General features: G+C 44.3%; 4 protein-coding genes across 4 annotated transcripts; all 4 read right to left on the bottom strand.

Moving 5' to 3' along the window:
- Positions 1-35,878: 35,878 nt before the first annotated feature.
- Positions 35,879-37,853, bottom strand: LOC128299332 (peroxidase-like). The gene is made up of 4 exons (XM_053035262.1): positions 37,496-37,853; positions 36,695-37,421; positions 36,305-36,635; positions 35,879-36,232 (listed from the first exon to the last, which is right to left on the bottom strand). Exons 1-4 carry the CDS (start codon positions 37,851-37,853, stop codon positions 35,879-35,881), a joined length of 1,770 nt encoding a protein of 589 aa, XP_052891222.1.
- A 4,593-nt stretch (positions 37,854-42,446) lies between these two features.
- LOC128297951 (larval/pupal cuticle protein H1C-like) lies at positions 42,447-43,215 on the bottom strand. The gene is made up of 2 exons (XM_053033671.1): positions 43,204-43,215; positions 42,447-43,124 (listed from the first exon to the last, which is right to left on the bottom strand). Exons 1-2 carry the CDS (start codon positions 43,213-43,215, stop codon positions 42,447-42,449), a joined length of 690 nt encoding a protein of 229 aa, XP_052889631.1.
- Positions 43,216-47,416: 4,201 nt separating this feature from the next.
- On the bottom strand, positions 47,417-57,206 carry LOC128299341 (uncharacterized). Its single transcript, XM_053035273.1, has 7 exons — positions 57,195-57,206; positions 56,318-57,036; positions 54,633-54,642; positions 52,127-53,450; positions 51,613-51,675; positions 48,497-48,528; positions 47,417-48,292 (listed from the first exon to the last, which is right to left on the bottom strand). Exons 1-7 carry the CDS (start codon positions 57,204-57,206, stop codon positions 47,417-47,419), a joined length of 3,036 nt encoding a protein of 1,011 aa, XP_052891233.1.
- LOC128310475 (uncharacterized) lies at positions 52,110-53,534 on the bottom strand. Its single transcript, XM_053047121.1, has 2 exons — positions 53,523-53,534; positions 52,110-53,450 (listed from the first exon to the last, which is right to left on the bottom strand). The coding sequence occupies exons 1-2, from the start codon at positions 53,532-53,534 to the stop codon at positions 52,110-52,112; spliced, it is 1,353 nt and encodes a 450-aa protein (XP_052903081.1).
- Positions 57,207-67,340: the final 10,134 nt, after the last annotated feature.

A 67,340-nucleotide genomic window follows, 5' to 3' on the forward strand; every position in this document is an offset into this window, starting at 1 on the left:
AGAAAACTCGCAAAAAATTACCAGTTTTTCAAGCTCCTGATACCAGGAGAGCATCCAACGCAGGAGGATGCTTTTTCCGTGTCAATCGAGACAGAAAACTCGCCAAAAATTACCAGTTTTTCAAGCTGCTGATACCAGGAGAGCATCCAAAGCAGGAGGATGCTTTTTTCCGTGTCGATCGAGACAGAAAACTCGCCAAGAATTACCAGGTTTTCGAGCTCCTGATACCAGGAGAGCATCCAACGCAGGAGGATGCTTTTTCCGTGTCAATCGAGACAGAAAACTCGCCAAAAATTACCAGTTTATCAAGCTCCTGATACCAGGAGAGCATCCAACGCAGGAGGATGCATTTTCCGTGTCGATCGAGACAGAAAACTCGCCAAAAATTACCAGTTTTTCAAGCTCCTGATACCAGGAGAGCATCCAAAGCAGGAGGATGCTTTTTTCAAGTCAATTGAGACAGAAAACTCGCCAAGAATTACCAGTTTTTCAAGCTCCTGATACCAGGAGAGCATCCAACGCAGGAGGATGCATTTTCCGTGTCAATCGAGACAGAAAACTCGCCAAAAATTACCAGTTTTTCAAGCTCCTGATACCAGGAGAGCATCCAAAGCAGGAGGATGCATTTTCCGTGTCAATCGAGACAGAAAACTCGCCAAAAATTACCAGTTTTTCGAGCTCCTGATACCAGGAGAGCATCCAACGCAGGAGGATGCTTTTTCCGTGTCAATCGAGACAGAAAACTCGCCAAAAATTACCAGTTTTTCAAGCTGCTGATACCAGGAGAGCATCCAACGCAGGAGGATGCATTTTCCGTGTCAATCGAGACAGAAAACTCGCCAAAAATTACTAGTTTTTCAAGCTCCTGATACCAGGAGAGCATCCAACGCAGGAGGATGCTTTTTTCAAGTAAATTGAGACAGAAAACTCGCCAACAATTACCAGTTTTTCAAGCTGCTGATACCAGGAGAGCATCCAACGCAGGAGGATGCTTTTTCCGTGTCAATCGAGACAGAAAACTCGCCAAAAAATACCAGTTTTTCAAGCTCCTGATACCAGGAGAGCATCCAAAGCAGGAGGATGCTTTTTCCGTGTCAATCGAGACAGAAAACTCGCAAAAATTACCAGTTTTTCAAGCTCCTGATACCAGGAGAGCATCCAACGCAGGAGGATGCTTTTTTCCGTGTCAATCGAGACAGAAAACTCGCCAAAAATTACCAGTTTTTCAAGCTCCTGATACCAGGAGAGCATCCAACGCAGGAGGATGCATTTTCCGTGTCAATCGAGACAGAAAACTCGCCAAAAATTACCAGTTTTTCGAGCTCCTGATACCAGGAGAGCATCCAAAGCAGGAGGATGCTTTTTCCGTGTCAATCGAGACAGAAAACTCGCAAAAAATTACCAGTTTTTCAAGCTCCTGATACCAGGAGAGCATCCAACGCAGGAGGATGCTTTTTCCGTGTCAATCGAGACAGAAAACTCGCCAAAAATTACCAGTTTTTCAAGCTGCTGATACCAGGAGAGCATCCAAAGCAGGAGGATGCTTTTTTCCGTGTCGATCGAGACAGAAAACTCGCCAAGAATTACCAGGTTTTCGAGCTCCTGATACCAGGAGAGCATCCAACGCAGGAGGATGCTTTTTCCGTGTCAATCGAGACAGAAAACTCGCCAAAAATTACCAGTTTATCAAGCTCCTGATACCAGGAGAGCATCCAACGCAGGAGGATGCATTTTCCGTGTCGATCGAGACAGAAAACTCGCCAAAAATTACCAGTTTTTCAAGCTCCTGATACCAGGAGAGCATCCAAAGCAGGAGGATGCTTTTTTCAAGTCAATTGAGACAGAAAACTCGCCAAGAATTACCAGTTTTTCGAGCTCCTGATACCAGGAGAGCATCCAACGCAGGAGGATGCATTTTCCGTGTCAATCGAGACAGAAAACTCGCCAAAAATTACCAGTTTTTCAAGCTCCTGATACCAGGAGAGCATCCAAAGCAGGAGGATGCATTTTCCGTGTCAATCGAGACAGAAAACTCGCCAAAAATTACCAGTTTTTCGAGCTCCTGATACCAGGAGAGCATCCAACGCAGGAGGATGCTTTTTCCGTGTCAATCGAGACAGAAAACTCGCCAAAAATTACCAGTTTTTCAAGCTCCTGATACCAGGAGAGCATCCAAAGCAGGAGGATGCATTTTCCGTGTCAATCGAGACAGAAAACTCGCCAAAAATTACTAGTTTTTCAAGCTGCTGATACCAGGAGAGCATCCAACGCAGGAGGATGCTTTTTTCAAGTAAATTGAGACAGAAAACTCGCCAAAAATTACCAGTTTTTCAAGCTGCTGATACCAGGAGAGCATCCAACGCAGGAGGATGCTTTTTCCGTGTCAATCGAGACAGAAAACTCGCCAAAAATTACCAGTTTTTCAAGCTGCTGATACCAGGAGAGCATCCAACGCAGTAGGATGCTTTTTCCGTGTCAATCGAGACAGAAAACTCGCCAAAAATTACCAGTTTTTCAAGCTCCTAATATCAGGAGAGCATCCAACGCAGGAGGATGCTTTTTCCGTGTCAATCGAGACAGAAAACTCGCCAAAAATTACCAGTTTTTCAAGCTGCTGATACCAGGAGAGCATCCAACGCAGGAGGATGCTTTTGCGTGTCAATCGAGACAGAAAACTCGCCAAAAATTTCCAGTTTTTCAAGCTCCTGATACCAGGAGAGCATCCAACGCAGGAGGATGCTTTTTCCGTGTCAATCGAGACAGACAACCAGCCAAAAATAACCAGTTTTTCAAGCTGCTGATACCAGGAGAGCATCCAACGCAGGAGGATGCATTTTCCGTGTCAATCGAGACAGAAAACTCGCCAACAATTACCAGTTTTTCAAGCTCCTGATACCAGGAGAGCATCCAACGCAGGAGGATGCTTTTTTCCGTGTCGATCGAGACAGAAAACTCGCCAAAAATTACCAGGTTTTCGAGCTCCTGACACCAGGAGAGCATCCAACGCAGGAGGATGCTTTTTCCGTGTCAATCGAGACAGAAAACTCGCCAAAAATTACCAGTTTTTCAAGCTCCTGATACCAGGAGAGCATCCAACGCAGGAGGATGCATTTTCCGTGTCAATCGAGACAGAAAACTCGCCAACAATTACCAGTTTTTCAAGCTCCTGATACCAGGAGAGCATCCAACGCAGGAGGATGCTTTTTTCCGTGTCGATCAAGACAGAAAACTCGCCAAGAATTACCAGGTTTTCGAGCTCCTGATACCAGAAGAGCATCCAACGCAGGAGGATGCTTTTTTCCGTGTCAATCGAGACAGAAAACTCGACAAAAATTACCAGTTTTTCAAGCTCCTGATACCAGGAGAGCATCCAACGCAGGAGGATGCATTTTCCGTGTCAATCGAGACAGAAAACTCGCCAAAAATTACCAGTTTTTCGAGCTCCTGATACCAGGAGAGCATCCAAAGCAGGAGGATGCTTTTCCGTGTCAATCGAGACAGAAAACTCGCAAAAAATTACCAGTTTTTCAAGCTCCTGATACCAGGAGAGCATCCAACGCAGGAGGATGCTTTTTCCGTGTCAATCGAGACAGAAAACTCGCCAAAAATTACCAGTTTTTCAAGCTGCTGATACCAGGAGAGCATCCAAAGCAGGAGGATGCTTTTTTCCGTGTCGATCGAGACAGAAAACTCGCCAAGAATTACCAGGTTTTCGAGCTCCTGATACCAGGAGAGCATCCAACGCAGGAGGATGCTTTTTCCGTGTCAATCGAGACAGAAAACTCGCCAAAAATTACCAGTTTATCAAGCTCCTGATACCAGGAGAGCATCCAACGCAGGAGGATGCATTTTCCGTGTCGATCGAGACAGAAAACTCGCCAAAAATTACCAGTTTTTCAAGCTCCTGATACCAGGAGAGCATCCAAAGCAGGAGGATGCTTTTTTCAAGTCAATTGAGACAGAAAACTCGCCAAGAATTACCAGTTTTTCGAGCTCCTGATACCAGGAGAGCATCCAACGCAGGAGGATGCATTTTCCGTGTCAATCGAGACAGAAAACTCGCCAAAAATTACCAGTTTTTCAAGCTCCTGATACCAGGAGAGCATCCAAAGCAGGAGGATGCATTTTCCGTGTCAATCGAGACAGAAAACTCGCCAAAAATTACCAGTTTTTCGAGCTCCTGATACCAGGAGAGCATCCAACGCAGGAGGATGCTTTTTCCGTGTCAATCGAGACAGAAAACTCGCCAAAAATTACCAGTTTTTCAAGCTGCTGATACCAGGAGAGCATCCAACGCAGGAGGATGCATTTTCCGTGTCAATCGAGACAGAAAACTCGCCAAAAATTACTAGTTTTTCAAGCTGCTGATACCAGGAGAGCATCCAACGCAGGAGGATGCTTTTTTCAAGTAAATTGAGACAGAAAACTCGCCAACAATTACCAGTTTTTCAAGCTGCTGATACCAGGAGAGCATCCAACGCAGGAGGATGCTTTTTCCGTGTCAATCGAGACAGAAAACTCGCCAAAAAATACCAGTTTTTCAAGCTCCTGATACCAGGAGAGCATCCAAAGCAGGAGGATGCTTTTTCCGTGTCAATCGAGACAGAAAACTCGCCAAAAATTACCAGTTTTTCGAGCTCCTGATACCAGGAGAGCATCCAAAGCAGGAGGATGCTTTTTCCGTGTCAATCGAGACAGAAAACTCGCAAAAAATTACCAGTTTTTCAAGCTCCTGATACCAGGAGAGCATCCAACGCAGGAGGATGCTTTTTCCGTGTCAATCGAGACAGAAAACTCGCCAAAAATTACCAGTTTTTCAAGCTGCTGATACCAGGAGAGCATCCAACGCAGGAGGATGCATTTTCCGTGTCAATCGAGACAGAAAACTCGCCAAAAATTACTAGTTTTTCAAGCTGCTGATACCAGGAGAGCATCCAACGCAGGAGGATGCTTTTTTCAAGTAAATTGAGACAGAAAACTCGCCAACAATTACCAGTTTTTCAAGCTGCTGATACCAGGAGAGCATCCAACGCAGGAGGATGCTTTTTTCCGTGTCAATCGAGACAGAAAACTCGACAAAAATTACCAGTTTTTCAAGCTCCTGATACCAGGAGAGCATCCAACGCAGGAGGATGCATTTTCCGTGTCAATCGAGACAGAAAACTCGCCAAAAATTACCAGTTTTTCGAGCTCCTGATACCAGGAGAGCATCCAAAGCAGGAGGATGCTTTTTCCGTGTCAATCGAGACAGAAAACTCGCAAAAAATTACCAGTTTTTCAAGCTCCTGATACCAGGAGAGCATCCAACGCAGGAGGATGCTTTTTCCGTGTCAATCGAGACAGAAAACTCGCCAAAAATTACCAGTTTTTCAAGCTGCTGATACCAGGAGAGCATCCAAAGCAGGAGGATGCTTTTTTCCGTGTCGATCGAGACAGAAAACTCGCCAAGAATTACCAGTTTTTCGAGCTCCTGATACCAGGAGAGCATCCAACGCAGGAGGATGCTTTTTCCGTGTCAATCGAGACAGAAAACTCGCCAAAAATTACCAGTTTATCAAGCTCCTGATACCAGGAGAGCATCCAACGCAGGAGGATGCATTTTCCGTGTCGATCGAGAAAGAAAACTCGCCAAAAATTACCAGTTTTTCAAGCTCCTGATACCAGGAGAGCATCCAAAGCAGGAGGATGCTTTTTTCAAGTCAATTGAGACAGAAAACTCGCCAAGAATTACCAGTTTTTCGAGCTCCTGATACCAGGAGAGCATCCAACGCAGGAGGATGCATTTTCCGTGTCAATCGAGACAGAAAACTCGCCAAAAATTACCAGTTTTTCAAGCTCCTGATACCAGGAGAGCATCCAAAGCAGGAGGATGCATTTTCCGTGTCAATCGAGACAGAAAACTCGCCAAAAATTACCAGTTTTTCGAGCTCCTGATACCAGGAGAGCATCCAACGCAGGAGGATGCTTTTTCCGTGTCAATCGAGACAGAAAACTCGCCAAAAATTACCAGTTTTTCAAGCTCCTGATACCAGGAGAGCATCCAAAGCAGGAGGATGCATTTTCCGTGTCAATCGAGACAGAAAACTCGCCAAAAATTACCAGTTTTTCAAGCTCCTAATACCAGGAGAGCATCCAACGCAGGAGGATGCTTTTTCCGTGTCAATCGAGACAGAAAACTCGCCAACAATTACCAGTTTTTCAAGCTGCTGATACCAGGAGAGCATCCAACGCAGGAGGATGCTTTTTCCGTGTCAATCGAGACAGAAAACTCGCCAACAATTACCAGTCTTTCAAGCTGCTGATACCAGGAGAGCATCCAACGCAGGAGGATGCTTTTTCCGTGTCAATCGAGACAGAAAACTCGCCAAAAATTACCAGTTTTTCAAGCTCCTAATACCAGGAGAGCATCCAACGCAGGAGGATGCTTTTTCCGTGTCAATCGAGACAGAAAACTCGAAAACAATTACCAGTTTTTCAAGCTCCTAATACTAGGAGAGCATCCAACGCAGGAGGATGCTTTTTCCGTGTCAATCGAGACAGAAAACTAGCCAAAAATTACCAGTTTTTCAAGCTGCTGATACCAGGAGAGCATCCAACGCAGGAGGATGCTTTTTCCGTGTCAATCGAGACAGAAAACTCGCCAAAAATTACCAGTTTTTCAAGCTCCTAATATCAGGAGAGCATCCAACGCAGGAGGATGCTTTTTCCGTGTCAATCGAGACAGAAAACTCGCCAAAAATTACCAGTTTTTCAAGCTGCTGATACCAGGAGAGCATCCAACGCAGGAGGATGCTTTCTCCGTGTCAATCGAGACAGAAAACTCGCCAAAAAATACCAGTTTTTCAAGCTCCTGATACCAGGAGAGCATCCAACGCAGGAGGATGCTTTTTCCGTGTCAATCGAGACAGAAAACTCGCCAAAAATTACCAGTTTTTCAAGCTCCTAATACCAGGAGAGCATCCAACGCAGGAGGATGCTTTTTCCGTGTCAATCGAGACAGAAAACTCGCCAAAAATTACCAGTTTTTCAAGCTCCTGATACCAGGAGAGCATCCAACGCAGGAGGATGCTTTTTCCGTGTCAATCGAGACAGAAAACTCGCCAAAAATTACCAGTTTTTCAAGCTCCTAACACCAGGAGAGCATCCAACGCAGGAGGATGCTTTTTCCGTGTCAATCGAGACAGAAAACTCGCCAAAAATTACCAGTTTTTCAAGCTCCTGATACCAGGAGAGCATCCAACGCAGGAGGATGCTTTTTCCGTGTCAATCGAGACAGAAAACTCGCCAAAAATTACCAGTTTTTCAAGCTGCTGATACCAGGAGAGCATCCAACGCAGGAGGATGCTTTTTCCGTGTCAATCGAGACAGAAAACTCGCCAAAAATTACCAGTTTTTCAAGCTGCTGATACCAGGAGAGCATCCAACGCAGGAGGGTGCTTTTTCCGTGTCAATCGAGACAGAAAACTCGCCAAAAATTACCAGTTTTTCAAGCTGCTGATACCAGGAGAGCATCCAACGCAGGAGGATGCTTTTTCCGTGTCAATCGAGACACAAAACTCGCCAAAAATTACCAGTTTTTCAAGCTCCTAATACCAGGAGAGCATCCAACGCAGGAGGATGCTTTTTCCGTGTCAATCGAGACAGAAAACTCGCCAAAAATTACTAGTTTTTCAAGCTGCTGATACCAGGAGAGCATCCAACGCAGGAGGATGCTTTGTCCGTGTCAATCGAGACAGAAAACTCGCCAAAAATTACCAGTTTTTCAAGCTGCTGATACCAGGAGAGCATCCAACGCAGAAGGATGCATTTTCCGTGTCAATCGAGACAGAAAACTCGCCAAAAAATACCAGTTTTTCAAGCTCCTGATACCAGGAGAGCATCCAACGCAGGAGGATGCTTTTTCCGTGTCAATCGAGACAGAAAACTCGCCAAAAATTACCAGTTTTTCAAGCTGCTGATACCAGGAGAGCATCCAACGCAGGAGGATGCTTTTTCCGTGTCAATCGAGACAGAAAACTCGCCAAAAATTACCAGTTTTTCAAGCTGCTGATACCAGGAGAGCATCCAACGCAGGAGGGTGCTTTTTCCGTGTCAATCGATACAGAAAACTCGCCAAAAATTACCAGTTTTTCAAGCTCCTGATACCAGGAGAGCATCCAACGCAGGAGGATGCTTTTGCGTGTCAATCGAGACAGAAAACTCGCCAAAAAATACCAGTTTTTCAAGCTGCTGATACCAGGAGAGCATCCAACGCAGGAGGATGCTTTTTCCGTGTCAATCGAGACAGAAAACTCGCCAAAAATTACCAGTTTTTCAAGCTGCTGATACCAGGAGAGCATCCAACGCAGGAGGATGCTTTTTCCGTGTCAATCGAGACAGAAAACTCGCCAAAAATGACCAGTTTTCAAGCTGCTGATACCAGGAGAGCATCCAACGCAGGAGGATGCTTTTTCCGTGTCAATCGAGACAGAAAACTCGCCAAAAATTACCAGTTTTTCAAGCTCCTAATACCAGGAGAGCATCCAACGCAGGAGGATGCTTTTTCCGTGTCAATCGAGACAGAAAACTCGCCAAAAATTACCAGTTTTTCAAGCTCCTGATACCAGGAGAGCATCCAACGCAGGAGGATGCTTTTTCCGTGTCAATCGAGACAGAAAACTCGACAAAAATTACCAGTTTTTCAAGCTGCTGATACCAGGAGAGCATCCAACGCAGGAGGATGCTTTTTCCGTGTCAATCGAGACAGAAAACTCGCCAAAAATTACCAGTTTTTCAAGCTGCTGATACCAGGAGAGCATCCAACGCAGGAGGATGCTTTTTCCGTGTCAATCGAGACGGAAAACTCGCCAAAAATTACCAGTTTTTCAAGCTGCTGATACCAGGAGAGCATCCAACGCAGGAGGATGCTTTTTCCGTGTCAATCGAGACAGAAAACTCGAAAACAATTACCAGTTTTTCAAGCTCCTGATACCAGGAGAGCATCCAACTCAGGAGGATGCTTTTTCCGTGTCAATCGATACAGAAAACTCGCCAAAAATTACCAGTCTTTCAAGCTGCTGATACCAGGAGAGCATCCAACGCAGGAGGATGCTTTTTCCGTGTCAATCGAGACAGAAAACTCGCCAAAATTACCAGTTTTTCAAGCTCCTGATACCAGGAGAGCATCCAACGCAGGAGGATGCTTTTTCCGTGTCAATCGAGACAGAAAACTCGCCAAAAATTACCAGTTTTTCAAGCTGCTGATACCAGGAGAGCATCCAACGCAGGAGGATGCTTTTTCCGTGTCAATCGAGACAGAAAACTCGCCAAAAATTACCAGTTTTTCAAGCTCCTAATACCAGGAGAGCATCCAACGCAGGAGGATGCTTTTTCCGTGTCAATCGAGACAGAAAACTCGCCAAAAATTACCAGTTTTTCAAGCTCCTGATACCAGGAGAGCATCCAACGCAGGAGGATGCTTTTTCCGTGTCAATCGAGACAGAAAACTCGCAAAAAATTACCAGTTTTTCAAGCTCCTGATACCAGGAGAGCATCCAACGCAGGAGGATGCTTTTTCCGTGTCAATCGAGACAGAAAACTCGCCAAAAATTACCAGTTTTTCAAGCTGCTGATACCAGGAGAGCATCCAACGCAGGAGGATGCTTTTTCCGTGTCAATCGAGACAGAAAACTCGCCAAAAATTACCAGTTTTTCAAGCTCCTGATACCAGGAGAGCATCCAACGCAGGAGGATGCTTTTTCCGTGTCAATCGAGACAGAAAACTCGCCAAAAAATACCAGTTTTTCAAGCTGCTGATACCAGGAGAGCATCCAACGCAGGAGGATGCTTTTTCCGTGTCAATCGAGACAGAAAACTCGCCAAAAAATACCAGTTTTTCAAGCTCCTGATACCAGGAGAGCATCCAACGCAGGAGGATGCTTTTTCCGTGTCAATCGAGACAGAAAACTCGCCAAAAATTACCAGTTTTTCAAGCTGCTGATACCAGGAGAGCATCCAACGCAGGAGGATGCTTTTTCCGTGTCAATCGAGACAGAAAACTCGCCAAAAATTACCAGTTTTTCAAGCTCCTGATACCAGGAGAGCATCCAACGCAGGAGAATGCTTTTTCCGTGTCAATCGAGACAGAAAACTCGCCAAAAATTACCAGTTTTTCAAGCTCCTGATACCAGGAGAGCATCCAACGCAGGAGGATGCTTTTTCCGTGTCAATCGAGACAGAAAACTCGCCAAAAATTACTAGTTTTTCAAGCTGCTGATACCAGGAGAGCATCCAACGCAGGAGGATGCTTTTTCCGTGTCAATCGAGACAGAAAACTCGCCAAAAATTACCAGGTTTTCAAGCTGCTGATACCAGGAGAGCATCCAACGCAGGAGGATGCTTTTTCCGTGTCAATCGAGACAGAAAACTCGCCAAAAATTACCAGTTTTTCAAGCTGCTGATACCAGGAGAGCATCCAACGCAGGAGGATGCTTTTTCCGTGTCAATCGAGACAGAAAACTCGCCAACAATTACCAGTCTTTCAAGCTGCTGATACCAGGAGAGCATCCAACGCAGGAGGATGCTTTTTCCGTGTCAATCGAGACAGAAAACTCGCCAAAATTACCAGTTTTTCAAGCTCCTGATACCAGGAGAGCATCCAACGCAGGAGGATGCTTTTTCCGTGTCAATCGAGACAGAAAACTCGCCAAAAATTACCAGTTTTTCAAGCTGCTGATACCAGGAGAGCATCCAACGCAGGAGGATGCTTTTTCCGTGTCAATCGAGACAGAAAACTCGCCAAAAATTACCAGTTTTTCAAGCTCCTGATACCAGGAGAGCATCCAATGCAGGAGGATGCTTTTTCCGTGTCAATCGAGACAGAAAACTCGCCAACAATTACCAGTTTTTCAAGCTCCTAATACCAGGAGAGCATCCAACGCAGGAGGATGCTTTTTCCGTGTCAATCGAGACAGAAAACTCGCCAAAAATTACCAGTTTTTCAAGCTCCTGATACCAGGAGAGCATCCAAAGCAGGAGGATGCTTTTTTCCGTGTCGATCGAGACAGAAAACTCGCCAAAAATTACCAGTTTTTCAAGCTGCTGATACCAGGAGAGCATCCAACGCAGGAGGGTGCTTTTTCCCTGTCAATCGAGACAGAAAACTCGCCAAAAATTACCAGTTTTTCAAGCTGCTGATACCAGGAGAGCATCCAACGCAGGAGGATGCTTTTTCCGTGTCAATCGCGACACAAAACTCGCCAAAAATTACCAGTTTTTCAAGCTCCTAATACCAGGAGAGCATCCAACGCAGGAGGATGCTTTTTCCGTGTCAATCGAGCCAGAAAACTCGCCAAAAATGACCAGTTTTTCAAGCTGCTGATACCAGGAGAGCATCCAACGCAGGAGGATGCTTTTTCCGTGTCAATCGAGACAGAAAACTCGCCAAAAATTACCAGTTTTTCAAGCTCCTGACACAGGAGAGCATCCAACGCAGGAGGATGCCTTTTCCGTGTCAATCGAGACAGAAAACTCGCCAACAATTACCAGTTTTTCAAGCTCCTGATACCAGGAGAGCATCCAATGCAGGAGGATGCTTTTTCCGTGTCAATCGAGACAGAAAACTCGCCAAAAATTACCAGTTTTCAAGCTCCTGATACCAGGAGAGCATCCAACGCAGGAGGATGCTTTTTCCGTGTCAATCGAGACAGACAACCAGCCAAAAATAACCAGTTTTTCAAGCTGCTGATACCAGGAGAGCATCCAACGCAGGAGGATGCATTTTCCGTGTCAATCGAGACAGAAAACTCGCCAACAATTACCAGTTTTTCAAGCTCCTGATACCAGGAGAGCATCCAACGCAGGAGGATGCTTTTTTCCGTGTCGATCGAGACAGAAAACTCGCCAAGAATTACCAGGTTTTCGATCTCCTGACACCAGGAGAGCATCCAACGCAGGAGGATGCTTTTTCCGTGTCAATCGAGACAGAAAACTCGCCAACAATTACCAGTTTTTCAAGCTCCTGATACCAGGAGAGCATCCAACGCAGGAGGATGCATTTTCCGTGTCAATCGAGACAGAAAACTCGCCAACAATTACCAGTTTTTCAAGCTCCTGATACCAGGAGAGCATCCAACGCAGGAGGATGCTTTTTTCCGTGTCGATCGAGACAGAAAACTCGCCAAGAATTACCAGGTTTTCGAGCTCCTGATACCAGAAGAGCATCCAACGCAGGAGGATGCTTTTTTCCGTGTCAATCGAGACAGAAAACTCGCCAAAAATTACCAGTTTTTCAAGCTCCTGATACCAGGAGAGCATCCAACGCAGGAGGATGCATTTTCCGTGTCAATCGAGACAGAAAACTCGCCAAAAATTACCAGTTTTTCGAGCTCCTGATACCAGGAGAGCATCCAAAGCAGGAGGATGCTTTTCCGTGTCAATCGAGACAGAAAACTCGCAAAAAATTACCAGTTTTTCAAGCTCCTGATACCAGGAGAGCATCCAACGCAGGAGGATGCTTTTTTCGTGTCAATCGAGACAGAAAACTCGCCAAAAATTACCAGTTTTTCAAGCTGCTGATACCAGGAGAGCATCCAAAGCAGGAGGATGCTTTTTTCCGTGTCGATCGAGACAGAAAACTCGCCAAGAATTTCCAGGTTTTCGAGCTCCTGATACCAGGAGAGCATCCAACGCAGGAGGATGCTTTTTCCGTGTCAATCGAGACAGAAAACTCGCCAAAAATTACCAGTTTATCAAGCTCCTGATACCAGGAGAGCATCCAACGCAGGAGGATGCATTTTCCGTGTCAATCGAGACAGAAAACTCGCCAAAAATTACCAGTTTTTCAAGCTCCTGATACCAGGAGAGCATCCAAAGCAGGAGGATGCTTTTTTCAAGTCAATTGAGACAGAAAACTCGCCAAGAATTACCAGTTTTTCAAGCTCCTGATACCAGGAGAGCATCCAACGCAGGAGGATGCTTTTTCCGTGTCAATCGAGACAGAAAACTCGCCAAAAATTACCAGTTTTTCAAGCTCCTGATACCAGGAGAGCATCCAAAGCAGGAGGATGCATTTTCCGTGTCAATCGAGACAGAAAACTCGCCAAAAATTACCAGTTTTTAAAGCTCCTGATACCAGGAGAGCATCCAACGCAGGAGGATGCTTTTTCCGTGTCAATCGAGACAGAAAACTCGCCAAAAATTACCAGTTTTTCAAGCTGCTGATACCAGGAGAGCATCCAACGCAGGAGGATGCATTTTCCGTGTCAATCGAGACAGAAAACTCGCCAAAAATTACCAGTTTTTCAAGCTGCTGATACCAGGAGAGCATCCAACGCAGGAGGATGCTTTTTTCAAGTAAATTGAGACAGAAAACTCGCCAAAAATTACCAGTTTTTCAAGCTGCTGATACCAGGAGAGCATCCAACGCAGGAGGATGCTTTTTCCGTGTCAATCGAGACAGAAAACTCGCCAAAAAATACCAGTTTTTCAAGCTCCTGATACCAGGAGAGCATCCAAAGCAGGAGGATGCTTTTTCCGTGTCAATCGAGACAGAAAACTCGCAAAAATTACCAGTTTTTCAAGCTCCTGATACCAGGAGAGCATCCAACGCAGGAGGGTGCTTTTTCCGTGTCAATCGAGACAGAAAACTCGACAAAAATTACCAGTTTTTCAAGCTCCTGATACCAGGAGAGCATCCAACGCAGGAGGATGCATTTTCCGTGTCAATCGAGACAGAAAACTCGCCAAAAATTACCAGTTTTTCGAGCTCCTGATACCAGGAGAGCATCCAAAGCAGGAGGATGCTTTTTCCGTGTCAATCGAGCCAGAAAACTCGCAAAAAATTACCAGTTTTTCAAGCTCCTGATACCAGGAGAGCATCCAACGCAGGAGGATGCTTTTTCCGTGTCAATCGAGACAGAAAACTCGCCAAAAATTACCAGTTTTTCAAGCTGCTGATACCAGGAGAGCATCCAAAGCAGGAGGATGCTTATTTCCGTGTCGATCGAGACAGAAAACTCGCCAAGAATTACCAGGTTTTCGAGCTCCTGATACCAGGAGAGCATCCAACGCAGGAGGATGCTTTTTCCGTGTCAATCGAGACAGAAAACTCGCCAAAAATTACCAGTTTATCAAGCTCCTGATACCAGGAGAGCATCCAACGCAGGAGGATGCATTTTCCGTGTCGATCGAGACAGAAAACTCGCCAAAAATTACCAGTTTTTCAAGCTCCTGATACCAGGAGAGCATCCAAAGCAGGAGGATGCTTTTTTCAAGTCAATTGAGACAGAAAACTCGCCAAGAATTACCAGTTTTTCGAGCTCCTGATACCAGGAGAGCATCCAACGCAGGAGGATGCATTTTCCGTGTCAATCGAGACAGAAAACTCGCCAAAATTACCAGTTTTTCAAGCTCCTGATACCAGGAGAGCATCCAACGCAGGAGGATGCTTTCTCCGTGTCAATCGAGACAGAAAACTCGCCAAAAATTACCAGTTTTTCAAGCTGCTGATACCAGGAGAGCATCCAAAGCAGGAGGATGCATTTTCCGTGTCAATCGAGACAGAAAACTCGCCAAAAATTACTAGTTTTTCAAGCTGCTGATACCAGGAGAGCATCCAACGCAGGAGGATGCTTTTTTCAAGTAAATTGAGACAGAAAACTCGCCAAAAATTACCAGTTTTTCAAGCTGCTGATACCAGGAGAGCATCCAACGCAGGAGGATGCTTTTTCCGTGTCAATCGAGACAGAAAACTCGCCAAAAAATACCAGTTTTTCAAGCTCCTGATACCAGGAGAGCATCCAACGCAGGAGGATGCTTTTTCCGTGTCAATCGAGACAGAAAACTCGCCAAAAATTACCAGTTTTTCAAGCTCCTAATACCAGGAGAGCATCCAACGCAGGAGGATGCTTTTTCCGTGTCAATCGAGACAGAAAACTCGAAAACAATTACCAGTTTTTCAAGCTCCTAATACTAGGAGAGCATCCAACGCAGGAGGATGCTTTTTCCGTGTCAATCGAGCCAGAAAACTCGCAAAAAATTACCAGTTTTTCAAGCTCCTGATACCAGGAGAGCATCCAACGCAGGAGGATGCTTTTTCAGTGTCAATCGAGACAGAAAACTCGCCAAAAATTACCAGTTTTTCAAGCTCCTAATATCAGGAGAGCATCCAACGCAGGAGGATGCTTTTTCCGTGTCAATCGAGACAGAAAACTCGCCAAAAATTACCAGTTTTTCAAGCTGCTGATACCAGGAGAGCATCCAACGCAGGAGGATGCTTTCTCCGTGTCAATCGAGACAGAAAACTCGCCAAAAATTACCAGTTTTTCAAGCTCCTGATACCAGGAGAGCATCCAACGCAGGAGGATGCTTTTTCCGTGTCAATCGAGACAGAAAACTCGCCAAAAATTACCAGTTTTTCAAGCTCCTGATACCAGGAGAGCATCCAACGCAGGAGGATGCTTTTTCCGTGTCAATCGAGACAGAAAACTCGCCAAAAATTACCAGTTTTTCAAGCTCCTAATACCAGGAGAGCATCCAACGCAGGAGGATGCTTTTTCCGTGTCAATCGAGACAGAAAACTCGCCAAAAATTACCAGTTTTTCAAGCTCCTGATACCAGGAGAGCATCCAACGCAGGAGGATGCTTTTTCCGTGTCAATCGAGACAGAAAACTCGCCAAAAATTACCAGTTTTTCAAGCTGCTGATACCAGGAGAGCATCCAACGCAGGAGGATGCTTTTTCCGTGTCAATCGAGACAGAAAACTCGCCAAAAATTACCAGTTTTTCAAGCTGCTGATACCAGGAGAGCATCCAACGCAGGAGGGTGCTTTTTCCGTGTCAATCGAGACAGAAAACTCGCCAAAAATTACCAGTTTTTCAAGCTGCTGATACCAGGAGAGCATCCAACGCAGGAGGATGCTTTTTCCGTGTCAATCGAGACACAAAACTCGCCAAAAATTACCAGTTTTTCAAGCTCCTAATACCAGGAGAGCATCCAACGCAGGAGGATGCTTTTTCCGTGTCAATCGAGACAGAAAACTCGCCAAAAATTACTAGTTTTTCAAGCTGCTGATACCAGGAGAGCATCCAACGCAGGAGGATGCTTTTTCCGTGTCAATCGAGACAGAAAACTCGCCAAAAATTACCAGTTTTTCAAGCTGCTGATACCAGGAGAGCATCCAACGCAGAAGGATGCATTTTCCGTGTCAATCGAGACAGAAAACTCGCCAAAAAATACCAGTTTTTCAAGCTCCTGATACCAGGAGAGCATCCAACGCAGGAGGATGCTTTTTCCGTGTCAATCGAGACAGAAAACTCGCCAAAAATTACCAGTTTTTCAAGCTGCTGATACCAGGAGAGCATCCAACGCAGGAGGATGCTTTTTCCGTGTCAATCGAGACAGAAAACTCGACAAAAATTACCAGTTTTTCAAGCTCCTGATACCAGGAGAGCATCCAACGCAGGAGGATGCATTTTCCGTGTCAATCGAGACAGAAAACTCGCCAAAAATTACCAGTTTTTCGAGCTCCTGATACCAGGAGAGCATCCAAAGCAGGAGGATGCTTTTTCCGTGTCAATCGAGCCAGAAAACTCGCAAAAAATTACCAGTTTTTCAAGCTCCTGATACCAGGAGAGCATCCAACGCAGGAGGATGCTTTTTCCGTGTCAATCGAGACAGAAAACTCGCCAAAAATTACCAGTTTTTCAAGCTGCTGATACCAGGAGAGCATCCAAAGCAGGAGGATGCTTATTTCCGTGTCGATCGAGACAGAAAACTCGCCAAGAATTACCAGGTTTTCGAGCTCCTGATACCAGGAGAGCATCCAACGCAGGAGGATGCTTTTTCCGTGTCAATCGAGACAGAAAACTCGCCAAAAATTACCAGTTTTTCAAGCTGCTGATACCAGGAGAGCATCCAACGCAGGAGGATGCTTTTTCCGTGTCAATCGAGACAGAAAACTCGCCAAAAATTACCAGTTTTTCAAGCTGCTGATACCAGGAGAGCATCCAACGCAGGAGGGTGCTTTTTCCGTGTCAATCGAGACAGAAAACTCGCCAAAAATTACCAGTTTTTCAAGCTGCTGATACCAGGAGAGCATCCAACGCAGGAGGATGCTTTTTCCGTGTCAATCGAGACACAAAACTCGCCAAAAATTACCAGTTTTTCAAGCTCCTAATACCAGGAGAGCATCCAACGCAGGAGGATGCTTTTTCCGTGTCAATCGAGACAGAAAACTCGCCAAAAATTACTAGTTTTTCAAGCTGCTGATACCAGGAGAGCATCCAACGCAGGAGGATGCTTTTTCCGTGTCAATCGAGACAGAAAACTCGCCAAAAATTACCAGTTTTTCAAGCTGCTGATACCAGGAGAGCATCCAACGCAGAAGGATGCATTTTCCGTGTCAATCGAGACAGAAAACTCGCCAAAAAATACCAGTTTTTCAAGCTCCTGATACCAGGAGAGCATCCAACGCAGGAGGATGCTTTTTCCGTGTCAATCGAGACAGAAAACTCGCCAAAAATTACCAGTTTTTCAAGCTGCTGATACCAGGAGAGCATCCAACGCAGGAGGATGCTTTTTCCGTGTCAATCGAGACAGAAAACTCGACAAAAATTACCAGTTTTTCAAGCTCCTGATACCAGGAGAGCATCCAACGCAGGAGGATGCATTTTCCGTGTCAATCGAGACAGAAAACTCGCCAAAAATTACCAGTTTTTCGAGCTCCTGATACCAGGAGAGCATCCAAAGCAGGAGGATGCTTTTTCCGTGTCAATCGAGCCAGAAAACTCGCAAAAAATTACCAGTTTTTCAAGCTCCTGATACCAGGAGAGCATCCAACGCAGGAGGATGCTTTTTCCGTGTCAATCGAGACAGAAAACTCGCCAAAAATTACCAGTTTTTCAAGCTGCTGATACCAGGAGAGCATCCAAAGCAGGAGGATGCTTATTTCCGTGTCGATCGAGACAGAAAACTCGCCAAGAATTACCAGGTTTTCGAGCTCCTGATACCAGGAGAGCATCCAACGCAGGAGGATGCTTTTTCCGTGTCAATCGAGACAGAAAACTCGCCAAAAATTACCAGTTTATCAAGCTCCTGATACCAGGAGAGCATCCAACGCAGGAGGATGCATTTTCCGTGTCGATCGAGACAGAAAACTCGCCAAAAATTACCAGTTTTTCAAGCTCCTGATACCAGGAGAGCATCCAAAGCAGGAGGATGCTTTTTTCAAGTCAATTGAGACAGAAAACTCGCCAAGAATTACCAGTTTTTCGAGCTCCTGATACCAGGAGAGCATCCAACGCAGGAGGATGCATTTTCCGTGTCAATCGAGACAGAAAACTCGCCAAAATTACCAGTTTTTCAAGCTCCTGATACCAGGAGAGCATCCAACGCAGGAGGATGCTTTCTCCGTGTCAATCGAGACAGAAAACTCGCCAAAAATTACCAGTTTTTCAAGCTGCTGATACCAGGAGAGCATCCAAAGCAGGAGGATGCATTTTCCGTGTCAATCGAGACAGAAAACTCGCCAAAAATTACTAGTTTTTCAAGCTGCTGATACCAGGAGAGCATCCAACGCAGGAGGATGCTTTTTTCAAGTAAATTGAGACAGAAAACTCGCCAAAAATTACCAGTTTTTCAAGCTGCTGATACCAGGAGAGCATCCAACGCAGGAGGATGCTTTTTCCGTGTCAATCGAGACAGAAAACTCGCCAAAAAATACCAGTTTTTCAAGCTCCTGATACCAGGAGAGCATCCAACGCAGGAGGATGCTTTTTCCGTGTCAATCGAGACAGAAAACTCGCCAAAAATTACCAGTTTTTCAAGCTCCTAATACCAGGAGAGCATCCAACGCAGGAGGATGCTTTTTCCGTGTCAATCGAGACAGAAAACTCGAAAACAATTACCAGTTTTTCAAGCTCCTAATACTAGGAGAGCATCCAACGCAGGAGGATGCTTTTTCCGTGTCAATCGAGCCAGAAAACTCGCAAAAAATTACCAGTTTTTCAAGCTCCTGATACCAGGAGAGCATCCAACGCAGGAGGATGCTTTTTCAGTGTCAATCGAGACAGAAAACTCGCCAAAAATTACCAGTTTTTCAAGCTCCTAATATCAGGAGAGCATCCAACGCAGGAGGATGCTTTTTCCGTGTCAATCGAGACAGAAAACTCGCCAAAAATTACCAGTTTTTCAAGCTGCTGATACCAGGAGAGCATCCAACGCAGGAGGATGCTTTCTCCGTGTCAATCGAGACAGAAAACTCGCCAAAAATTACCAGTTTTTCAAGCTCCTGATACCAGGAGAGCATCCAACGCAGGAGGATGCTTTTTCCGTGTCAATCGAGACAGAAAACTCGCCAAAAATTACCAGTTTTTCAAGCTCCTGATACCAGGAGAGCATCCAACGCAGGAGGATGCTTTTTCCGTGTCAATCGAGACAGAAAACTCGCCAAAAATTACCAGTTTTTCAAGCTCCTAATACCAGGAGAGCATCCAACGCAGGAGGATGCTTTTTCCGTGTCAATCGAGACAGAAAACTCGCCAAAAATTACCAGTTTTTCAAGCTCCTGATACCAGGAGAGCATCCAACGCAGGAGGATGCTTTTTCCGTGTCAATCGAGACAGAAAACTCGCCAAAAATTACCAGTTTTTCAAGCTGCTGATACCAGGAGAGCATCCAACGCAGGAGGATGCTTTTTCCGTGTCAATCGAGACAGAAAACTCGCCAAAAATTACCAGTTTTTCAAGCTGCTGATACCAGGAGAGCATCCAACGCAGGAGGGTGCTTTTTCCGTGTCAATCGAGACAGAAAACTCGCCAAAAATTACCAGTTTTTCAAGCTGCTGATACCAGGAGAGCATCCAACGCAGGAGGATGCTTTTTCCGTGTCAATCGAGACACAAAACTCGCCAAAAATTACCAGTTTTTCAAGCTCCTAATACCAGGAGAGCATCCAACGCAGGAGGATGCTTTTTCCGTGTCAATCGAGACAGAAAACTCGCCAAAAATTACTAGTTTTTCAAGCTGCTGATACCAGGAGAGCATCCAACGCAGGAGGATGCTTTTTCCGTGTCAATCGAGACAGAAAACTCGCCAAAAATTACCAGTTTTTCAAGCTGCTGATACCAGGAGAGCATCCAACGCAGAAGGATGCATTTTCCGTGTCAATCGAGACAGAAAACTCGCCAAAAAATACCAGTTTTTCAAGCTCCTGATACCAGGAGAGCATCCAACGCAGGAGGATGCTTTTTCCGTGTCAATCGAGACAGAAAACTCGCCAAAAATTACCAGTTTTTCAAGCTGCTGATACCAGGAGAGCATCCAACGCAGGAGGATGCTTTTTCCGTGTCAATCGAGACAGAAAACTCGCCAAAAATTACCAGTTTTTCAAGCTGCTGATACCAGGAGAGCATCCAACGCAGGAGGGTGCTTTTTCCGTGTCAATCGATACAGAAAACTCGCCAAAAATTACCAGTTTTTCAAGCTCCTAATACCAGGAGAGCATCCAACGCAGGAGGATGCTTTTGCGTGTCAATCGAGACAGAAAACTCGCCAAAAAATACCAGTTTTTCAAGCTGCTGATACCAGGAGAGCATCCAACGCAGGAGGATGCTTTTTCCGTGTCAATCGAGACAGAAAACTCGCCAAAAATTACCAGTTTTTCAAGCTGCTGATACCAGGAGAGCATCCAACGCAGGAGGATGCTTTTTCCGTGTCAATCGAGACAGAAAACTCGCCAAAAATTACCAGTTTTCAAGCTGCTGATACCAGGAGAGCATCCAACGCAGGAGGATGCTTTTTCCGTGTCAATCGAGACAGAAAACTCGCCAAAAATTACCAGTTTTTCAAGCTCCTAATACCAGGAGAGCATCCAACGCAGGAGGATGCTTTTTCCGTGTCAATCGAGACAGAAAACTCGCCAAAAATTACCAGTTTTTCAAGCTCCTGATACCAGGAGAGCATCCAACGCAGGAGGATGCTTTTTCCGTGTCAATCGAGACAGAAAACTCGACAAAAATTACCAGTTTTTCAAGCTGCTGATACCAGGAGAGCATCCAACGCAGGAGGATGCTTTTTCCGTGTCAATCGAGACAGAAAACTCGCCAAAAATTAAAAGTTTTTCAAGCTGCTGATACCAGGAGAGCATCCAACGCAGGAGGATGCTTTTTCCGTGTCAATCGAGACAGAAAACTCGCCAAAAATTACCAGTTTTTCAAGCTGCTGATACCAGGAGAGCATCCAACGCAGGAGGATGCTTTTTCCGTGTCAATCGAGACAGAAAACTCGAAAACAATTACCAGTTTTTCAAGCTCCTGATACCAGGAGAGCATCCAACTCAGGAGGATGCTTTTTCCGTGTCAATCGATACAGAAAACTCGCCAAAAATTACCAGTCTTTCAAGCTGCTGATACCAGGAGAGCATCCAACGCAGGAGGATGCTTTTTCCGTGTCAATCGAGACAGAAAACTCGCCAAAATTACCAGTTTTTCAAGCTCCTGATACCAGGAGAGCATCCAACGCAGGAGGATGCTTTTTCCGTGTCAATCGAGACAGAAAACTCGCCAAAAATTACCAGTTTTTCAAGCTGCTGATACCAGGAGAGCATCCAACGCAGGAGGATGCTTTTTCCGTGTCAATCGAGACAGAAAACTCGCCAAAAAATACCAGTTTTTCAAGCTGCTGATACCAGGAGAGCATCCAATGCAGGAGGATGCTTTTTCCGTGTCAATCGAGACAGAAAACTCGCCAAAAATTACCAGTTTTTCAAGCTCCTAATACCAGGAGAGCATCCAACGCAGGAGGATGCTTTTTCCGTGTCAATCGAGACAGAAAACTCGCCAAAAATTACCAGTTTTTCAAGCTCCTAATACCAGGAGAGCATCCAACGCAGGAGGATGCTTTTTCCGTGTCAATCGAGACAGAAAACTCGCCAAAAATTACCAGTTTTTCAAGCTGCTGATACCAGGAGAGCATCCAACGCAGGAGGATGCTTTTTCCGTGTCAATCGAGACAGAAAACTCGCCAAAAATTACCAGTTTTTCAAGCTGCTGATACCAGGAGAGCATCCAACGCAGGAGGATGCTTTTTCCGTGTCAATCGAGACAGAAAACTCGCCAAAAATTACCAGTTTTTCAAGCTGCTGATACCAGGAGAGCATCCAACGCAGGAGGATGCTTTTTCCGTGTCAATCGAGACAGAAAACTCGCCAAAAATTACCAGTTTTTCAAGCTCCTGACACAGGAGAGCATCCAACGCAGGAGGATGCCTTTTCCGTGTCAATCGAGACAGAAAACTCGAAAACAATTACCAGTTTTTCAAGCTGCTGATACCAGGAGAGCATCCAACGCAGGAGGATGCTTTTTCCGTGTCAATCGAGACAGAAAACTCGCCAAAAATGACCAGTTTTCAAGCTGCTGATACCAGGAGAGCATCCAACGCAGGAGGATGCTTTTTCCGTGTCAATCGAGACAGACAACTCGCCAAAAATTACCAGTTTTTCAAGCTCCTGATACCAGGAGAGCATCCAACGCAGGAGGATGCTTTTTCCGTGTCGATCGAGACAGAAAACTCGCCAAAAATTACCAGTTTTTCAAGCTGCTGATACCAGGAGAGCATCCAACGCAGGAGGATGCTTTTTCCGTGTCAATCGAGACAGAAAACTCGAAAACAATTACCAGTTTTTCAAGCTGCTGATACCAGGAGAGCATCCAACGCAGGAGGATGCTTTTTCCGTGTCAATCGAGACAAAAAACTCGCCAAAAATTACCAGTTTTTCAAGCTGCTGATACCAGGAGAGCATCCAACGCAGGAGGATGCTTTTTCCGTGTCAATCGAGACAGAAAACTAGCCAAAAATGACCAGTCTTTCAAGCTGCTGATACCAGGAGAGCATCCAACGCAGGAGGATGCTTTTTCCGTGTCGATCGAGACAGAAGACTAGCCAAAAATTACCAGCTTTTCAAGCTGCTGATACCAGGAGAGCATCCAACGCAGGAGGATGCTTTTTCCGTGTCAATCGAGACAGAAAACTCGCCAAAAATTGCCAGTTTTTCAAGCTCCTAATACCAGGAGAGCATCCAACGCAGGAGGATGCTTTTTCCGTGTCAATCGAGACAGAAAACTCGCCAAAAATTACCAGTTTTTCAAGCTGCTGATACCAGGAGAGCATCCAACGCAGGAGGATGCTTTTTCCGTGTCAATCGAGACAGAAAACTCGAAAACAATTACCAGTTTTTCAAGCTGCTGATACCAGGAGAGCATCCAACGCAGGAGGATGCTTTTTCCGTGTCAATCGAGACAAAAAACTCGCCAAAAATTACCAGTTTTTCAAGCTGCTGATACCAGGAGAGCATCCAACGCAGGAGGATGCTTTTTCCGTGTCAATCGAGACAGAAAACTAGCCAAAAATGACCAGTCTTTCAAGCTGCTGATACCAGGAGAGCATCCAACGCAGGAGAATGCTTTTTCTGTGTCGATCGAGACAGAAGACTAGCCAAAAATTACCAGCTTTTCAAGCTGCTGATACCAGGAGAGCATCCAACGCAGGAGGATGCTTTTTCCGTGTCAATCGAGACAGAAAACTCGCCAAAAATTACCAGTTTTTCAAGCTGCTGATACCAGGAGAGCATCCAACGCAGGAGGATGCTTTTTCCGTGTCAATCGAGACACAAAACTCGCCAAAAATTACCAGTTTTTCAAGCTCCTAATACCAGGAGAGCATCCAACGCAGGAGGATGCTTTTTCCGTGTCAATCGAGACAGAAAACTCGCCAAAAATTACTAGTTTTTCAAGCTGCTGATACCAGGAGAGCATCCAACGCAGGAGGATGCTTTTTCCGTGTCAATCGAGACAGAAAACTCGCCAAAAATTACCAGTTTTTCAAGCTGCTGATACCAGGAGAGCATCCAACGCAGAAGGATGCATTTTCCGTGTCAATCGAGACAGAAAACTCGCCAAAAGTTACCAGTTTTTCAAGCTGCTGATACCAGGAGAGCATCCAACGCAGGAGGATGCTTTTTCCGTGTCAATCGAGACAGAAAACTCGCCAAAAATTACCAGTTTTTCAAGCTGCTGATACCAGGAGAGCATCCAACGCAGGAGGGTGCTTTTTCCGTGTCAATCGAGACAGAAAACTCGCCAAAAATTACCAGTTTTTCAAGCTCCTAATACCAGGAGAGCATCCAACGCAGGAGGATGCTTTTGCGTGTCAATCGAGACAGAAAACTCGCCAAAAAATACCAGTTTTTCAAGCTGCTGATACCAGGAGAGCATCCAACGCAGGAGGATGCTTTTTCCGTGTCAATCGAGACAGAAAACTCGCCAAAAATTACCAGTTTTTCAAGCTGCTGATACCAGGAGAGCATCCAACGCAGGAGGATGCTTTTTCCGTGTCAATCGAGACAGAAAACTCGCCAAAAATGACCAGTTTTCAAGCTGCTGATACCAGGAGAGCATCCAACGCAGGAGGATGCTTTTTCCGTGTCAATCGAGACAGAAAACTCGCCAAAAATTACCAGTTTTTCAAGCTCCTAATACCAGGAGAGCATCCAACGCAGGAGGATGCTTTTTCCGTGTCAATCGAGACAGAAAACTCGCCAAAAATTACCAGTTTTTCAAGCTCCTGATACCAGGAGAGCATCCAACGCAGGAGGATGCTTTTTCCGTGTCAATCGAGACAGAAAACTCGCCAAAAATTACCAGTTTTTCAAGCTGCTGATACCAGGAGAGCATCCAACGCAGGAGGATGCTTTTTCCGTGTCAATCGAGACAGAAAACTCGCCAAAAATTACCAGTTTTTCAAGCTGCTGATACCAGGAGAGCATCCAACGCAGGAGGATGCTTTTTCCGTGTCAATCGAGACAGAAAACTCGCCAAAAATTACCAGTTTTTCAAGCTGCTGATACCAGGAGAGCATCCAACGCAGGAGGATGCTTTTTCCGTGTCAATCGAGACAGAAAACTCGAAAACAATTACCAGTTTTTCAAGCTCCTGATACCAGGAGAGCATCCAACGCAGGAGGATGCTTTTTCCGTGTCAATCGATACAGAAAACTCGCCAAAAATTACCAGTCTTTCAAGCTGCTGATACCAGGAGAGCATCCAACGCAGGAGGATGCTTTTTCCGTGTCAATCGAGACAGAAAACTCGCCAAAATTACCAGTTTTTCAAGCTCCTGATACCAGGAGAGCATCCAACGCAGGAGGATGCTTTTTCCGTGTCAATCGAGACAGAAAACTCGCCAAAAATTACCAGTTTTTCAAGCTGCTGATACCAGGAGAGCATCCAACGCAGGAGGATGCTTTTTCCGTGTCAATCGAGACAGAAAACTCGCCAAAAAATACCAGTTTTTCAAGCTGCTGATACCAGGAGAGCATCCAACGCAGGAGGATGCTTTTTCCGTGTCAATCGAGACAGAAAACTCGCCAAAAATTACCAGTTTTTCAAGCTGCTGATACCAGGAGAGCATCCAACGCAGGAGGATGCTTTTTCCGTGTCAATCGAGACAGAAAACTCGCCAAAAATTACCAGTTTTTCAAGCTCCTAATACCAGGAGAGCATCCAACGCAGGAGGATGCTTTTTCCGTGTCAATCGAGACAGAAAACTCGCCAAAAATTACCAGTTTTTCAAGCTGCTGATACCAGGAGAGCATCCAACGCAGGAGGATGCTTTTTCCGTGTCAATCGAGACAGAAAACTCGCCAAAAATTACCAGTTTTTCAAGCTGCTGATACCAGGAGAGCATCCAACGCAGGAGGATGCTTTTTCCGTGTCAATCGAGACAGAAAACTCGCCAAAAATTACCAGTTTTTCAAGCTGCTGATACCAGGAGAGCATCCAACGCAGGAGGATGCTTTTTCCGTGTCAATCGAGACAGAAAACTCGCCAAAAATTACCAGTTTTTCAAGCTCCTGACACAGGAGAGCATCCAACGCAGGAGGATGCCTTTTCCGTGTCAATCGAGACAGAAAACTCGCCAAAAATTACCAGTTTTTCAAGCTGCTGATACCAGGAGAGCATCCAACGCAGGAGGATGCTTTTTCCGTGTCAATCGAGACAGAAAACTCGCCAAAAATTACCAGTTTTCAAGCTGCTGATACCAGGAGAGCATCCAACGCAGGAGGATGCTTTTTCCGTGTCAATCGAGACAGACAACCAGCCAAAAATTACCAGTTTTTCAAGCTCCTGATACCAGGAGAGCATCCAACGCAGGAGGATGCTTTTTCCGTGTCGATCGAGACAGAAAACTCGCCAAAAATTACCAGTTTTTCAAGCTGCTGATACCAGGAGAGCATCCAACGCAGGAGGATGCTTTTTCCGTGTCAATCGAGACAGAAAACTCGAAAACAATTACCAGTTTTTCAAGCTGCTGATACCAGGAGAGCATCCAACGCAGGAGGATGCTTTTTCCGTGTCAATCGAGACAAAAAACTCGCCAAAAATTACCAGTTTTTCAAGCTGCTGATACCAGGAGAGCATCCAACGCAGGAGGATGCTTTTTCCGTGTCAATCGAGACAGAAAACTAGCCAAAAATGACCAGTCTTTCAAGCTGCTGATACCAGGAGAGCATCCAACGCAGGAGAATGCTTTTTCCGTGTCGATCGAGACAGAAGACTAGCCAAAAATTACCAGCTTTTCAAGCTGCTGATACCAGGAGAGCATCCAACGCAGGAGGATGCTTTTTCCGTGTCAATCGAGACAGAAAACTCGCCAAAAATTACCAGTTTTTCAAGCTGCTGATACCAGGAGAGCATCCAACGCAGGAGGATGCTTTTTCCGTGTCAATCGAGACAGAAAACTCGCCAAAAATTACCAGTTTTTCAAGCTGCTGATACCAGGAGAGCATCCAACGCAGGAGGATGCTTTTTCCGTGTCAATCGAGACAGAAAACTCGCCAAAAATTACCAGTTTTTCAAGCTGCTGATACCAGGAGAGCATCCAACGCAGGAGGGTGCTTTTTCCGTGTCAATCGAGACAGACAACCAGCCAAAAATTACCAGTTTTTCAAGCTCCTGATACCAGGAGAGCATCCAACGCAGGAGGATGCTTTTTCCGTGTCGATCGAGACAGAAAACTCGCCAAAAATTACCAGTTTTTCAAGCTGCTGATACCAGGAGAGCATCCAACGCAGGAGGATGCTTTTTCCGTGTCAATCGAGACAGACAACTCGCCAAAAATTACCAGTTTTTCAAGCTCCTGATACCAGGAGAGCATCCAACGCAGGAGGATGCTTTTTCCGTGTCGATCGAGACAGAAAACTCGCCAAAAATGACCAGTCTTTCAAGCTGCTGATACCAGGAGAGCATCCAACGCAGGAGGATGCTTTTTCCGTGTCAATCGAGACAGAAAACTCGCCAAAAATTACTAGGTTTTCAAGCTGCTGATACCAGGAGAGCATCCAACGCAGGAGGATGCTTTTTCCGTGTCAATCGAGACAGAAAACTCGCCAAAAATTACCAGTTTTTCAAGCTCCTGATACCAGGAGAGCATCCAACGCAGGAGGATGCTTTTTCCGTGTCGATCGAGACAGAAAACTCGCCAAAAATTACCAGTTTTTCAAGCTGCTGATACCAGGAGAGCATCCAACGCAGGAGGATGCTTTTTCCGTGTCAATCGAGACAGAAAACTCGCCAAAAATTACCAGTTTTTCAAGCTGCTGATACCAGGAGAGCATCCAACGCAGGAGGATGCTTTTTCCGTGTCAATCGAGACAGAAAACTAGCCAAAAATGACCAGTCTTTCAAGCTGCTGATACCAGGAGAGCATCCAACGCAGGAGAATGCTTTTTCCGTGTCAATCGAGACAGAAAACTCGCCAAAAATTACCAGCTTTTCAAGCTGCTGATACCAGGAGAGCATCCAACGCAGGAGGATGCTTTTTCCGTGTCAATCGAGACAGAAAACTCGCCAAAAATTACCAGTTTTTCAAGCTGCTGATACCAGGAGAGCATCCAACGCAGGAGGATGCTTTTTCCGTGTCAATCGAGACAGAAAACTCGCCAAAAATTACCAGTTTTTCAAGCTGCTGATACCAGGAGAGCATCCAACGCAGGAGGATGCTTTTTCCGTGTCAATCGAGACAGAAAACTCGCCAAAAATTACCAGTTTTTCAAGCTGCTGATACCAGGAGAGCATCCAACGCAGGAGGATGCTTTTTCCGTGTCAATCGAGACAGAAAACTCGCCAAAAATTACCAGCTTTTCAAGCTGCTGATACCAGGAGAGCATCCAACGCAGGAGGATGCTTTTTCCGTGTCAATCGAGACAGAAAACTCGCCAAAAATTACCAGTTTTTCAAGCTCCTAATACCAGGAGAGCATCCAACGCAGGAGGATGCTTTTTCCGTATCAATCGAGACAGAAAACTCGCCAAAAATTACCAGTTTTTCAAGCTGCTGATACCAGGAGAGCATCCAACGCAGGAGGATGCTTTTTCCGTGTCAATCGAGACAGAAAACTCGCCAAAAATTACCAGTTTTTCAAGCTGCTGATACCAGGAGAGCATCCAACGCAGGAGGATGCTTTTTCCGTGTCAATCGAGACAGAAAACTCGACAAAAATTACCAGTTTTTCAAGCTGCTGATACCAGGAGAGCATCCAACGCAGGAGGATGCTTTTTCCGTGTCAATCGAGACAGAAAACTCGCCAAAAATTACCAGTTTTTCAAGCTGCTGATACCAGGAGAGCATCCAACGCAGGAGGATGCTTTTTCCGTGTCAATCGAGACAGAAAACTCGCCAAAAATTACCAGTTTTTCAAGCTCCTGATACCAGGAGAGCATCCAACGCAGGAGGATGCTTTTTCCGTGTCAATTGAGACAGAAAACTCGCCAAAAATTACCAGTTTTTCAAGCTCCTGATACCAGGAGAGCATCCAAAGCAGGAGGATGCTTTTTCCGTGTCAATCGAGACAGAAAACTCGACAAAAATGACCAGCTTTTCAAGCTCCTGATACCAGGAGAGCATCCAACGCAGGAGGATGCTTTTTCCGTGTCAATCGAGACAGAAAACTCGCCAAAAATTACCAGTTTTTCAAGCTCCTGATACCAGGAGAGCATCCAACGCAGGAGGATGCTTTTTCCGTGTCAATCGAGACAGAAAACTCGACAAAAATGACCAGTTTTCAAGCTCCTGATACCAGGAGAGCATCCAACGCAGGAGGATGCTTTTTCCGTGTCGATCGAGACAGAAAACTCGCCAAAAATGACCAGTTTTTCAAGCTCCTGATACCAGGAGAGCATCCAAAGCAGGGGGATGCCTTTTCCGTGTCGATCGAGACAGAAAACTCGCCAAAAATTACCAGTTTTTCAAGCTCCTGATACCAGGAGAGCATCCAACGCAGGAGGATGCTTTTTCCGTGTCAATCGAGACAGAAAACTCGCCAAAAATTACCAGTTTTTCAAGCTCCTAATACCAGGAGAGCATCCAAAGCAGGAGGATGCTTTTTCCGTGTCGGTCGAGACAGAAACCTCGCCAAAAATTACCATTTTTTCAAGCTCCTGATACCAGGAGAGCATCCAACGCAGGAGGATGCTTTTTCCGTGTCAATCGAGACAAAAAAATCGCCAAAAATTACCAGTTTTTGAAGCTCCTGATACCAGGAGAGCATCCAACGCAGGAGGATGCTTTTTCCGTGTCAATCGAGACAGAAAACTCGCCAAAAATTACCAGTTTTTCAAGCTGCTGATACCAGGAGAGCATCCAACGCAGGAGGATGCTTTTTCCGTGTCAATCGAGACAGAAAACTCGAAAACAATTACCAGTTTTTCAAGCTCCTGATACCAGGAGAGCATCCAACGCAGGAGGATGCTTTTTCCGTGTCAATCGATACAGAAAACTCGCCAAAAATTACCAGTCTTTCAAGCTGCTGATACCAGGAGAGCATCCAACGCAGGAGGATGCTTTTTCCGTGTCAATCGAGACAGAAAACTCGCCAAAATTACCAGTTTTTCAAGCTCCTGATACCAGGAGAGCATCCAACGCAGGAGGATGCTTTTTCCGTGTCAATCGAGACAGAAAACTCGCCAAAAATTACCAGTTTTTCAAGCTGCTGATACCAGGAGAGCATCCAACGCAGGAGGATGCTTTTTCCGTGTCAATCGAGACAGAAAACTCGCCAAAAAATACCAGTTTTTCAAGCTGCTGATACCAGGAGAGCATCCAATGCAGGAGGATGCTTTTTCCGTGTCAATCGAGACAGAAAACTCGCCAAAAATTACCAGTTTTTCAAGCTCCTAATACCAGGAGAGCATCCAACGCAGGAGGATGCTTTTTCCGTGTCAATCGAGACAGAAAACTCGCCAAAAATTACCAGTTTTTCAAGCTCCTAATACCAGGAGAGCATCCAACGCAGGAGGATGCTTTTTCCGTGTCAATCGAGACAGAAAACTCGACAAAAATGACCAGCTTTTCAAGCTCCTGATACCAGGAGAGCATCCAACGCAGGAGGATGCTTTTTCCGTGTCAATCGAGACAGAAAACTCGCCAAAAATGACCAGTTTTCAAGCTGCTGATACCAGGAGAGCATCCAACGCAGGAGGATGCTTTTTCCGTGTCAATCGAGACAGAAAACTCGCCAAAAATTACCAGTTTTTCAAGCTCCTAATACCAGGAGAGCATCCAACGCAGGAGGATGCTTTTTCCGTGTCAATCGAGACAGAAAACTCGCCAAAAATTACCAGTTTTTCAAGCTCCTGATACCAGGAGAGCATCCAACGCAGGAGGATGCTTTTTCCGTGTCAATCGAGACAGAAAACTCGACAAAAATTACCAGTTTTTCAAGCTGCTGATACCAGGAGAGCATCCAACGCAGGAGGATGCTTTTTCCGTGTCAATCGAGACAGAAAACTCGCCAAAAATTAAAAGTTTTTCAAGCTGCTGATACCAGGAGAGCATCCAACGCAGGAGGATGCTTTTTCCGTGTCAATCGAGACAGAAAACTCGACAAAAATTACCAGTTTTTCAAGCTGCTGATACCAGGAGAGCATCCAACGCAGGAGGATGCTTTTTCCGTGTCAATCGAGACAGAAAACTCGAAAACAATTACCAGTTTTTCAAGCTCCTGATACCAGGAGAGCATCCAACGCAGGAGGATGCTTTTTCCGTGTCAATCGATACAGAAAACTCGCCAAAAATTACCAGTCTTTCAAGCTGCTGATACCAGGAGAGCATCCAACGCAGGAGGATGCTTTTTCCGTGTCAATCGAGACAGAAAACTCGCCAAAATTACCAGTTTTTCAAGCTCCTGATACCAGGAGAGCATCCAACGCAGGAGGATGCTTTTTCCGTGTCAATCGAGACAGAAAACTCGCCAAAAATTACCAGTTTTTCAAGCTGCTGATACCAGGAGAGCATCCAACGCAGGAGGATGCTTTTTCCGTGTCAATCGAGACAGAAAACTCGCCAAAAAATACCAGTTTTTCAAGCTGCTGATACCAGGAGAGCATCCAATGCAGGAGGATGCTTTTTCCGTGTCAATCGAGACAGAAAACTCGCCAAAAATTACCAGTTTTTCAAGCTCCTGATACCAGGAGAGCATCCAACGCAGGAGGATGCTTTTTCCGTGTCAATCGAGACAGAAAACTCGCCAAAAATTACCAGTTTTTCAAGCTCCTAATACCAGGAGAGCATCCAACGCAGGAGGATGCTTTTTCCGTGTCAATCGAGACAGAAAACTCGCCAAAAATTACCAGTTTTTCAAGCTCCTAATACCAGGAGAGCATCCAACGCAGGAGGATGCTTTTTCCGTGTCAATCGAGACAGAAAACTCGCCAAAAATTACCAGTTTTTCAAGCTGCTGATACCAGGAGAGCATCCAATGCAGGAGGATGCTTTTTCCGTGTCAATCGAGACAGAAAACTCGCCAAAAATTACCAGTTTTTCAAGCTCCTAATACCAGGAGAGCATCCAACGCAGGAGGATGCTTTTTCCGTGTCAATCGAGACAGAAAACTCGCCAAAAATTACCAGTTTTTCAAGCTCCTAATACCAGGAGAGCATCCAACGCAGGAGGATGCTTTTTCCGTGTCAATCGAGACAGAAAACTCGCCAAAAATTACCAGTTTTTCAAGCTGCTGATACCAGGAGAGCATCCAACGCAGGAGGATGCTTTTTCCGTGTCAATCGAGACAGAAAACTCGCCAAAAATTACCAGTTTTTCAAGCTCCTGACACAGGAGAGCATCCAACGCAGGAGGATGCCTTTTCCGTGTCAATCGAGACAGAAAACTCGCCAAAAATTACCAGTTTTTCAAGCTGCTGATACCAGGAGAGCATCCAACGCAGGAGGATGCTTTTTCCGTGTCAATCGAGACAGAAAACTCGCCAAAAATGACCAGTTTTCAAGCTGCTGATACCAGGAGAGCATCCAACGCAGGAGGATGCTTTTTCCGTGTCAATCGAGACAGAAAACTCGCCAAAAATTACCAGTTTTTCAAGCTGCTGATACCAGGAGAGCATCCAACGCAGGAGGATGCTTTTTCCGTGTCAATCGAGACAGAAAACTCGCCAAAAATTACCAGTTTTTCAAGCTGCTGATACCAGGAGAGCATCCAACGCAGGAGGATGCTTTTTCCGTGTCAATCGAGACAGAAAACTCGCCAAAAATTACCAGTTTTTCAAGCTGCTGATACCAGGAGAGCATCCAATGCAGGAGGATGCTTTTTCCGTGTCAATCGAGACAGAAAACTCGCCAAAAATTACCAGTTTTTCAAGCTCCTAATACCAGGAGAGCATCCAACGCAGGAGGATGCTTTTTCCGTGTCAATCGAGACAGAAAACTCGCCAAAAATTACCAGTTTTTCAAGCTCCTAATACCAGGAGAGCATCCAATGCAGGAGGATGCTTTTTCCGTGTCAATCGAGACAGAAAACTCGCCAAAAAATACCAGTTTTTCAAGCTGCTGATACCAGGAGAGCATCCAATGCAGGAGGATGCTTTTTCCGTGTCAATCGAGACAGAAAACTCGCCTAAAATTACCAGTTTTTCAAGCTGCTGATGCCAAGAGAACATCCAACGCAGGAGGATGCTTTTTCCGTGTCAATCGAGACAGAAAACTCGCCAAAAATTACCAGTTTTTCAAGCTGCTGATACCAGGAGAGCATTCAACGCAGGAGGATGCTTTTTCCGTGTCAATCGAGACAGAAAACTCGCCAAAAATGACCAGTTTTTCAAGCTCCTGATACCAGGAGAGCATCCAACGCAGGAGGATGCTTTTTCCGTGTCAATCGAGACAGAAAACTCGCCAAAAATGACCAGTTTTTCAAGCTCCTGATACCAGGAGAGCATCCAACGCAGGAGGATGCTTTTTCCGTGTCAATCGAGACAGAAAACTCGCCAAAAATTACCAGTTTTTCAAGCTCCTGATACCAGGAGAGCATCCAACGCAGGAGGATGCTTTTTCCGTGTCAATCGAGACAGAAAACTCGCCAAAAATTACCAGTTTTTCAAGCTCCTGATACCAGGAGAGCATCCAACGCAGGAGGATGCTTTTTCCGTGTCGATCGAGACAGAAAACTCGCCAAAAATTACCAGTTTTTCAAGCTCCTGATACCAGGAGAGCATCCAACGCAGGAGGATGCTTTTTCCGTGTCGATCGAGACAGAAAACTCGCCAAAAATTACCAGTTTTTCAAGCTCCTAATACCAGGAGAGCATCCAACGCAGGAGGATGCATTTTCCGTGTCAATCGAGACAGAAAACTCGCCAAAAATGACCAGTTTTTCAAGCTCCTGATACCAGGAGAGCATCCAACGCAGGAGGATGCTTTTTTCCGTGTCGATCGAGACAGAGAACTCGCCAAAAATTACCAGTTTTTCAAGCTCCTGATACCAGGAGAGCATCCAACGCAGGAGGATGCTTTTCCGTGTCGATCGAGACAGAGAACTCGCCAAAAATTACCAGTTTTTCAAGCTCCTGATACCAGGAGAGTATTCAACGCAGGAGGATGCTTTTTTCCGTGTCGATCGAGACAGAGAACTCGCCAAAAATTACCAGTTTTTCAAGCTCCTGATACCAGGAGAGCATCCAACGCAGGAGGATGCTTTTTCCGTGTCGATCGAGACAGAAAACTCGCCAAAAATTGTCAGTTTTTCAAGCTCCTGATACCAGGAGAGCATCCAACGCAGGAGGATGCTTTTTCCGTGTCAATCGAGACAGAAAACTCGCCAAAAATTACCAGTTTTTCAAGGTGCTGATACCAGGAGAGCATCCAACGCAGGAGGATGCTTTTTCCGTTTTGATCGAGACAGAAAGCTCACCAAAAATGACCAGGTTTTCAAGCTCCTGATACCAGGAGAGCATCCAACGCAGGAGGATGCTTTTTCCGTGTCAATTGAGACAGAAAACTCGCCAAAAATTACCAGTTTTTCAAGCTCCTGATACCACGAGAGCATCCAACGCAGGAGGATGCTTTTTCCGTGTCAATCGAGACAGAAAACTCGCCAAAAGTTACTCTGTGGTGTAAGCAAGGGAGCATTCTTTCCGAGACTTTGCTGGTGTTGTTAAATTATGTTTGAAGTACACCTCCCTTACACCGATAATGCCGTAGCAAAATTATAGGCCCTCTTTAAAAATACCACCCTGGGCCTCCCAGGGGATTGATCCTCCACTGTATCCACCGGAGAGTAAACACCATGGAGTGACTTTATTCAGTTTAGGTGCTAAGAATATTTTCGCATTTCCAATACTGCAACAGGTTGTTAACGGATTGGTTGTAGTGTTGTGGAATATTTATTCAAAAAATATCACCATACCATACTTACATCTTGCTCTGCGAAAACAAATCCTGAGATCTTTAAGCCGTAACTTAGAAATCTTTGAGATCAGATCAAGTCACCGTAGCTCTTCTATCTTGATGCGATGTTTAAGTAGCTATTTAATACGTTTTGCGCTAGAATAATATAACAAAATTCAAAACTAGAATATATGACGCATAACAAGTTTGATAAACCCTTGAACTCTACGTAAAAGTCTGACAGACGCAATCGTAGAATATTTTCTATCGCTCCAAAATTAGCTACTTGTCTACACATTTTTTTCTTTACTCAGTTGCGCCACGGAACTACGGAAGAAGCTCTACGTTGTGAGTGGCTATAAATTCTCATCATCATAGCACATGTAGTAAAACAGCTGAAGAAATATCGTGTATTTGCGGGAATGATGTTTTTGTATACTTTTGCCGAATTTCGAGAATGTTTGGTACATTGAAAGGTTGATAACACGAAATAAAATAGAAGCTAGGTGGATAAATAGAAGCGTGGAGAAGAGTACAGTAACAAAATGTTAACCATTTTAGGAAGTAGAAAGCTTATAGTAGCTTTCGATCAATATTTCTTAAAATTTCTTAAATACTTAAAGGTATAAATTTCATGTGCTAAGCTTCAGAACGACATGGAAAGAATGTTTTAGCTACGACTACGACTACGAGCTCGTACAATTAAGTTATAGTTAACTGGATCTTTAAAAAAATCCATCCATTGGGAGTGTATCCAATAAAATAGATCTCTACCCTGCTTCACATAGGGGAGCTATTTTCAAGAAGATTGAGTTTTAAACATCTTGTATGTTATATTGACGATCCACTAGCTGCACGATCGTGCGCTAGATCTGAAGTGACGCAATAGACAAGAAGCCCTTGCTTACATGACTAATAAGATGGCAGATTTCGGATCATGCTATCTCCAAATAAACGCAATTTCAACATTGAGGTTAAAGTGAAAAGTTTCGGACATTGCGGCACCTTAGACAGTCAATTTGGAAAACAAATTCGAACGACCTGCTTCTACCCAAGCACACCTGGTCAGTTTCATTATCATGTAATGAATCGTTTCTGCTGTGGTTCTACAACAGCATACATAATCTTGGAATGAAATATTTCAATAATAGCCGGGGATACACTACTGTTCCTACTCCTTACGTAAACTCTTTAAGATTCGGAGTTGGCAGCGTTCGGCACGATGTCAGCTGATTAATGTTCGATGGTAGGTGGAACACAGCCGGCTGTATCTGTGCAACGCTAGCTGTGGTATCGCACAGGATGCGTGCCATGTTTGCTTTGCGAATTTCCACTATCTGCTTTGCGGTGAAATGTTTACCATTTTCGTAGAAAAACCGATCTCCCTTCCGGGTGCGACGGAATTGGTCTGCTAAGATGCATTGCGTCACCATGCCGGACTCGGTGCCGTCCACCTTCTTCTCGAACGCCAATCCAACGGCGAGATCAAGATCGTTCACAGACTTGTAGTAGGTTGCGAGTAGATCGACAGCCTGCAGCAATGGTGCGGAAGAGTACATTAGCTATGCGAATGAGGGCACGATGTGTCGTATGAAGGTACTTACCCCTGGCACCAGCACATGGTTGTAATCTGCCCACGTAGTAGCACGCTGGTTAAAGCACAAAAACAAAAAATCATTGTACCCTCCCAAGCCATGATCACGACCACGTTGAATGTCGAGCGATTTCAGATCCGTGCCGAACATATCGTTGAATCGGAAGAGGAAATGTTTCGTAGCCGGATCGAAGCTGGCATCATTCTGTCCCATCGGTTGGGTAGTAAGTCCACGCAGCAGATAAGGGTACCGATCGGACGTTTCTTCTAGAATGTTCGGATTGTTGGTGTGATCGTTGATGTCGATCTTAGACAACGATCGTCGGCTTTCCTCATAAAGTCTGGCATGAAGATTCAGACATTAGCAAGTACTTTCTATATGTGGCACGATAGTACTTACTTCAGTATGCCCTGTATGGAGGAATGGAAAATTCGAAACGCAGCCGTTGTGTGAGAGTTTATCACCGCTGGATGGATGGTATCGCCGTAATCATTCCTAATGCCCGGCTCCTGGTAAATCAACTGACGCTGAATCATGAAGTCACGACCCAGAAAGTTTGGCAACCATTCGTTGTACACGATGTGCTGATACTGGGCAATGTTAATGCGTCGAGCTTCCTGGAAGAGTTTCTCTGCCGTCCAGCTTGGATTCAGTGCCTGTAGACCGCTAGCGATACGGTTATGTTCCCGCACGAACGTGATTTGAAGAATCGCCAAATGTGGGCTCTGATTCGCTCGTCCATCACCGGTAAGATAGCAAACATCGTTCGGTGTACGCTGGGTACAGGCACTACTTGCATTCGGATGTCTCGGTGGCCATGCCTGCCCATCGCGCGTTTCGACCTTCAGCAAACCCGTGTTGGGTTCGCGCAGCTGACCGCTCTCCTGCACAGAGTTGCCGTACACGACAGACAGATCCAGAAAATGGGTAACACCATTCATCTGTTCCGCCTTGGTGCAGTTGGTGGGATTAGTGTCGCAGGTGTTTAGCGTACGTATCAGGCCCATACACTCAATACTACGGGCGGAGAACACAGGATCGTCGGGTGACACAAGGATCGGGAAGCATCGTGGTCCACGCGATGGTTGTAAACGCCCATTAGCACAGCACGGCAAAGGATCACGAACTGCAAGCAGATGATCACTTGGGTTAGTCACGGAGATGTTACACCACACGTAAAGCACATGGCCGCAACATTACCTCCAAGCGTTAGTGCCATATCGTGAGCAACGATTTGCCCAAACTGCATGTTGGCCAGGGTGAACTCCGGACTGTTCTGTACGCCCTCCTGGAAGACCTCCACAGAAAGCAGTCGAGGGTTCGGTAGCTCACTGCCGTCACTTGCCAGGGTAGGACTTGATTTGCCATCACCGTACTTGGGGTTCACTATGCGCACGAAGGGTGTGTTGGCAGCACCCCAGGCTGTATTTACCAGATTGTTGCAGGTTCCATCGAACGTACGGTAAGGGTTGCTGGGACACTGTTGACTTAAAGCTTGCTGAAATGCTAGAAACAACTGCAGGATAACCACTACGTACAGCTTGTCGCGAGGTAACATTTTGGAATCTGAATAATCTGGAACGATGGGACTTGAGTTCCTTTATATTGGAAATTTTGGCAACTGTTTGCTAAGTGTCTGCTACGAAAAAACAGATATATTGCAGACACATCTCACCCACACCAACGAACGATACAGTGACGGATAGCACGAACGTTCTATTCCATTACGGGTCCTTTTAGCTTTGAATAATGCTCAGGGAACTTTTGGTGAATGTTAAGGTTCTGTTGTTCTTGGGGATTGTTTAAAATTTCGTACATTCTATCTATATATTTCGATAAACCATTAGTAAAACGGTAGTAATAGATTGAAGTCTCCGTTTTGTTGAGAGAATATTTGGCCTCAACTGTATTTGATTGTATGAACAGCTTAGAGCTATCCGTACGCAAAATAAAGTTGTTTTTCCTAGCAACTCTACGAAGCTTTGCACAGGTGCGTTACACAACAGACACCGGAGATACTCAGATTTTATATTACAGGATTGTTTAAAGCAGTGTGTACTGTGAAAGTCCAACTTTTTGAAGAACTGTGTGTTCAAATGGTGGAATGATGTGCGTTGCCAACGGAACCACAAACATTTAAGTATTATTGAATGAATTATTTAAATGCAGTATTGTCAAATATTGTCCTCAAATTATAGCATTATTATTTTTCATACACATTTGTTTCAATTCACAAAAATTAAGTGCATTCGATCACCTGCACAAACATCGCCAAGCAGAGGATCATTTGTGGAGGCTGTGTTTCTTATCAACAACGCTTACCTAGGAAGCCCAGGAATAAACCAGCTGCACAAACATACGTTAGGTTTCCATGGTTTGTACTTAACACCAGCAGCTACTTTGACACATGTTTCAAATGACGCATGGCAGAAAATGTGTATCATTTTGCGCTGGATTATGTGAAGAAGTTCGAGAAGGTGAAGAATAGACCTTCTTCAAGAGCCTCCTTGAGTGATCGATCGTAATTTTTGTTTTGGTTTGCTTTAACAGCTCTCTCGCAAGGGAAGAAATACCCAGAAGAATAACTGTACTAACGGCAAAGCCATTTCTTGTTGATCCTACGGAATTGCAAAATGTTGTGCAATATGGTAAGGTCTACGCAATATCCCATATCGCTCAGCTGTTTCATCGTGTTTGCAAATTGAAACGTGCCAAATTATACCGTTCGTGCGCTCTGGTGTAAAAATCACAGCAGTTCGATGCGAATGTTTCAGCTACAGCCTCATAGTTGGGGCTAACTGCTAACGGCCACTTTTTGAAAAAAATATGTTTGCTTTAAATTAATTGTTTTAATTTAGCTATTTATTGCCAGTTCAATTTATTTAATTCCAGTTTTGATTGACGTGATAGGTGAAGAAGTTTCCTTGGAAGCTTTAGACCCGTTGACAACCAGCCAGTGAACCAATTTGAGTGAAGTTTTGGAAGAAAAAGCGGTCATCTCTGCGAAAAACGAGGCAATCGTTAGCAGATGCCATCATAATTTTGAGTTTTGCATCGCCTGTTCTCCATCCTTAGATTTGAGGCTTCTTCAAAAATCCTCCAAGTATCGACTGCGGAAGCGAGTACATCAGTGGAGGATCAATCCCCTTGGAGGCCCAGGGCGGAATTTTTAAAGCGGGGCCGTTAATTTTGCTACGGCATTATCGGTGTTAGGGAGATGTACTTCAAACATGATTTAACAACACCAGCAAATTCTCGGAAAGAAAGCTCCCTTGCGTACATCTCAGAGTTCTGTTGCGTAGCCCTGTAAACGGGCCTAGTAAGCTACTCTATATATATAAACGTTTGTATGCGCTAAGGAGAACCATAACGCCACTACTTGGATCACATTTTCTACGATTTAAGTACATTTACGATTCCTGATTAGTCCAGCGCCTGCTACGATTTTTCGCCTAAGGTACAGTTTTCAATCGGATTACTTCACGGAAACAATCAGAGAAATTTCTTAGAAACCTGTTTCGCTCATGTTGAAGATTTAGGCGATGAACAACACAATTGTTTTCAGATTTGCGAAATCAGGAAAGCATGCTTTTCAAGAGGTGACACCTGCAGTGTGGAATAAATTTGCCCATCACTATTGCTATTGCATACTACCAAACCCGTGAGAGCGATCGCTAGTGTACGGAAGATGGATGAAACGGAAAGCATCCTTCATCTCGCTCAAACTTTCCATTAGCTGGTATGAAATTCCATACAAAACCAGCTGTTTTCAGATTTCCGATACCAGGAGAGCATCCACGGAAGAGGTAGCACATAGTACAGCAATTTTGCTTGAAACCCGCCGAAAGGTATGCAATGTTTAAACACTAACTTTCCCGTTTTTCGTGAAAAATTTCTTCGAAAACTACCAGTTTCCGAATTTAAAGTACCAGGAGAGCATGCACGGAAGAGGTAGCTCCTGGTATTGCGCCGTAAGGTATGCAATGTTTATACACTAACTTTGCACCCAACTTGCAAAGCAATGCGCCGTAAGGTATGCAATGTTTATACACTAACCTTGCAACCAACTTGCAATGCAAGTTTGGTGCATGCAAGAAACTTGCAGCAAGATGGCGCGCAAGATGGCGTCCAACTTCATACTTGCATGCAACAAACTTGCATGCAAGCTTGCATGCAAACTTGCATGCAAGTTCTTGCAAGCAAATTCTTGCATGCAAACTTGTATGCAAGTTTGTATGCAAGAACTTGCATACAAGAACTTGCATGCAAGAACTTGCATACAAGAACTTGCATACAAACTTGCATACAAACTTGCATGCAAGTTTGCATGCAAGTTCTTGCATACAAACTTGCATGCAAACTTGCATACAAACTTGCATGCAAACTTGCATACAAACTTGCATGCAAGTTTGCATGCAAGTTCTTGCATACAAACTTGCATGCAAACTTGCATACAAACTTGCATGCAAACTTGCATACAAACTTGCATACAAACTTGCATGCAAACTTGCATACAAACTTGCATGCAAACTTGCATGCAAGTTTGCATGCAAGAATTTGCTTGCAAGAACTTGCATGCAAGTTTGCATGCAAGCTTGCATGCAAGTTTGTTGCATGCAAGTACGAAGTTGGACGCCATCTTGCTGCAAGTTTCTTGCATGCACCAAACTTGCATTGCAAGTTGGTTGCAAGGTTAGTGTATAAACATTGCATACCTTACGGCGCATTGCGTTGCAAGTTGGTTGCAAAGTTAGTGTATAAACATTGCATACCTTACGGCGCAGTACCAGGAGCTACCTCTTCCGTGCATGCTCTCCTGGTACTTTAAATTCGGAAACTGGTAGTTTTCGAAGAAATTTTTCACGACCAACGGGAAAGTTAGTGTTTAAACATTGCATACCTTTCGACGGTTTTCGACCAAAATTGCTGTACTAGGTGCCTCCTCTTCCGTGGATGCTCTCCTGGTATTATACATTCGGAAACAGGTAGTTTTCGAAGAAATTTTTCACGACCAACGGGAAAATTAGTGTCCTGGTCCTGGTAGAATTTCGTTTATACTTTAAAGTCACTAAGTCGATATTCTTCTCTGCATTTAATTTATCACATAGAAACAAATGTTTTATATAACCAAGAAAGATATTTTTGATAAATTTTTTACCTTGTAAATTAATTTTTTTGCTATAAATTAACTTTGTTGTAAAATTTTCAATAATCGCACAATCGGCACAAATTTTTTGGGGCCCCCAACACGGCGAGGCCCTAGGCGACCGCCTACTCCGCCTACCGTTTGATCCGCCGCTGGAGTACCTAGATTAACTTGTACAAGAGGATTCATCAAGTAAGTTGAACTTGCAAACGTCACAGTCCAACCAGCTGAGCGCGAGGTTGAAGAATGGATAGGCGATGCTATCATACTGCTGCAAATCCTTGATGAATCTGTTGGATGTTGAATATGTATGATTTGATCAGTGATTTTTCCGAAACCCCTGTATACATTTCCAAATTTTTCTTCAGCAAATGGGACATGTAGTTCGTGAAGTATTAGGAAGAACCTCTTTCAGGTATTTAGAATTTTCAAGAATCATAATATACCTATAATTCCTACATTATAGCTTATTGCCCTTCTTGAACTAGCTTCTCGCTTAATGAAATCAAGGTTCCAATTACAAGATATCAATTGGCGTATTCCATTCTTCAGCACTGATCAAATCAATTTTCGTGGATATTGTACTTAGTCCATTTCATCAATAGAGCCATCTTTCGACAAAGAAAAAAAGAAGGAAACAAAGCCTTTAATTGCAAATGACTGCTACGACCGACTCACTGACACAAGAGTCATCGATAGAATGTTAGAATTAAATTCCTGGATGAGAAATATTTGCTGTACCTTTTGATCGACTTGTAAAATGTGGCACTTCGCTAGATTTCGGACAAAAAAAAATCGGTTTTCGTATTGCGAATAGAAAAAACCACCAAACTCTTTTTTTATGAAGTTGTATTACTTTTGACGCTGCAAAGCTTGCGGAAGCGGCTCTGCAACGCGTGTTTAAATACCAAACAATGGAAACAGATCGTAACAACAATTCAATAAATAGGATCGGGAAGGGATCATTGCATCAAACATCATCGCCAAAACAACAGCTGCTCCACCTTACCAGGCGTAGTGAGCATGGGCATCCTCGTAGGTGGTGTGCGCAACCTGGACAGCCGGCGAGTAGGTCAGCGTCTTGGTGGCGGTAGCGACCACGGGGGCAGCATGGGCATAGGTCTGGTGGACGGCCGGGGCGGCGTACGTGGTGTGGACGGCCGGAGCGGCATGAGCGTAGGTCACAGCTGGGGCAGCATGGGCATAGGTCTGGTGGACGGCCGGAGCAGCATAGGTGGCGTGGACAGCCGGGGCGGCATAGGTGGTGTGGACAGCCGGGGCAGCATAGGCCAGCTTGGGCAGCTCGTTGGTGATGCGGGTGTCAGACTTGCGCACGCTCGAGAACGCGGTATCGACGGCCTTGGAGTAGTGCGAGATGGTTCCATCATGCGAGCGGATGGTGCTCTCGTGTGTGGCTCCTACGGCCGGGCTGGACACGATGGTCTTGGCAACCGGGGCAGCATAGACCTGCGGGGCGGCATACACCTGCGGGGCGGCGTACGAGATGGTCTTGGCGACCGGGGCAGCATAGGCCAGCTTGGCCGGAGCAGCCTGCGAGATGGTGCTGTAGCTCACGGACGATGCCGGCGAGTAGTGTGCCACCGGAGCAGCATACTGGACGGCATGGCCAGCCTCCAGGTATCCAGCGCTAGCGACGGCCAGCGAAGCCAGGAAAACGACGAACTGGAAAAAGGATTCGAACAAAACACAGCCACAATCAAGGATACGCTGCCGTGCCACGACTCGCCCTCGCACCTCTTACCTTGAAGGCCATTTTGCTGGGGGATGTTAGTTGGTTGGATACTCGAAGAAGGTGTTGCTACAGAAGACGCTGGGTGATCAATGATACGGTTTCGTACCGTGGCGCGATTATTTATACAAGACACGCCACCGGGAAGCAAAAGCGACGCCGACGAATGCGAGGACGAATTCGCACACGATAACGTGTATGAAGCAGAAGCATAAAGAGAAGAAAAGAAACAATATAAAAATAACGAAACCGGGAAGAAGGCAAGCAAAAAGCGCACACACGATAAATGCAAGCCGATCCAGCTAGACTTGCAGCCTGCATCGATCCCCGCCTCGTGCATTGCGGGGCGAATAAAATGTGCAGAAAACAACAGCGCCATCGTGTGTCCATCGCCCAATTATACGTCATGAAAGTGACCACGGCCACACCGTGTGTTCCCGATACGCGTGTGTGTGTGAGAGAGGTGAATGAAGCTATCGCCACCATACCAACCTTTAGCTGTAACTCCGCTGCAAGTCTCTGCAAGCAGCGGAAGCGTGTAAGGTGAAGGTTTGGGATCTGTGGGAGATCGCTTACGGTGGGGATAGTGACCAGCATCCTCCGGTACGCAACAGCGCACAGCAAAAGGGAAGGCAAAAATAAACCATACGAACCCAACCCGTTTTCAAGGAAGGTTACCTTCGCCTTCATCACATAATCCCTAAACAGCTACCAGCCGTGCTGGCCGTTTCGGGCGATCGGACGCTTGCGTTCTGGAAAAGTGAAGAAATTTGGCATTTCGTGTGATCTTATGAGAAGTTGATCAGGTGGAGCTCGTCTCTCGACTGTAAATGTGATAATTGAAATTGTCCTTTTCAGTTCCTTTGCGAAGATTACATTGATTAAGGCTAATGGGCAAATGTACCCCAAAAAAACAGGAAAGAAGATTTGTCACAGCATCGGAATAAAAATTGCAAACACTTTAACGATCGCACACATGATGGATGTATTCGCCAGATATGGATATGTTTAGCTATTTGTTATCTCTTTTGCCTGTCCGCTCTACCAGTAGAAAGGATATTGATATCTTTGGCTTTTGCGCATGCGAATAGTGATATTTTGCCGTTTTTTTTTGGTCAATTTGTATCGTTGCTGATAAATACATCGATCTTTGTGCCACCTTTTAAAACAATGGGTTCAGTGCAACCTTGACATTTAACATCATAATGAGTTGTGTATGTGTTCTATCTGTGCAAACGCAAGCGGTACATTCTCTCACCGTACGCTAAAAAGGGGGCGCATGTCACTATCTCTCGACTATCCCGATCTTTTAGCGTCGGTGATATGTTCCAGATTTAATTAACGAGGAATGGTTTCATACATTTTGGTAATCCATTTTTTTTGTCATGCATGAAGGACTCATTACTCAATTTGAATAATGTTGGGTTTTAATTTTTTTTGCGGTACTTCAAGATTGCCATGTACTTTCGTAGCATTGGGGAAAAAAACAGTGTAGCGATTGACTTTAATAGCAATATTTTTATAACATTTGATCAACTCATTGATGTGTTTTTTTTCTTTAGGTAATGTTTATCTCGTGTTTCAAATTTACACACCGAAAAGTGAAGTGTTTGCCGGATTCCAAAGCGTCGATTGCATTTGTAAGCAATTATAACTTTTTAATTTGACATCCTTTTTTGTCGGTTGTACGTAATTGTTTTTCTGTTTTTCCCTCTCTTTTGATTTGCACGTTCAATGATTTTCATGTGCTATTTGACCTGAATCATTACCTCCAAATTTTTTCCAGTTCAAGTAAATTCAAATGACTTATAGAATAGGTAGGATATAATTGAGATTTGAACCTATACATATTTGTAAATGGGTTCTACCAGCTGTAATATTTATTTGTTTAACCTATCCAACGGAATGGGAAATTTCCTCTTCCCATTTCCAAGTTTGTTTAATAGATTTCTATAGATTTCTCTTCATTTTCCATCGCTGAATGTAACTTTCTCATTTTCTTTCAGGTTTTACAGTAACGCTTACATGATCTCCCATTTAATATGTTTAGACGATGTTGAAATCTTGCTTCCTGATGCTTGCTTGCTTGATTTTATTTTGCTCTCTGGCCAATTCTCGAACTGCTTCTCGCTAATTCTCTATAAGTAGCTCAGTAATCTCATTTTCTAAATCTTTTAGACCAGGTATCGGCACATCTTTCGCGAATAGGGCTAGATAGTAGAAACAATTCTGAAGCTGCAGACCGGGCACTCCAAAAGAGATTTCAATTTTCTTTTGAGAAGAGTCATACATATCATAAGTGAGGAGTCATTCAAATCAGGAATCGACTCCTAAGAAATTCATTATTGTTTGGACCAGAAGGAGGTCCATGGAGGTCATAAATCTTTATAATTCGTGAGGATGACATCTTTTTGGACAATCTTGGATGATTCACCGATATTTGAGGATTCATGAATCTTTGAGGATACATTTGACCGACGATGATAGTTTAGATGTATACATTGTTAGTGTCGTAGTTCTTCAAGGGTTCTTGTATTGTTTGTGAGGTCTTTCAAAATTTTCTGTAGGGCGAGATAAAAACTATTGGCTGATGGGATTTATTCCATGGGACGCACTTTTGCTGACCCCTGTTTTAGACCTACTAGAACTAGGTACCTGTCTCATACTTCATAAACTCTAAAACCCTCAACCCGGCAGCTATTATAAACCAAGTTATCCTTGTTATACCTTTCCAGATCACTATGACCCTATTTAGATACACAAGATTCTGGGTGTTATCGGTAGATCCTCTGTAGAAATAACTGATCTCCTACAATTAAAGACTTAAGACTTAAGACTTTAAGTCTAAAGACTTAAACACGAGTGCACCAGCCATGTCGACATAGCATGTCAACTCCTGGGCGATGGAAACATTAGAGGAGTGGCGTTCTGTGGCAAATACTTTCATCTTCGGTTTGAGTGTTGTTGACGCCCAAGAACTCCTTACTCTAAAACTCCTCCCGATCGCTTTGTCTCCGAACTCCTCCAGCGCTAAAGGATCGATATCGATCTTTAATTACGTTTGACGTTTTATCTGTGCATCTTCAATCTCTTCCCTAATCTTTTGGACTACAATGCTCCTTTTAATCCTCTGTCCTTTAGTCCTCTCCAAGCTATATTTTTGCTTACAAAAAAGCCTCCTGAAATGCTGAATATTATGCCGAGTTGTCGTGTAGTTGCCCAAGGGTCTATGCCCAGATATGGTACGAATTATAACTGAGTACTTAACTGAGAGGCGTCGCATTAGCAGAGGCGTGGCATTCACGTTACTGTTACAACGACATCTAGTGTCAAAATTAATAAGCACATTATTGGATATTACTACAGTGAACAGTATATACAGTAAGCGTGCGTCTATTGAAATTTACCATTATCTCCTAATCTCACAGTCTTGCTCAATTGAAAGTTAATGGATAGCTATGTAGTTCTTGAACATATATATCATATCTCCTTGGTTTATAGTCTGTCTGTTACCAGATATTTGATAGTCCCTGTCAAGCAGGACTTAAACAACTTATTTTTTATAGGATTTACATATAATTTTTAGAGGTTCTTTGTACATAAAAGAAACTCTGCGATATGATATGACTTCATATATTCAATTTATCGCAATCAGGATTTAATTGCACCCGCATTGCACAAATAAGTTAAAGATTTCTTTGCCACAGAGATAATTACGATGGATGATGGATGCCATGTCCACAGTCCACCAGCTCCGATGTGCCATATCATTAAAGCAAACCTTCGAAAAAGGGATATTGAAGGACAAGTGAGAGCGAGCGAGAGTTAATTAGCGAGTAACTTCGCAAATGTTGCCACACGTGTTGTTTTCTCGCTGGAAGTGATTATTGGATTTGCTCTGTTTGGTTGAGCTCCGTTGAATAATGTCCTCGATTACCTGAAGAAAGCTCAGCTTTATGTCATCAAACGCTCTAATGAATGAAAACTCCTCATCAGTTCAGTTTGTTTGTTGGATTGTATTTCACACAATAATGGTCACATTCGAGATGGCAGTCAAGCCCGCTCTACTGTCTGAAGAGCGGGCGGAATGTACGCATCGTTGCAACAGAAACGTAACAATGCACTTCCTAACTGGTGAATTTTGTTGTGTACTAATAAATAGCAAATTGAGCGGTTGTTTGATGGTGGAATCGCTTCAGGAATGTTCGCTCGGGCAGAACGCTTCTTACCAGGCATAATGAGCATGGGCATCCTCGTAGGTGGTGTGCGCAACCTGGACCGCTGGCGAGTAGGTCAGCGTCTTGGTGGAGGTGTGGACAGCTGGGGCAGCATGGGCATAGGTCTGGTGGACAGCCGGGGCAGCATAGGTGGCGTGGACAGCCGGGGCGGCATAGGTGGCGTGGACGGCCGGAGCGGCATGAGCGTAGGTCACAGCTGGGGCAGCATGGGCATAGGTCTGGTGGACGGCCGGGGCGGCGTACGTGGTGTGGACGGCCGGAGCAGCATGGGCATAGGTCTGATGGACAGCCGGGGCAGCATAGGTGGTGTGGACGGCCGGGGCGGCATGAGCGTAGGTCACAGCTGGGGCAGCATGGGCATAGGTCTGGTGGACGGCCGGAGCGGCATAGGTGGCGTGGACAGCTGGGGCAGCATAGGCAACCTGCTTGGCCAGGACGGGCTGGGCATAGGCCAGCTTGGGCAGCTCGTTGGTGATGCGGGTGTCAGACTTGCGGACGCTCGAGTACGGAGTATCGACGGCCTTGGAGTAGTGCGAGATGGTGCTGTCGTGCGAGCGGATGGTGCTCTCGTGCGTGGCTCCTACGGCCGGGCTGGACAGGTAAGTCTTGGCAACCGGGGCAGCATAGACCTGAGGAGCGGCATAGACCTGCGGAGCGGCATACACCTGCGGGGCGGCGTACGAGACGGTCTTGGCAACCGGGGCAGCATAGGCCAGCTTGGCCGGAGCAGCCTGCGAGATGGTGCTGTAGCTCACGGCCGAAGCCGGCGAGTAGTGGGCCACCGGAGCAGCATACTGGACGGCATGGTCAGCCTCCAGGTATCCAGCGCTAGCGACGGCCAGCGAAGCCAGGAAAACGACGAACTATGATCACAGAGAGGAGTAACAAAGGGATAACATTATTGCACTTGTTACACATAAATCTTCGCCAAAATCCCCCCCTCATTCACACACACACACACACTAACGCACTGATCGATCTTCAATCGATCTTCCAAGATCATCCGATCACTCTCACGCTCACTCGCATCATCACTTCGCTAAAAGGATATGCACAACACTCTTTACCTTGAATGCCATTATGCCCTCGTTTATGTGTTCTGGTAAGATGTGTTACCGCCGATGAGCTTAGTACCTGAATGATACTGTTTCGTCCACCGACGGCAATATTTATATCGAAAAATGTCCTACCGCCCCGGGGAGAAGGTTCCACCGTTTGCTGTTTGGTGCTCAAATGTCCACCCGTAAGACCGCAACTCCACTTCCACCACCCCCAACAACCACTGGGGGGCCCGAGTTCAAATGCTCCCTCGTTGTGTTTTTGTTCCACTGTGGACCGGTAAAAAGAGTAGGGATGGGGAGGCCCGAACCGCGACGCCTCGATCGCTCGCCGTGCGCTCCACAAGGAATCAATCGAGCGGTACAGAAAACGAGCCTCCTACTTTCGCTTTTCGCGCGCACCGAGGTGGCCCACTATATGATAATGGTAATAATAATACCAACGAGTGACGAATCAATCGCGACCAAATCGTTGGCATTTGTGTGTGTGTCGTGGCCCGAGAGGTGAGTTTGGATTGTTTTTTGGAGCACATACTCGCACCGACCGTGTGTGCCACGCCTGTACCATAAGGAAGTAGTCGAGGTTTGAAGGTGGGGGGGAGAGAGAGAAGGGGTCCGTTGTTTTTGGGGGGATTTAGTGATCAGTGCGAGCAAAAAGCGGGAAAGTACAAACGTTCGACAAATTACGCGGCCACAGGTCCACCATCGATCATCCTAACGAGTTTATGGTAGTGGAGTTACAGACTCCGCATGTATATCCCGTGTAACATATCACCGGTTACTTCCCAACCCCCTCAACATTACCTTCCGAAAACGGTTTTCTGAGTATGTTGAATGAAATGATGCTGATGTTTGGTGTAATGCTGGGTACCTTTTCGACCACCAAAGAATGCACCAATACACCTCCATTGGGGCGGATTTTGGGTGCCATTTTTTGGAAATTCGTACACCCATTTGGGTTTACACAAAATACCGCTTACTGATTCGAGGTCAACTAGTGTGATTTGTCTTCTTTTTTTTGTTGGTATTTCGTTGTCGCTGTTGATAACTGGTAGCGTGTCTTATGGAGTTCCCTCCTCGCCAAACAGTAATGGGCAAGCATTAAACAGTTATGCGGCACCGGCAATGTATTAATTATACGAAAATTGCAAATTTGTTCAACTGATTTGGTGCAACTGATTAAATTACATTAATGCATTCAAAGACACATAAGTTCGTAACATTTTTATTATGGTCTACAATATGATTGAGTATCAACGCGTTATTAGGAAGATGGATGCATGGTATTGAGCTAAGAGTTCGGTCTCATATACCATAGCCTTAGGGTTCAAATCTCAATTGAACCGATTCTACAAAAAGATGTTAAGATTATGTGATTATGTTAAGATTTTATGATACAATTTATTTAATAATAAAACAATAGACGGTATATTAAATTGTAAAATGTGCAATAACAGATTAGAATTAGAGTAATTTAACAAACAATTCGTTACAATAAATACAAATTCCTTAACGGGAGCAAAATATCAAAATGAAAGACGAAAATACCTGTACCAAAGACCAACATATTAACTGATCCGGAAACTAGAGAAAAAAAGTGAACAATTAATAATGAGGATTAATTAAGTTGACTTTGATAAAATAAAATTAATTTAGATTAATTTGCATTAAATTGAATTAAACGGAATTCAAATTAAATTAAATGATTTCAATCAATACCGCAGATTAAGTAAATTAAATTAATTGATTAATTACGTCATATTCTATTTTTTATTAATTTTTTACTTTCTTAATTATTTGAAAATGCAACTATGTTTAATGATATTATTTATTATTTTTTCTACTGGTAATATACACGTAAGAAAATAATACCATAGGCGCTCTTACAGAAGATTTAAAGTAGAATTATAGTAGTGTTTATATAAAATCATTACATTTTAGGCATCTCTCATTGGTTTAAAAAAAATTATACCATTTTTATGGTGATGGAAAGAGTACCCTTGGTATTTGGTCAAATTTATCCAGGATTGTTATTTTTAATCTCCTATAGACCGATTTTCCAAATCAAGGACTAACTAGGACTAGAAGTTTTGTCTATATCTATATGGCACCGGATCTAGACGAATCGATCTCGAGGTTAATTTGAATTAGTTTAACAACTTTCTCGAATAACTAAATAATTGAACTTATATAATTTATGTCGGGCAGCTAAGTAACTTTTCTCGAAAGAATAATACTCCCACCTATCTAGTTTAAACCATTTACATAATTCATCCGTATGTGCATTCTCAATAAGTGATTCACAGCCTTCCATAAGTTTCAAATTCAAATGATGTTTCCTTTCAATTAACGGAAATGTTATTTAAATTCATTTCTACTACTTCCCGAGCTAAAGATTCATCCCCTACATCCACAACATACAACAAAGTGCAGTGCTCAGGTTACGCAACATGGAGTCTTAACACACCCCCTAGTTCCAGCAAGCCGGTTCTGCGTTCACGAACCTGTGCGTACAGGAGTGGGCCATAGCGGCTACGACAATGGTGAATTGTGTCCCACACGCACTATTCGGTTAAACACTTTGCACTACATATTACTGGCTGATCGTACGGATCATGCGGTTCTCTCTCGATGCTTTGTCGTTGTCGTTTTCTTTCTCCAGTCGGCTTGTGTGAACCCGTTTGCTTAACAATTGTATCAACTGCCCAGCGAAACCAGTTCCACGTGTGGCCTTCATATTGTTATTGTCGCTTTTTGGCTGTGTGTATCGAGGCAAAAAAAAACAATCAACCCGGGTTACTACTACCCCCTTTCACATTGAACTCTTGTGTCAATCGAAGCTGTGAGCATTGGGACCGGAGAATCTGGTGCGGATTCAATGGGGACGAAGAAATACTGGTCAGCACGTGTGACTAATGGGTGGATTCTGGGGGAGATACCACGAAATAAAATGAATTTTAAGATTATCGTCCAGACCGTTTGTCGCCGGGTCGCCGAAAAAAAGGGTCGACTACTAAGTCGACTATGTCGACTATTCAAGAAAAACCATTCAAAATCACTTACAGATAATGGAGACATTGCTGTTCTGATTGGAGTTATGCGAGCAAACCGAATCGATCGCCAACCCGCAAGATCCGTCAGCGTGAGAAAGCTATGCGGGGTCGCAATCAGGTGTACACCCTTCGGCGCTGTTAAGCAAACAGCAAAATGTCATGTCGAACAGATCGAAACGCTTCGGATGTTTGTGGACCGTGCGGACGGTTCAGCAAAGAATGTCAATGCTAGCGAGAGCATTAAACAGCGCCACTGCCGTGAAAGCCACGCGAGGTCACAAAGTACAAAGTTTCGCTCAAAGTAAGTTCTCTGGGGTGCTCTAGACGAGCAGCACGTGGGCTTGTATGATGGGACTTCCAGCTCCGATACGTTCAACAAGGGCGAAACTTTAGCGGGGTCGATTTACGAAAGGTCAGCAACTCCTCCCTCACGCAGCAAAAACAAAAACTAACGCGGAGGTTCATGGGCTTTTTTTGTGTGTGTTGTGGGACAACCGGAGGTCCCACCTGTTTTTATTGAGTTTCGTTTACCGGGTTGTGGATGCAGTTTTATGGTTTGGTCGCAACCCTTAATGGTCTTCGGTACAGTGATGCTTTGGGGCGTAAGCTAGAACGGGCGTTTTGTGGATGGTGTGGACGGCCAGTGGGGATAGAATCGCCGCCGTCCCGTACTGTGCTCCGTGAGACACGTGATTGGCAGTGGAAGAGGAGCTGGCGGAATGGCTGTAAGTTTGTTGCTGTGGAATCACTTTGCTAACAGCCAGCTTCTGTGGTATCTCGTACGAAACGGATCCAACACTACCGGTAGTAACGTGAGCAACAGTACCTTTAATGTCCTGAGGCGGTGGAAGATATTCGCGTGGTGGCAGATATTCACGCGAAGGACTCGTATCCTTCGACGATGTTACAGCAACGGGAGCAATTACGGTCGTCTTTGGAGGTAAATACTGCTGCGCGTTGTTGCTCTCACCTTGGCTGCTGTAGCTGTGGGTGGTTGTAAAACTATGGCCATGATTTTTGGAAGCTTCACTCCACGCAGCACTTCCCGATGGGGCAAGTCCCGATGGGGCAATATAGTACGCCGGTGCAGACTTCACCGGACTGGTTGCTGCTTTATATTGGTGTGATGTGGCGTGACTTCCAGTAGCTACGTAGCTGGATGTCGTTTTGATCGGTGCGATACTATGCAGACTAGTGACAGGTGTAATCTGAGCGATCTGATGGAAATTGGAGACTGCTCCAGGAATCCCGTAAGATGGGGATGGTTGCGGCTGGATCAACTTTGGTGGTGCTACATCAACCAGAGTTTCTACAATAGGGGCCGGATGGCTGTGTCCCTGATAACCTCCAAAAGAACCACCATAGGTACCGGTGGTGATTGTTTCAGTTAGTTTAGGTGGTGTGTAAATTATGCTACTCGTCTCCGGTGTGGAGTAATGATGTCCAACCGTGGAACTCGTCCCATAAGCTCCTACTGGGGCTTTTTGGGCTAGTGTAGCGTGAGATTGTTGATATCCCGTTCCGGAAGATCCCGTATGACTCCAACCAGAGAGGCTTTCGGTAGCCGGTACACCGTACGTTACCGAGGTTTGTACCGGCTGGACGATCTTATGCGCACACTCCCGCACCTGTACGGGAGCGACATACTGATGGCTGGCAGCACTGCCGTAGGTCAACGTTTTCGTGATCGGTGCTGCGTAAACCGCGCTAATTACTGGCTTCGTTTCGTACCGAACCGCTGCGTGATCGGTCGAACCTTTTACCGTGTACGATGGCCCACCACCGTAGGACGCGGCAGCAGTCGTGATCGGGGATGACTTCAGGTCAAATGAGCTAAAACTCGTTGCACCTTGATAGTGTTCGACGTAGCCACCGCTAGCTAATGCTACCCACACAGCAAGGACTGTAATCTGTTGTTTTTTGCAAAATGGCACATTAAATTAGCGCAACTAATGTCAGTGGTGGAGAGTTGGAATGCTTACCAAACAATGCATGATCGGACGCGCTATAGGTTTCGCTCACGCACCGTACCGTTCAAGAGTGTCGCCCTTCGATCGATGGGACGTCAGTTTTATACACCAACCGCCCTGGCATGGCGCATAAAAGGGATCAACAAAAACAGGGATACTCGTGGCCCAATGACAGAGGGGTTTACAGAAAAAAAGGGGAAAAACCCTCCCAACAAAACCAGTATTTCGGTGCCATCCATTTCCATTGCGCCGGAAGAGGAAGAGCGCCAGGGAGAAAGTGGCGAAGAAAACATGACGAGCAAAAGGCGCTGTTGATATTGCGATCCGTTTTGGGGCGGCGGCTTACATCATGCAAGGACAAGGATGGTCGATTGTAAATTGACCAGCCGTTGGATCGGTGTGCGATGATGCTGCTACAATTTATTCGATTGATTGATGCACGCTGGCACAAGTTCGCCGATCATTCTTGGGACGATCGTTTTGCTTCGATTAATCACTCCAACCTCAATGTCAAGTACCGTGCGCACGGTTCCCATGAAGGGACCTGGGGGTGCCTCAGGGGCTTGATTTGGAACAACGACGTTTCTCTGTTTGATAGTGAAAAATTTCATTCATCAAACCTTAACGGTGCGATGTGTTTGCCTGCCGCGAAACCGGGGCGTAATGAGTGGCGATCGCGCGTTCAAACGGCCGATCTCTAAACACGATGCCGCCGGCTACCGGTACGCAAACGATCGTGCGTGAATCGTTTCGCGTTGCTCGTTGTAACAACGCCGAAGGTGAAGGTTTTTGCAGTGGGTCGTTACCAAAACCTTTCTCTCTCTCGCTCAACCACACCGGTTGCCGGTTACCGGCCGGCAAGGTTGCTATGTGGCCACCGGTGACACTATATAGCTTTATATCCGTTTTGTGTGTAGAGACTGACGGCTTAATGAGTGAATGATGCAGGACTAAACATCGTCATTCCTTTGAAGGTCGGTTCGATTCGCGTGGCAGGATGGTGTGAGCATTCCTGAATGAAACATTTGAACATTGGAACATTGGAGTGGAAGATATAAATCAGACAAAACTGTACCTAACGAGCTAAATGGGATATGCTATACGTCATATAAACTTACTTACTTTATAGCACCTGTTCTTGGAACAATATTCAAAATAATTTAGATTTTCATGGAATTTTAGACCATGTCAATCCAAGCTCCATGAGGGTGAATCAAAACCTAGTAAAGACGCTTGATTACTTGCAAATATAAAAAAAAATTAAATAAAATTTAAAAAAAAATAAAATTTATGTCCAATAGTAGCACTCACAATGCCAGATTGCCAGAAAAAATTCAATTGTAACGCTCTGTAACGCTTTTCGTTTGGTGTATTCGCACGCATATTTTGTTTACTTAAACAGTGCAAGAAGGAAAGAAAGGGCTCAAAGACTTTAAGTTGTCAAACAATCTTAACAAATGACGTTTATTTGACGTTTATATTCAAAGCATTAACTGTCATTTTTATTGTTTTTATACCTGAAGATTAAAAAATAGTAATGTTAATAAATTAGAAAGCAAATGAAAAAAACAGTAAAAGTACTCGCCTTTAAGCGGAGACACAAATGTTGCATACAAACCCAAGAGATTACAGAAAGGAAAACAGAAAAGGATATAACAACAACTGTATGTGACAGGAATACTTAAATCACAAAACGAAAGGATCGATACGACTTTAGGTACGATTAGACGATCTGTCAAAGTTTTCCTATTATAAAGAATTGGAGTTTGCAAACGCATGACGGAAGAAGGCGCCACCATCAGTGCGAATAAAAAGGGTTAGCCCTATTCCTGTTGCGGAGCAGATAATGCCCATTAATAAATTTTGAACGTCTCTCACCATAATCGAGGTTGTTAGAGATTTTCCTGAAAATTTGCAACACTCTCTGGTCAAATTTTTATAGCTTGTAATATCTTTTTCTGAAGGTGTTAGGGCTATCTATGTGGGTAAACAAATCATGTTTTGAGTCCGTATCCATGGAAAACACGGGCTATTTGCTTGCAATCATTTGACATTTCATGCATAGTCAACGGTTACTACGATGAATTATTAGCTAATCACTTAAGAAAGGCCTTCATTGTTGGAAGATTATTCATGAAACATCGTCTGAAGGCAAGAATATTGCCCAACCTTATTTATCTTCAGGTTTTTTTTATAAAATAAATTCGCTTAAACCGAAAAAATCGAACAGGACTCTATAAATATTTTTATTTACACAAAACAGGATAGGAAGAAGACTTCAAGAGTTTTAAGCAATTTTGATTTGACATGCGATAACCTTGTCGATGCACAAGATCGATCCACTGGACAGTAGTCAATGTATACTAGTTGACTAAACACTACTGTCAAAATTGGACAGCTTCCTCAGTTGGTTTTCGGCAGCTATGATAGAAACATTGAAATATCTTTCTTCTATGATTTGTTTTTCGTCCATGGTCCATTTGGTTTCGACCTTGTATGATTGCGGAAACATCTCCAAACCTCTGGCACTTCTGGATAAGGAAGAGTCCCTCGAGTCCCTTCTTTAAATCTTTAAAGTCTAACCTAAAATGATAATGTTTTTCAATTAATTTGTACCAAATTCGGATAAAGCAAAATACAAAATGTTTCAACAGATGGTTTGTTTGAATGTACAATAAGTTATGTATTTTCAACGAATATTCAACATCGATTGGCGAAAACATTTCATTCCTGAGCAGTACGGTTTTAATCTGGTGTTCGAATGGCTTCCTTCCTCACGGGGGTTGATGCACCGCCGGAGAGCTTACCAGGCGTAATGGGCACTGTTGTCAGCGTAGCTGACGTGCGACACATGGGCAGCGGGTTCGTAGCTCAGCGTCTTGGCAGCAACAACCGGCGCGGCATGAGCGTAAACCGGGGAGCTGTGATGGTACAGCGGCTGGGGCTCAGCGACCAGCGTCTTCGTGTACGTTGGCTGCGAAACGTACGCGGTCTTGGTGTAGGCCGGCTGAGCAAGGAGCGTCTTCGTATAGGCGGGTTCCGCGACGACGTGCTTGGTGTACGTTGGCTCATGGACGAGCGTCTTGGCAACTGGGGCGTACGCCAGCGTCTTGGTGTACTCGACGTTCTTCAGCAGCGGCGCCTGGTAGTGGACCTGCGGGGCGGCATAGGACACGGTCTTGGCGGCAACAACCGGGGCGGCATGGGCATACACATGGGCCGGTTCCTGGGCGTACACGTGCTTGGTGTAGGCGGGCTGGTGAGCGGTGACGACCGTCTTCAGGGCGGGCTCGTGGACGGCGTACGTCTTGGTGAGCGGGGCCGCGTAGTGCACTGCCGGTTCGGCATACGCGACGTGCTTGGCCACGGCCAGCTTCGGCGTATCCTGACGGGTGATCGAGCTGTAGCTCACGGCCGGAGCAGACGAGTAGTGGGCGACGGGTGCCGCCTCGTACGACAGATGATGATGTTCCGGTTCGACGTAACCGGCGCTGGCACAAGCCAGGGTAGCGAACAGAACAACAATCTGAAGCGAAGAATTAAAAAATATGCACATCTTAAAGCCACACCACACAGAACAGTTAAGAAACACTCGAGTATTCGCTAAGCAAAACCACCCAGGATCGCACACAGACACGGTAATGTCACCGGAACACAAGCACACAACGGCACCGATCGACTCACCTTAAAAGCCATCTTGGTGGGTTTTTTTTGCAGGTCTGCACTAAATCGAAGCTAGCGATGTAATGATACCTCTGGAAGCGTTTGGTCTAATATTTATATGAAATGTACCGTCAACGCTTACTACGGCGCGACGCTTCACCAGCCCGGGTCGGTTCTCTCAACGGTTCACCGGGCACCGAGCACCGCAGCTGGCGAAGAAGCCTACCGAAGATGGGGATGACCTTCTTCGAATGAATAATCATAAAAAAAGACACACACCGTCAACAACAACGAGCCACACACGCACAGAACTATCACATCACACTTTAGAGACGGCTCGGGAGGGACATGGCGTTTGCTAAGGCCCTCGGATGGAGGGTGAACAGATCTCGATGGCAATTTCTCACCTACAAAACGAAGAATTCCAATCGGAGGTCTACCGTTCGTTAGTAAATTTTGGAGGCTTTTTGTTTTTTTTTTTTTGGTTTTTCACCATCGCTAACCGGCGCCGAACATTTCAGCTTTCAGCTACAGTATATGGGCATTATTTATGTTGTGTTGCTTTTTCTCTGTCTTTTGCCGGTTGTTTATTTTTGTCGCAAGCTTGTTAGTCGATTTTTATTGCGTTCCACTCCCCCCCCCATTCATGGTGCCGTACAGCTGGTGGAAGGTTCGTCGCTTGCAGTCTTTCGATTCCTCGCTTGCAGTCTTCCTTCGGTGCGTGTGTTCCGTTTCGGCACGGTGGTGGGGTTGAAGATCGAAGATCCGTGACGTCACGCTTCGGAGAGGGATGAAATCGAAATCGAGTCACACACACACACACACACACATACACATAAAAAATGTTCATAAAAAAGTAAAACTGCACTAAACAATCGCTCTAAAATCGTAGTGACAAAGGTTAATTACCTGTTGGTGTTCTTGTTTTTAATCGATCGCTGCGATCTTTCATTTCTCAAAGCGCGTTTCTGTCGTTCGATGGCACACGAACCTCGTTATTGTTTCTGGGTATGTAGGGTTGGGAGATCGCACAGCGTGCGACTCCCAACATGCCATAAATCTTCACCTTCAAAGATATGGCGATGGAGGGATCTCACATAATTATGGCACAGATGATGATGCTTCTCCAGAGGAAAGGATGATGTATCTTGCAGGAAATGTGATGACCAACTCGATTGTGTCCCGCAGTTCAACTGCGCATCACTTCTAATTGGTCTCGTATCAGTACATTTTCTTCCGGGGCCCAACCATCCCTTACCAATCTCGAGATTCCTCTCATGTTAACAGACAAAACACCATTTGCTCGAAGCAATATGACGTAACGGACACAAATTGTAACGTTTTTTTTTGTTTGGTTTTGTTTTGTTTGGTGAATAATTTTCAAGGCCACCGGTACGCACCTTTCGCAGTTGACATATTGCGCCAGTAGTGCCAAAAAAGGAGCTGTACAAGCTGGTGGGAGGATAAACGTTATGGAACATGGCAAACGAAGGGACAGTTTCCATGATAAATGGCTTCAACCCATGTGTGGTGCGAGGATTGAATTAAAATTGAAAAATTTTTAAATTACATTACAGTAAAAATGGTTTCCAGGTGCAATAGATCTTTAGTGTTAATCTAAGAGATTCCATTTTTTTCATAAGTAGTACGAATTTTGAATTTGCATATTGTTTATTATATTTTTTAAGAAAAAAGAAACCAAAGACTGATTCAATTAGAGCAGATCGAATAGTACAATCGGTAATACACGACCTTTAACAACCGGCCTAAGTTCAAAACTCTTCTCGATCAGTCTACCCTTGTATAGATAGGATTGACTTTTCGACCATGGATAAATTTGATAAAAAATTTGAATAAACATTCGTTGATTGTTGATGAATATTTGAAGCCATTAGGATCTCACTGCTCACACTGTTCAACTGGAGTTTCAATTTTGGCATTAATTCCAGAAGTTTTATAGTTTTTACAGATAAGAAAAATTACAATTTGGGAAACAGTTGAACAATGTTTTTTGTACTTAGTAATAGGGGATTTGCTCTTGGGCGTAGGAAGCGTAAACAAATCACAATAAAAAAATGCTCAAAAATAAGCTTAATACGAAATGATGTTAAGTTAATACGAAATTTGTAGTGTGTTCGTGACCAACAGTTGTTACGAATATTGAGTCAATAAATACTAACTCTGTTTTTCCTTTTTTATCATTAACTAAAGTCACAAAATCGGCTAATGGTCAGGGATGATTAACCAGATACGATAAAGATTGTAGAATTAATGTATAAGCTTAACCGACTTATAAAGCGCATAACAAATGTGTCGAATCCAGATCTAAATGTCATATGTAGTATGGGACTGTCGTTAAAACAAAAAAGGATATAAATAAGGAAAGGACAATCAAAACTCTTATTTTAGTATTTTTTAAATACTATACAAATACAAATATAATACAAATTATATTTAATTAAGGTAAATCATTTGGGTACATTAATTATGATTGAATTTGTTTATATTTAACCTTCAAAAAATATTAACAACTACTCCACCAAACGGCAACGATCAAATCATCTTCACAAGCCACATTTAGCTTTCCTACATTTTGTTCACGTTTACAACCCAACACGGCTCGTTTCTGAACAAAATTCGACGTATTTATGCTATTTTGTTTTTGTCTCCCCACAATTATTGGCTGAAGGTAAAGCGTTCGTAAAGCAATATAATAGCTATAAAAGCCTTCTAAAAAAAAAACGAGAATCAACCCACCGGGCGAACAATCGGTTTTGTGGTGTTCATATTTTTTGGGCGACATTTATACACACGCCGGTGACATTGCTAACACTTGCGCTACGAAGCGCACTAGGCACACCACCGCTGGTTTCACCTTGAGTTTCTTGGGAGTTTTTCGACGCATTTTCCACAATCAACCAACGATTGATGCACAACAGGGACCGGCACGGGGACCATATAATCATCGCTTGCACAGAACGATTATAATTCCGTGTCCCACTATTGAGATGCGATTTTGTCAATGTTTGTGCCGAAGAAACTGGCCTCGAGCGGCATCAATCTTTGGCCAACATTTGCGTGACGGACAGATTGACGCGAGTTTCAAATTGTCTATTGAATTTTAATAATTCGCTGGCTTTTCCCACCGTGAGGGGGAAGATAAAAATTGTATAACACTCACGATTTGTGCTGTCCATAAATCAAAATGGGGGTACAATACATAAAATGCTAATCAAGATTTCTAGCCGTCTAATTAATGTCACCGCAGCTCATCATCACACGCGATTAACATATGCAGCACGAGCCGCCGTGGTCCAATTCCGCATACGATCGAGCCCCCGAAATTGCACCGGTTCGTTGCATAATGGATTGAAGAAGCAACCACCGGATCGATCAATAACACGCTGGCGTTCGTTCAACTCTGCGTAAACCCGTAAGAGGTTTCGCTCTCATCCACCGACGTCACCGGTCGGTGAAGGTGACGACAGGTAACGTGCGAAGATGCGCCTCCGTACGATCGTTTGCCAACCGGCAGGACAACTCAGCAGAACAGCTGATCGGTCCAGTCGGGTGACTTTATTTGGATGCCACCAACCACCAACCAAACGGGTTACGACGGGTGCAACCGTGAGCGGGGTTACATCTTCATTTTGTGCAGATGAGACTGTGCACGGTCGAACCGGTTTTTCGGTGCGCGACGTTATGCGGTGATGAGCTACTCACTTTCGAGTTCAATGTCAATGTCTGAAGATGGGCAAACGGCTGCATCCTTTTCCCCCAGTGAAACACTGACCTGACCTGAGCATGTGGCAGAGCATAAGATGAGATAAAACTTGTTCCTTCTTTTTTTTTTTGCTTTGCGTGATGAATTTTAACGAGTGTTTGTATGTTTTGCTCTAAGCGCTTTTGTTAGTAACGTGTGTTACCTTTAGGAAGTAAAGGTAAACATCGTTTAGTATTTTCGGTTTTACGATCGCAACTTGTCGCAACTCCTAATTGCGGAAGAACATTAATTAAGGGACATGAGTTTTTGGACCGGGCAGTTAACCGGGTTGTTTTTTTTTGGGACCGGGCTTAGTAATAAGTCATAGAAAACCGGAACTGGCAGGAGAAAAACCTCTGAGTTTTGTAGTGCCACAAAGAGCAAGTATAGCTGTTGTACGAATATGAATGGTTCTTTTTAAGATAAATCAATCTTTTGAGCAAATTCCTTCACATGAAGTTTCAATCAGAAGTCCTGATCGTGAGTTGGTTCTTGCAAGATACATTTCGTAAGGTTATGAGTCTCTGAAGATTCCTGAAGTTTTGATGGTTTGTGAATTTTCCAAGAATCGTAAATTTGAGATCATTCTCGGAAAATCCATCCATCTCTTAAGGTTCTAGACTGAAGATTTTAGACTTTCTAGAAATTGTGGAGTTTGTGGAATTCCCAAGAATTATGAATTATCTCAAAAGGGTGGAACCTTTGATAATTCTTCAATTTCTGAAAACATTTGAGGTCCTTAAGATTTGTGAATTTCTCATGTTTAGTGATTTTGTGTCAATCCTCGAAAGATTCGTCTATCTCTTTAGGATGCAAGTATTGAAAGATTCACAATTTTCTGAAGATTCTTGATGTTATAAAGATTGATGAATTACTCAATATTCATGAATTTGAGTTAATTTTAAACAAATCATCAATCTCTAAAGGTTTTCAATTTCTGAAGATACTTGAATATCTGAAGATTCTTGTGGTTCTGAAGATGCGCAAATTTCCCAATATTCGTGAATTTGAGCTGATTTTAAAAATTCATCAAGCTCTTAAGATTGAAGGTCTGATGTTGATGATGGTTCTGCAATTCTTGAGATTGTGAAGATTTATGTATTTCCCAGTCTTCGTAAATTTCTGAGCATTTGTGAATCTCTGGATATTCTTGGATCGTTGGAGAATCTTGAGCTATTTGACACATTAGCTCTGAATCTCTGAAGATTAATGAATGAGTTTTCCGTAGTGGAGATTCAAAGTCATTCACTCGATGTAACCAAGCACTATCGTTTCTAAGATTAAATAAGCTTTTTTCCTATATTTAACCCAATCAAACAGCTCCACTTCTTGCTGCGGTTATGGATTAATTGAATATCCAGCTAAGACCTGCTAAGCTTAATGGCATTCCTCTACCTTCATCTAATACATCATTCCATTTGTCGGCAAATTTTCGAGTCTGATCGACACCCGGGATAGCTCTAACAACTTAATCCACCTGTCCGACAGCTTCCAGCACAAAGTCGTACGGGGCTTTCTTTGTGTGCTCCCATTTCCATTCCAAAGGGCGATTGCATTAATCATCCCCTCTGGTGTCCGTCAAAACCCCGTCCCCCGTTGTGCAACGCGATCATACACGATCGCGGAAAAAGGGGTTCGTGTCATTTAAATTAATTTGTTAAAGGTTTTTTTTTTTGTGCTTGGTGCATTGTACCAATCCGCTCAGAGGCCGGAGGAACGTTAGAGCCAATCGTACCAGCGGCGGGGGTAGTTTGTATTGCACAACAAGTGCATGGCACCGTTTTCCCGACCACGCTTCCCGCCATTTGATGCGCGTGTTACCGAAACCTGCATACATTATTCATAATTATAATTCATACAAATTTAACACCTATTCATCGCACCTCCTATTGGGAAACGAGGAGTGTGATGTACAGAGTGTGTGGGGAGAAAACATTTATCGAGATTTTGCGACATCAACAAATGTGTCTCCTGCTTTTGAGGTGCCATCGAAGCAGTGGTTTGTTTTCCCGCACAGAACATCCCGCCCAGCCTCTGCTGAATGTCAAACATTTGTGCGGTTGTATAAGGTTGCAGCCCAGTGTCGTGATCGTACGGCCGACATACATACTCGTCCAAACCACATTGTGCATTGTGTGGAGGGATTTTGACTGCAGGGCATTGCATTGAGTGGATGGAGCTGGTTGGTTCGACATCATCCCCGGTAACGAAAGGGTCTGACTCTTAACAAATTGATCGTGTGTCTACAAAATAGTGGTTTCCTTTTGGACACACCGTGACTATTGTGGACAGGCATTATGGAAATAGTCAAGTTAGCTATAATTATGCTCGCAACGAAGTCAAAGCCCATTTATAAAAATGGTATTTACTAATTTAGATTTTATTCGCTGCTGTCAATGACTGTAATAAAACCGACCCATTACAACCGGGTCCGTATTTATAGATTTCCGGACACTCGTGCGATCGGACAAGTCAGTTCAAGATCACACAAAACGGTTTTCCACTAAGCAGCGTTTGATATAGGCAATAGTTTTGTCTAATTTATGTTTCCCACATCCGGAACGCACCGGTCTAGAACCGGAACCTTTCACCGATACGGAGCGTGGAACTGGCGCGTATGCGGACCAAGGATCTTTGCCAGCGGGCACGCAAATAAAAACCATCCGCCAGCAGTCGCAGGCGAAGCGAGAGTCTAATGGTGTGATCTCAAGCATGACCTTGCGAACCCCACCCCTTTCGGAACCCGGCCTACGCATTCGACCGCACGGCTTGCCACTTGCCCGCACGCGTAATTAATCATAAACACGGCAAACTTATTGGTTAGCCCCGAGGACGAAAGTGTGGGGCTAGTGGCAGCCGTCGGGTGAGAGATGCTGCGTGATGAGTCACGTCTCGCATGGGGCGCTATGAAGTGACACTTCGCCAGACGTAGTCGCGCATGAGTGTTGTTGCACTGTAAACGCCTCTTGACATTGACGTTGCGTTGCGAGACAGCGTCGCGGGAATCGATGGATGATCGGCGTGAATGGAATAAAGAGCGAAATGGTTGGATTAATGGGAGGATTTATTTCAATCTGTGAAGTGAAGTGTCCGTTCATTGTGCATGCACAGCATACTTTGTAGCGCTATAAAAGTGATCGAACAGAAGTGGTTTATCAATAGTAAGCGATGGGAAAAGAAAGAAAATTAAGGATCAATTAAGCGGACAATTATCACTATGCTCAGCGGATAATGGTACTTGAAGGACAACATAGAATCTCTTGTTCTTTATGTTTTAGCAACATTATCTAATGGGTTTCTTTGTTTCTGATCGTTGTACACTATCAAATACGTGTTTTTTTGTCTTTATGCACGGCATAGCCAATGACCCTCTTGTCTTGTACAATTCATCAACATACAAGGCTTCGCTGCTAATACTTTTCCTGAGAGTAGCCAATTTTGCCATTTCGCTTCAAGAGCAACACTTACGCGCGCAATCGATTGCCATACCACACCTGCACCATTTTTTGGCCATTTTTGGGGTGCACACGTTACGCTGTTATGCCCCTCCGCAACAACAACACTAATTCCAACAACTAAAACACCCGAGGACACACGACGCCTCTGATGCCGGGTCCCAACCCGTCATTGGTACACCGGCTGGCACGTACAAGCCTAACCGAAAAAAAAAAATAAATTTCACACCCGACAGCTCATCGAGAATGTGACAGTTCGGTTTCGCACGACGGTGGGACGGAACGAATTAAATAAAACATCCATGAAGGAAAGCTTTTAACGATGTCGACGCGTTTCTTCTTTTGACCCGGTACGCGACCATCGGTGACAGTGTACGGAGGCGTGATTTTTCGAGGGGGGAAAACACAGAAAACACAACACACCAGCAAAACTGTGCGAAAAATGTTATACACCATGAAATCAATTGTGGGATTTAATTTGCAGATTGCTAACAAGACGGACGGGGTTTTTTTTGTTTGCTGTCTGCCGGGGGAAAACTAAACAGACAAACGGCAGACGATTGGAAAATGCCGATTGCCCAATCTGTTGGTCCGAAGAAAATGTGGTAAGTGGAAATCGATTGGATCGAAAGCTGATGCGATTACAGTGATGCGTTATGTGCAATCTTTCCATACGATAACAGTGCGATGACAGTTGGTTGGTAACACATTATAAATATGTCATCAATGATTTGATAATTGCAGGAATAAATTTATTGATATGAATAACTTTTTGAATGGAGTAATGGCTTTGTTTGCTCATATTAAACAATGCTAATGATGTATCTTTAACTTTAACTTTAACTGAACCTTCTTTAGGTCTGAATATGATTGTTTTTTTATTACTTTAACTTATAATATATCTTACAATAATTTATTTAATTGAGCATCCCCGAGATAAGGCGGCATACAAAGAGGAAATGCCTTGTTAAAATTATACGAAACTTAAAATACAAAATTAATAAAAATAAATTAATAAGTAAATAACTTAAGTACTAGAATTGATCACATTATTGCTAAGGTAATCCAGGGAGAATACTTCATAGAATTATCCAAAGAATACTAAAGGGTCTAACAGACAAAGGTTTCTTGAAAGACTAGACAGAGGCATAAGATTTTTAGCGGTCTCATGAACAAAAAAGGTCTTAGATCTATGTTAAGTGTTCTTAGGATTAATTGATATATCATTTTATGATGATAAATCTCCTCCACATCCTACTGAGTATTACAGAGCCATAGTGAGAGCGAGTAATGGCATTTTCGACCAAAACATCGATGTCCTTCTCAACCAAAGATCACGATTGTCTCATAAATTGAAAAATAACTTTAAGAGAACTACAACTACTTTATCTTTATAAAAAGTAAAAAAGTCTGAATGATTAGTAGACCAATAGACATAAAAGAAGAAGAATTCTCCATAGAAAGAAGGAATTGAAAGAAGCATTGAAGTTAAAATAACATAGATCCAATCCCAAAACTAACATTCAATAAAAATAATAAACTGTTAAGATTCTTCAATATCTCTCGACTACTCAAAAATCCGATATATTTTTACAGGCAGTCCCCGAGATACGTGGTTCCTCTTATACGCGGTTTTTGGAAATTTGAAAAATGAGTTAGTTTATAGCAAAAAATTTAAGTAATAAGATGAATAATTGGCCGCAAATACCTTCCTTTGCCATATAAAACATTTGTTTTATTTTATTTTATTTTAATATAATCTTTCGAAAAGTCGTCTGATTTGCTGAACAACTTTAGAGCAGAGTAGGAAGTCGACTCTGTGACTTTGAAGTATAAACAAAATTCGAAACGGAAAGTCGAGATACGCGGATTTTTCCCGGATTATAGTGGTCCGCTATAAAAGTGCATCTCGGGGACTGCCTGTATTGATAAGCAGATCGCTGCCACTTGATGTGATGTTTCTTGAAGAAAATATCAACAGAATGAGAGTGTGTCTTTAACGGTTAGTTAGTATTAATACTTAAGCGAGATGTCTTGCTCTAAACCTTACTTACAGGGGTTCGAAGATGGGTCTCGTGGAATGATATTCCATCTTATAAAATGCGGAAAAAACAATCCATAAATCCTCCACCGAAACGACGCCCTTACGACAGATCTACGGTTCAGTGTTAGGTCGTGGGAATGACATTGAAACAATGTATCCACGAAGGGAGCCTTTACAGTTGGTAATGCTAATAACCAATTTACTACTTCCATTTTGGAGTTCCAATTCCATTTTTGTCGGTTGTTAAGCGAGATACATTTGGAATCTTATCCGTTTCGACTGAAATTCTATTAAAACCTCTTAATGGCTCACGATGCACTAGAGCCGAAAGATAAAAATACCACACAATCTACGCAGCTTAAATTAACCCGAACGAAGCAATTCAATCACCTTCCGACCAGCATCCACCTTCGCATGCCTGCAGGGGTTCCGTATGATACGAAATAATTAGGTCGCATCCGACCGGTTTCCCGCCCGGCCCGACGACCCTACGCACAGTTACGTCACCGTTCGAGAGTTCAATCGCGTGTCACTTTCGGTGCGTGCCACTTTTCCGAAGGCACACTTTCTTTCGAACCCGCGCTTAGCGCAAACGGTCGGTTTCGGAACCCGGGCCCCGGCATATCAGCCGGCGGACATCAACCTTGAAACATGGTTCCCGTGAGCTGCCATAATCACGCGCACGGAGACAGATTTACCGTTGATAGTGTCGTTTCGGTGGAGTATCGAAAAAAACGAAAAATGGTTCGTAAATTGCTGATCATAAGCTTTAGGTAATCAAAAGGTTACAAATATGAAAACACTCGAGACAGTCAGCGACACATGCAACATGATCGTCGACACACGTTGGTAAATTTAGGTACCACGAAAGTAAAAGTGCCCAGTAACAGCAGCTTCGATTTGTC

The sequence above is a fragment of the Anopheles moucheti genome, chromosome 2 (assembly GCF_943734755.1).
Source record: "Anopheles moucheti chromosome 2, idAnoMoucSN_F20_07, whole genome shotgun sequence".
Lineage (NCBI taxonomy): Eukaryota > Metazoa > Arthropoda > Insecta > Diptera > Culicidae > Anopheles > Anopheles moucheti.

Excerpts from the sequence above, each read along its gene's own strand:
- LOC128299341 (XM_053035273.1), bottom strand. Across the intron at positions 48,529-51,612 it reads CACGCTGACGGATCTTGCGG|AACACATAAACGAGGGCATA; the intron begins GTTGGCGATCGA and ends ACATCTTACCAG. Across the intron at positions 48,293-48,496 it reads AGGGCATAATGGCATTCAAG|TTCGTCGTTTTCCTGGCTTC; the intron begins GTAAAGAGTGTT and ends CTGTGATCATAG.
- LOC128299332 (XM_053035262.1), bottom strand. The coding sequence starts at position 37,853 with ATGTTACCTCGCGACAAGCTGTACGTAGTGGTTATCCTGCAGTTGTTT. Across the intron at positions 37,422-37,495 it reads TATGGCACTAACGCTTGGAG|TTCGTGATCCTTTGCCGTGC; the intron begins GTAATGTTGCGG and ends ATCTGCTTGCAG. Across the intron at positions 36,233-36,304 it reads ACCATGTGCTGGTGCCAGGG|GCTGTCGATCTACTCGCAAC; the intron begins GTAAGTACCTTC and ends CCATTGCTGCAG.